Source organism: Thermobia domestica, chromosome 2 (genome assembly GCF_964235325.1).
Source record: "Thermobia domestica chromosome 2, izTheDome1.hap1.1, whole genome shotgun sequence".
In the NCBI taxonomy this organism is placed as follows: domain Eukaryota; kingdom Metazoa; phylum Arthropoda; class Insecta; order Zygentoma; family Lepismatidae; genus Thermobia; species Thermobia domestica.
In genome coordinates, this window is record NC_137455.1 from 5,866,779 (window position 1) to 5,938,867 (window position 72,089).

General features: G+C 37.2%; 3 non-coding genes across 3 annotated transcripts; 1 reads left to right on the plus strand and 2 right to left on the minus strand.

Annotated features, from left to right (window-relative positions):
• Window positions 1–21,889: 21,889 nt before the first annotated feature.
• On the minus strand, window positions 21,890–22,007 carry TRNAL-CAA (transfer RNA leucine (anticodon CAA)). The gene is made up of 2 exons: window positions 21,970–22,007; window positions 21,890–21,935 (listed from the first exon to the last, which is right to left on the minus strand). It is a non-coding gene; the product is annotated as a tRNA-Leu (tRNA).
• A 9,482-nt stretch (window positions 22,008–31,489) lies between these two features.
• Window positions 31,490–31,606, plus strand: TRNAL-CAA (transfer RNA leucine (anticodon CAA)). Its single transcript has 2 exons — window positions 31,490–31,527; window positions 31,561–31,606. It is a non-coding gene; the product is annotated as a tRNA-Leu (tRNA).
• Window positions 31,607–36,928: 5,322 nt separating this feature from the next.
• TRNAL-CAA (transfer RNA leucine (anticodon CAA)) lies at window positions 36,929–37,046 on the minus strand. Its single transcript has 2 exons — window positions 37,009–37,046; window positions 36,929–36,974 (listed from the first exon to the last, which is right to left on the minus strand). It is a non-coding gene; the product is annotated as a tRNA-Leu (tRNA).
• Between the last annotated feature and the right edge of the window lie 35,043 nt (window positions 37,047–72,089).

Sequence of the window (72,089 nt, forward strand, 5' to 3'; positions counted from 1 at the left end):
TTTATTCCAACACAACTCTCTTAGCTTGTAGTGGAGCTCTGAGAGAACGTTATCCTAACACAAGCCTCTTAGTTTTCAGTGGAGTTCTGAGAGAACCTTATTCTAGCCCAAGACTTTTAGCTTGTAGTGGGGCTCTGAGAGAACCTTATTCTAACCCAAGACTCTTAGCTTGCGGTGGAGCTCTGAGAAAACCTTATTCCAACACAAGCCTCTTAGCTTGTAGTGGAGCTCTGAGAGAACCATATTTCAACACAAGCCTCTTAGCTTGCAGTGGAGCTCTGAGAAAATCTTATTCCAACACAACTCTCTTAGCTTGTAGTGGAGCTCTGAGAGAACCTTATTCCAACACAAGCCTCTTAGCTTGCAGTGGAGCTCTGAGAAAATCTTATTCCAACACAACTCTCTTAGCTTGTAGTGGAGCTCTGAGAGAACCTTATTCCAACACAAGCCTCTTAGCTTGCAGTGGAGCTCTGAGAGAACCTTATTCCAACACAACTCTCTTAGCTTGTAGTGGAGCTCTGAGAGAACCTAATTCCAATACAAACCTTTTAGCTTGCAGTGGAGCTCTGAGAGAATCTTATTCCAACACAAGTCTTTTAGCTTTCAGTGGATTTCTGAGAGAACCTTATTCTAGCCCAAGACTTTTAGCTTGCAGTGGAGCTCTGAGAGAACCTTATTCTAACCCAAGACTCTAAACTTGCAGTGGAGATCTGAAAGAACGTTATCCTAACACAAGCCTCTTAGCTTGCAGTGGAGCTCTGAGAAAACCTTTTTCTATCCCAAGACTTTTAGCTTGTAGTGGAGCTCTGAAAGAAAGTTATCCTAACACAAGTCTCTTATCTTCTAGTGTAGCTGTGAGAGAAACTTATTCTAATCCAAGACTTTCATCTTGCAGTGGAGCTCTGAAAGAACGTTATCCTAACAGAAGCCTCTTAGCTTGCAGTGGAGCTCTGAGAGAACCTTATTCTAACCCAAGACTTTTAGCTTGTAGTGGAGCTCTGAGAGAACCTTATTCTAATCCAAGACTTTCAGCTTGCAGTGGAGCTCTGAAAGAACGTTATCCTAACACAAGTCTCTTACCTTGTAGTGTAGCTGTGAGAGAAACTTATTCTAATCCAAGACTTTCATCTTGCAGTGGAGCTCTGAAAGAACGTTATCCTAACAGAAGCCTCTTAGCTTGCAGTGGAGCTCTGAGAGAACCTTATTCTAACCCAAGACTTTTAGCTTGTAGTGGAGCTCTGAGAGAACCTTATTCTAACCCAAGACTTTTAGCTTGTAGTGGAGCTCTGAGAGAACCTTATTCCAACACAAGCCTCTTAGCTTGTAGTGGAGCTCTGAGAGAACCTTATTCCAACACAAGCCTCTTAGCTTGCAGTGGAGCTCTGAGAAAATCTCATTCCAACACTAGTCTCTTAGCTTGTAGTGGAGCTCTGAAAGAACGTTATCCTAACACAAGTCTCTTATCTTCTAGTGTAGCTGTGAGAGAAACTTATTCTAATCCAAGACTTTCATCTTGCAGTGGAGCTCTGAAAGAACGTTATCCTAATAGAAGCCTCTTAGCTTGCAGTGGAGCTCTGAGGAAACCTTATTCTATCCCAAGACTTTTAGCTTGTAGTGGAGCTCTGAGAGAACCTTATTCTAATCCAAGACTTTCAGCTTGCAGTGGAGCTCTGAAAGAACGTTATCCTAACACAAGTCTCTTACCTTGTAGTGTAGCTGTGAGAGAAACTTATTCTAATCCAAGACTTTCATCTTGCAGTGGAGCTCTGAAAGAACGTTATCCTAACAGAAGCCTCTTAGCTTGCAGTGGAGCTCTGACAGAACCTTATTCTAACCCAAGACTCTTAGCCTGCAGTGGGACTCTGAGAGAACCTTTCCTCACACAAACCTCTTAGCTTGCAGTGGAGCTCTGTTGGGAACTTGACCCCCTCTCTTAACTTGCATCGGAGTTTTGAGTTTCCTAAGCAGATACTACAAAGCTTGCAATCGAGCTTCATAATTTCCTTTCCTACTTAGTTTGCAGTGGAGTTCAGTGGAACTTCAACTTCTCTCTGCTTGCAGTGAAACATTGAGAATCGCACCCTATCTCACTCAACTTGCAACGGATATTTGTAAGGAATTCTGTTAGGTTTGTTAGCACGTGATCCTTGGGATACCTACTTACCCTAAGCATCAGTAAACTTTGTACTTAGTTAGTGGAACTGTATTATACTGTTTACAACATGAAATTACCTACTTACCCTAAGCATCAGTAAACTTTGTACTTACTTAGTGGAACTGTATTATACTGTTTACAACATGGAATTTTATAAAACTGGTTTGTGGGGGAAAATCGATTCCCTTGTGTAATTACTCTTCCTTCCACTTGCTTTAGCGGAATTTTATAATGCATACAGGGCAAATTGATAACCCCCTTTCTTTTAAGTTGGTTAGAAAACTGATAATTTTACAAGATTCTCGTGTTAAGAAGATGAAACTTGGCATGTAAATTCATTTTTAAAAACGAGTGGACGTACACACACATATATATCTTGCAATCTAAAAAAAAATCAGAGACAAGACATCCCTAGCAACTCTAATCGGTAGAAAGCAGGTAACATGTAAAAAAAAAAATAATCGAAAAAGAAAAATATTTTTGTCAAATCCATAGTTTTGGAGTCATTGAGATGAATAGTGACAATCCTAATGCCATTCAAGTCCAAGTTCAGCCCTGTTGACACGGGGACTCTACGCCGAATCTTAGTTTTTGGGGTCGCAAAGCTGATTGGTGATATTCCCAATGGTATTAAAGCCCAAATTTAACCAATAACATACATGTCCCTGGAATTGACTGGGGCAACGCCAAAGGCATTGCTTATAGTTATTTTTCCTATTAAATTCATTATTTTCAAATATTGTAAATAAATATTACTGTATTCTTTCTGTTCAAATGGGGCCACGGTAGCTCAGTGGTAAAGTGCTTACCTCTGGTGCGTGGGGTCTCTGGCTCGATCTCCGCCCAAGTAAGTTTGTGGTGGACAACATCGTGTCCGTGGGTTTTCTCGGGGGTATTCCCGTTTCATAACACTTTCATTCCACTAATTCTTCCATTATGATTTACTTGCCTTAATCATCGCCTCGGTTAGCCTAAAGAGCATAACAATAGGATTTAAGATTGTTTTAAAGGGAAAAGTTTTGCCGATAGATGGCACTACAGTCTTCGTATCTCTAACATGTATTTTTTTTTTATCTTTCACGAAAATTCACGACTTCTCTTACAAATTTCAACCTACAGACTTCAAATTTTTAGAAAAGGAACTTCATAATCTCTGGAAGGCTATAATCCGTGCCGATTTTTTAATTTAGAATTTTCTTAATTGTTGAAATGGCTTGATTGTTGAAATGGCTTGATTGTTGAAATGGATATCCAAATCTTTAACAATGAAGGATTTTGAACAATGAAGAAAATTCTAAATAAAAAATCGGCACGGATTGTTCCTTTTAATAGGCTATGAAGTTCCTTCTCTAAAACTTTGAAGTCTCTAGGTTGAAATTTATAAAAGAAATTGTAAATTTTCGTAAAAGGTAAAAAAATACATGGGAGAGATAGGAAGACTGTAGTGACATCTATCTGCAAAACTTGTCCCTTTACACTAACCTTAAACTCAAAGATTTCACTTCATTTCCCTGCAAATCCAGGTACTCCTGAAAGTTAGTTATTAATGTAAATATCGGCTTCTACCAAAACATTGTACTCAGTGTTCGAATTACTGGCAGAACTATAGGGATATTTTAGCTCTGTAAGGAAACAAAAGTATCGCTGGGGGATGAGTTTTTATGTGCGTGAACTGCAAAATATAATGTTTGTGTAATAATTTTATTCTTAAGTACAAGTCATACTTCTACAGAAGTTTCTTAAGTTGTGTTAAAAGTAAACGTAATCCAACAAGAAAATGCAACTTTATTATTGTTATTGTTAAATACAGTGGTGGCTCTAGGCCGGGGCCCGGGGGCCTAGGCCCTCCAGTTTTTGAGCGACGAAAAATTCGTAGTAAGCTCGTCATGTTCCTATCATACTCTGGGGTTTGGCTGCCCCCCCCCCCCAGTTTTTACCTTCTAGATCCACCACTGGTTAAATACTGAAAACGTAGTCAGAACCAACTCATGACGGTTTATACATTTTTGGACTAAAGTCTGCAATATAACCCATAAATCTGCAGACAGAAGTTTCTGATTAGAATTTCCTTGTAATTCATGGACCAAATTAAAATTTATTTTCAAATTACAGAAAGTATTTTCTGTGCTAAATGGATATGAACTGAGAATAACTCATGTCGGTTATAAAGAAGTTACTAATACATTTGGGGTAAAAGGAAACTATCCGTATCCATATCTGAGAGTTTGTCTCACCCATAATCTATATAAATAAAAATGGTTGTGACTTAATAACTCTTGAACCAGTCGACCGATTTCGATCAAATTTTCAACATAGGGGTCCAGATGATGTTTCGCCCTGCGATGGTTTTTGTCACTTCACTTTGACGGTGGAACTTAGAGGAAGGGGAGAGGAAAGATATATAAAATGATCAAAAATGACCAATATTAGTGTCGAATCCATAATATTTTGGCTCTCTGAGGTGAACAGTGACACTTCCGATGCCATTTAAACCCAAATTCAACCTCCATCAGTGCTCCTAAGGGGATGGTGACGTGTAAAAATAACTGAAAATGACCGATGTTTCTGTCGAATTCATAGTTTTTAGGGTCTCTAAGTTGATTGGTGATAGTTTTGGTACCTTTTATGTCCAAAACGAAAGTATTCTCCCCGTGCGACGAACGAACATTCTGCTAGTACCACCTGTATTTATGCCATAACTAAAAGATTTACGGAAGTGCCCGTTAAGAGATGTTTTACTGTAGTAGGTAGCAAGGAACATTTTCTTTTATTTGAAATTAGTGTTTCAAGAATATGCTCAATCTTGGCCTTAATTCTATTGAAACATAAAGTTGTAGAAATCTTGAATAGCTTAGTCACTATAAACAGAGTAAAACAATTAATTCTAAACTGATGAGATATGTTTTCTCATTTACTGTAGAATATGGATTGTTCCGCTCAACTCTTGATAATATTTTGAGTGGAAATATTTTATCATGAGAAATAGTAATTAAATTACATTTGTCACAAAATTACATGACAAAAAAGAATGAATATGATTCTTCACAAAACAGGTTCATTTTATAAGAAGGTGAAATAATATAATAACTTTTATGTAAGAAAGATGATTCCTATTATGAAAAATAGACAACCATGAGCAGTGGCGTATTTAGGGGGGGCTTCCGGGCTTAAGCCCCCCGAAATCTTACTTACTATAGTAAAGTATATGAAATATCTTGCACGATTTTGAGGCAAAGCCCCCCCGAAAGTTAGCAAAGCCCTCCCTGAAACAAAATCGTAAATACGCCACTGACCATGAGTATTACCACAGAAAACTTGCTTTACAAATACTTTTAAAAGTTTTTTTTTCCCCCTGTAAGTTACTGATCTGGAGTTACGCGTTAGTTTTAATTAACGTATTAACATATAGTAATGGGTATTTTAATATAATTGAAGACCTGAATTGCATAACATCGCAAGTCCACTCTGTTTCTTCGTATTTTGCGGTTTTTTTTCTTTTTATGTTAGCATTTATGTTTTAAGGGCTATTCACTTGCATAATACGTAAATCCAAATCAAAAACTTAAAAAAAAAAAAAAAAAAAAAAAAAAAAAAACACGAAAGAAAAATCAGCGAAACAGAATAGCATGCCAAGTATAATTTTCTTGTCTTTCTTCAAAAATCACAAAAGTACTCCGGTGAACTTGAGATGTTCTGCAATTCAGGTCTTCAATTGTAAATTATAAAGGAGCTTGTTTGCAGTAAAATTATACTTGTAGTTAGTTGTATAATACTAAAGCAGACTTCGGTCAAAGAACATGGTCATTTACAGGCGTGGTTTCCAACCTGGGGCATTGAAGAGCGAGCAATTGGGTTCAAGTTTCCTACACACAGATATACATACATCTATTAGATTTTTAAACTAGATATTGTAGATATCTAGCAGATATCAAACTTACATGTCTTTAAAAGTGAGGGATTCCGAAATATGGATATCTTGTTTATAATAACTGCAACTACCACCCCTTTTCTTTCCACCTCTTTTCTTACCTTCTAAGTCAAATATCGAAAACGTTGAAACACGTACTCATTTAAATGGATAGTCCAGATAGCAACTTCGTATCTAATTTATTAAGGCCCAAATAGGTTTCCCCAGTGTTTGTAAAACTTTCACAATCTTAGAACATGGTACAGAGTACGAGATATGGACATCTCATATAGTAATTACAACCCCATTCGCCACCGTCTACGTTGAATTAAAAAAAAAAAATCCTCCCTTAGTGGTACCTTCCGTCACAAATCCTATGAAATGTCCAAATTTCAAGTTTGACTCTTAAGCAGTTTGGCTTAAGCGCTAATAAGTAGGGCAGGATTTATTTTATATACAGACGATTTTGGCGTTACTATTTGAGAGTGTAGTCACTGTGATACAATACGTAGTGAAGAAAAGCTTGATAACACTCATTTCATTTTGAAATGTTTCCCAGAAGCGAGATCTCATGCTACGTAGGAATAGTTAGTGATAAGTATTTCTCATCAACGTAAAAACGTCATATTTAGATCATCTTCAACCTAAAATCCACTGACGTGGCAGCCCTTTGTGCCACGCCATCTGTTAGCGACCAGTTAAACTATGTCCAACTTAGTGACGAACACATGGTTAGTGTGCTGTGTCCTAGAAGAATCAAAACTTTTCTATACCTAATCTTCAATCTGAGTCGATAATTTTAAATAGGAATATGAAGTATCAAAAGGCTAGATCAACAACATAGTGAAAAAAATTGTTTTGAAATAAATTTGTTTCTTAAGGCGATGTTAATTATTTATTAGTATTATATTATTTTCTAACTCCAAATAGACCAGAAAGGCGTTTGTATATCAAGTAAAATATCTCATTGAGAAATATTCTTCGGTGAGATGATCAATGTTCTTTTCAAAAGCCATTAACCCTTTTAAAGAATAAAGGGTTACCAAAATTACGTTCAGCATGTTTTTTCTTACTAAATTCTACCTTTACCGTATCACATGAGAATTTTCCTACCTAAAATTGTAGAATCATATTCAAAAGTAGGCTTTGGCCTCCAAGATTATACTCCAATCAGGTAGTTCAACGCCATAGAGACCTGCACGGGCCGGGCTTGGGCGGGCCGACTCTGTTATTTCTTTGGGCCGGGCTGGGCTTGGGCGGGCGGATACTGTTATTTCTTTGGGCCGGGCCGGGCTTGGGCTGGCCGACACTGATTTCTCTTCAGGTCGGGCCGGGCTGGGGCCGATCAATTGCAATTCTTTAATAATTATTGACTTTCGTTAAACGATAATTGGAATAAAGCCAAACGTTGAAGAAGTGTGTCCGTGAAAAATGTTACAAAGAATTCAATAGCTATTTACAGTTTGTGTTGTTTAGCGGCTCCACTTTCACTATAGAGGATTGCAGGCATTATGCGGTAAATTGAGCTCTGACCTTGACCTTCACTGAACTCAAAATATAAAAAGAAGGGGTGGGAATGCTTTGCCTGTCGCTAAACAATATTGCCATCTTCACTTTATGCTAAAAATCAATTAAGTTAGAATTTTCTTACAGGGAATGGAGTTTTTGTTCTCTCGATGACAGGCAAAGTTCTAGGAGGCAATGGTACCATTCGGGAGGCAAGCGTCAGGTTGTGAACCAGGGTTTAGAAAATGTTTCTGAGTGTTAGGTCAAATTTAGTACTAAATTTTGAGAAAGATTCGGGCTCGAGCTAATTTTTTAAAAAATTTATCGGGCCGGGGTCGGGCCAAAAACTTTTAAAATTTATCGGGCCCGGGTCGGGCTTGGCCCAAGAATTTTGAAAAACTTATCGGGCCGGGCAGGGCTCAGGCCGAAAATCTCCAAAACTTTTCGGTCCCGGGCTGGGCCGGGCCTAGGTACGTTCGGGCTGGATTGGGCTCGGGCCGAAAAATTCGGCCCGTGCAGGTCTCTACAATGCCACTATCCCTACCAAGCATACAGTCTCATTTCATGCAGTTGTTTCAGAACTAAAAGGTGTTTCAGAGATTTTTGTCACATTTTCTAAAGAAACTTCTAGCTGGAAAACTCAGGCAATAAACCAACTCTCGGTACTTGAAGAAACATTTCGTGTCTACATGTTACAGAGGTTTCTGGCTTAAGTTATTCATGTTTAGAATAAAATTGTTTAATTGTGACAGTTTCCTTCTGTCTTTATAGTTTCTTTTCAACAAAAGTTTCCATAAATACTAACTGAACGTGCGCTATTTACCCATTTACGAACACAAGTAAAGGACCGGAACACTCTCAAGGGGAGTGAATTGATATATACAAATATATAACTGTAATATTTTAATATAGGTCCATAGCATGTTGGGGGGAGTTTATGACAAACTTGGATAAGTAATAGATGGTACCAAATATAAATATTTTTACTTATAATTCCATATCCGAGTACGCCTCATTGTGGGTCCAGAAGCCTTCGAAGTTGCCAATTTTCAATGTTTCGTCATTCAGATTAAAGCACTGCGCCTGAAATGTCCATCAACCCGCTATACGTGGCTCCTCTACTGGTTGCCTTTCACAAGGGTATCAACCTAGTTGCAATATTTAACTAACCCGCGGTGGATCAGTGGTAGAGCGCTCACCTTCGGTGCTTGGAGTCCCGGGTACAAACCCTGCTCCCGCCAAGTGAACTTTGTAGTGGACAAACACCGTGTGCGTCGGTTTTCTCGGGTTTCTCCCGTTTCCTCCCACTTTCTTCATTCCACCATTTTCATTCATCTCTCACAATCACCGTCTCGTTTAGCCTAAACGTGGGACGTAAAACTCAAAAGAAATACAGACAGACAAATTGAGATCAAATTGTCTCACACACTGACGTTCGGCACTGATGTTACAATAAGGGAATATTTAATAAGGGAGTTAGTTACGCGGACGACTGCCATACCTTGCGCTTTCTCGCCTGGTCCCTTCATACAAGCTATGTCAAGGTGTAAAGTTTTGAAGAAAATTTAGAACTGAGATGGGGAAGAGAGACGAAATAAAATTTTCTTAATATAATGAAAAATATATTGTTGATACAAAATTAATTATTATCTGAAGTTCCCAGTTGCATGTCAACCACATCACTGACGTTAGAATCAGGAGCGTCATTTCAGATTTTGCTTGGGGGGGGGGCAAACCCCCTTGATATAAGTAGAATTTCGCGTTTTTCACTCATTTACTACTACTCTATTGATTAAATCTATATAAATCTCAAACTCAGGGGGGGCAAATGCCCCTCCCTGCCCCCCCTAAATGACGCCCCTGGTTAGAATCATCGGAAACAACTTTTTGATCAACACTTTTACCATTTGTTTGGGTTTCCAGTTTCTTCACAGCATTGCATTTTTCATAATAGTTCTTCATTCTTTAAACTAAACCCACAGTTCTTTCTTACACGTTTTGCAACGAACTCGTATGGTCATTTTCTTATCTGATCGACTTTAAGTTACTTTAATAAATTTGCTTCAAATGATATCCTTTTTTTCTTCCCGTAAAACTCATGTTAAACGATTCCAAATTGTACGGAGACTGAGAACTAACATGTACTGTATCAACGAATGTCTGCATTATTTTAATTTCAGAACCGCAATTTAGCAAATAACCTTTTGTTTGTTTTCTGAATACAACACAAAAATTTGTTTCCATGATAATTATTTTATTTCTTTTTTAATATCAGTTCTACAAGTAGTCCAACTTTCAACTACATACTTTCTCGCAAGTTCACTGAGAAACATTTAAACAATACAATGTACGTGGGGGGAGGGGTGGAAGACAAAATAAATTGTAAATCAGCATATTGACCTTGCTGTAGCCACGAGAAATCAAAACATTCACATGGCAAGAAAATAGTCTTCTGAATGGGGGCACTTTTTGATAATTTTCTGGCAGCTTTTTTGTTTACAAAAATAAAATAAAATAAAAATAAACATGTTTAAAACAAGTCTTAAAAAATACACGTGTTTAAAACAAAATGTTTAAAACGCATACAAAACTTGTTTTAAACAAACTCAATTGTTTAAAACGCGTTTTAATCATTTGTTTTAAACATTTTGTTTTAAACAAAACAACCCTGGTTTTAACATACAGTTATTACAAGTAAATAATATTGTTATTAAAAAAGCAGTTTACAGTATAGCAAGACAACATGATACGTAATCAAATGCAGTTGAGTTCGTTCCTCTAGTCGCTGCCTTCACTTAGATTTTTGGGGAAGTGTTATTCTGCCACCACTGTAATTCCTATGGATGACAATACTGAATATTCTTGATGTTCGTATTTTCTTTAGGTAAGTTGCATTTCAATATCTCCTTTCAGCTATGAAAAACAGGCAAAACAAAAAAAAAAAAAAAATGTAAATTTTGTATTATTCTTAATATGTCGGGCTGTTAAAAACGCATCGTTTTGCGAACGTAATTTCTATTCTTCGTGGTTTTTGTAATGCACGTAAGAGAGTTATGGACACACGATCGGACATGATATTTCTTTACGTCATGATTTGGCATTCCATGCTAAGAAACCATCTCCACTACCTTCGGCGTACTCGTCCAGAACATTCCACCCGGAACTTCCCTAACAAAGAAAGTATAGCAGTCTTCTTTTGCTAGATTTCTCTCTCTCTTTAGTAACGGGGAGAGGGAGGGAGGAGGACTGTTTTTCGAATACAGTTAATAATAATTAGAAGATATCTGCAATGTTTACAGTCTGCTGACAGTTCACTGACACTTGACGTGAATTTTTAATTACATGACGCTCCATGTGCGTACATCCCTCCCCCCTGCTCCCTTGCATGTGCAGGAGTACTCACAGTTATGAGATGCAGGCGTGGTTTATGATACGGCAATTAATAGGATTACAGGGATTTAGCACTGTTCATTTTCTCTCTCTCTCTCTCTCTTTTTTTTTTTTTTTTTTTTTTTTACAAAACTTGTTTTTGTTCGAGTTAATATTTACCTCTCCCCCCTCCCTTGCAGAACAAGAAAACATGGTAAGAGAAACATGTATATTTCACACATGTTTACGATACATAATACTAGTTACTTCATTTATTTAGTAACATTTTTATTATTGTTAACAATCTTGTTACAATATTACGTACGTACTTTGTAAAATGTTTAGCATAGAAATAATAATGTAATGCTGACGTTACCTTCTACATCCCCGGAATATTAATTAATGTGTGTAATATTATTTAAGTCATTAACTGCATAGTGAAGGCACAAATTAATTAGATCTTGCAAATATGACAGCAGTGGTGTTTTCAGAAGTGTCTCAGTGAGAAATCCTCCCCTCAGAGCTACGAATCCCCCCCCCCTAGAACACATTTCCAATCATACTCAATGGAGATCAATGTTTTTGCTACTTTTCACCTCCAGTGTATTCAAAGTATTCAGGAGAAATCTCAAATCATCACTGTATCGCAGGATATATATATTTTTAAAAAATTTAACATCCGATGATTATGCTTTGAGGTAAAGGGAGATGATAATGATAATGACAATGGAATGAAGAAAGTGGAAGGGAATGAGAGAATCCCATGAAAACTCATGTACAGGATATTTGTCCAACACAAAACCCAGATACCGAGACCTGGGGTCGAACCAGGAGCCTACGCACCGGAGATAAGTATTCAATCACTGAGATAAATAATTCCAGATAGAGAATTATTGGATAACATGTTTTCTGAAGGGAACACCATACCAAGACTGGAGACGAACCAAGAGCTTTCACACCATAGATAACTACTAAATCACTGAGAAAAATAATTCCAGTTTCACGGAGCATTGTTGAATAACATGCTTTCCTGTCGAAACACCATACCAAGACTGGAGTCCGACGGATGTTGGTGGACGGTAGTGATTAAAGTACTAACGGGTGCAATACGCCTGTTTTATATTGTAATACACGTAGGCAAGTAACTGTTGTTTTCACCTGCAGACGTTCGTCACTATACAGTGTGTTTCGAAACAAAACCGACAACGGGGGGGAGGTGATTTCTGACACCAAGGTAAGACAAAAAGTATAGACCAACCTGGGTGCACAAATGCTTCCTTTCGGAGATATAGGCTGCCGAAAACATGAGAAAATATGTACTTTAAAGGTCCATAGATCCAAAACTATGGGACGTACTGTAGCCGGGTGAAGACCACTTAGGAACTAAAATGTGCCCTATCCAAATATGCATGTTTCAGAATCCTAAGGTACTCTTGCAACAATTTTTATAGAGGGACTTTGGCTACTGTTACAAAATTTGAAGTACTGAAAAACTACCTCCATAAAAATTAACACGTGAGTGCCGCAGGATTTTGAAACATGGATTTTTGGATAGAGCTTATACTGGTTCCTAAGTGAAGTCTTGATTCGACTACGATACGTCCCATAGTTTTGGGGCTATGGACCTTTAAAATTCATTTTTTTAATGTTTTCGGCAGTCTGTTTCACCTTGGTGTCGGGAATCACCTCCCAAACGTTGTCGGTGTTGTTTTCAAACACCCTGTATAAAACAGGCGTGTTGTATCCACTAATGCGTTACCACCGTCCAAGAACGTCGGACTCTCCAATCTTGGCATGGTGTTCCCTCCAGGAAGCATGTTATCCAACAATGCCCAGTAAATCTGGAATCAATATTCTCAGTAATCATAATCCGCAATGTTCTCCTTTACTACGCTATTAATTCCCGGTTTGCTTTATCTTTATTTATTTATTTATTTTTTCAGCTTAATGTCCCATGTTTATGCCCATTAGACTAAGGGAGACGGATGATTAAGGTAAGTGAATGATAATGGAAGAGTTTTGGTGGAATGAGAAAGTGGGAAGATACGGAAGTACCTGAAAAAAACCCATGGACACAATATTGTCCACCACAAACTTACTTGGCTGGGAATCCACGCACAAAGGTAAGCGCTCTACCACCGGACTACCGTGCCTTTTCTGATTGAATGATTTGTACTTACATGAGACCACATAGGCCGGTGGGATATGAACTACTTAGTGCAATATCTCCCTCCGGAAATCCTAATGATAAAAGAGATATTTCTTATTCTGTGTCACGCTAAGGTCTAATAGTAAACAGTCACGCTAATAGGTGTCGCTATCTGCGCTGCTTCCTTCACGCCAATCTCCAGCGAATAAGCAATTTGCCGATTTAAAACTTGTGACGACTTATTGCAATTTAAAAACTACGAGGGTAACTCAATAAGTAATTGTTATATTTTTATATTTCTTTCCAGGTTGGCACTACGGCGTTGTATTCTCACCAGACACTAGGTGTCACTGTTGGCTTTGCCTCTGGTAGGTTGGAGCGTTATCACATTAGTCCCATTTGTGCTGTTGCAAAGTAAAAATGGCCGCGCCACTCTCGGTGTGCACCAAAAAAGTTTGTGTGTGTGTGTGTGTGTGTGTGTGTGTGTGTGTGTGTGTGTGTGTGTGTGTGTGTGTGTGTGTGTGTGGTCTAAAGATGTACCTGATGCAGAAGTTTATAGAAAACTTTCAGCACAAGGGGGCGAATGTGTTGACACAGCGAAGTGTTTACAATTGGATTAAACAGTTCAAAAGTGGTCGAACGAGAGTGAAGGATAAGGAAGAGCACGTATTTTGCTCACAACTGATAACATTATTGAACGAGTCAGTGCCTTGATTTTCAATAACAGAGAGTGAATGTTGATGAAGTGGCAATCCATATGCAGATTAGTCATGGTTCTACCTATAGCATCATGCATAAGAGGCTCAACATTTACAAAGTGGGCCAAGTACATTGAAAAGCAGCATACTATGTTGAAAAATGATATGAGTAAAAACAATGTACTCTTGTGATAATAAATAACAATTAATTGCATATACTTCTTGACTTATCCTCGTATATCGTTTCAATTTAATCATTCCGAAATAGGACAAAGGTCGTAACAATATTTACGATTGATTTGAGCACTAACATTTGAATATTTCTACAGTAATATGTTGTGACAAATTAGTTACAACTTAGTAGGCTGCTATTTGAAGCATTCGCAAAGCGCTTTTATTGCTCATGCGTACGCTTGAAACACGCTGACCATGTATTTAAAAGTGGGTGGCTAATCACAATGCCTTGCAAACGCGAAAACAATAAAAAAACGCGCAGAAAACGTCGGCTAAAGCGTGTTTGGTGCGTTTCGGAACAATAGACCGACTGTTGTTTAAAAGATGTCTAAAGGAAGGAAAAAAGGGTAGACGTGTTGCCAGGCAACGGGATTTTAGCAAGAAATAGTTGCTTGGAAGAATCTTTATCCAGAGTATTGGAACTCTGCTATTATAGACCTGGACCTGGCAAAAAAAAAAAAAAAAAGCAACCCAGACTGGATCACAGTATCATTTATAACTCTGGCGAAAGTAAAATTACCGAGTAGCCACCTAGGTCGGGGAGTAACGCATCAAAAATGCATTCTTGAATAGCCATACGCTTAAACTGTATTGTTTCAATTTAATTGGAGCGAGCATGAACAAAATTTCTTCCATTGGACTTGATCGCAAAAATATTCATAAAACACCCAATTTTCAACAAAACTTGGTATGAGTCTCTTTTCCAGTGGCGGCCGGTGGATTGTGGTTTCGGGTGTTGCAGTACGAGCGATAAGAGACAGAAGATATAAAGTTGATTCGTTGACTAATCAGCATAACTTTAGATGCAAATGCTATGTGACATGTTAAATAAAATTCTGTTTTTAAAAAATAAAAAATACAGAACATTTTATCCGATTAATCACCTTAATTAAAGTTCATTCTCCTCTCTTTGATTGGAGCAAATCTGTCTAATACATGCTGGTTGAACTCTGGTATTCTTATTGTCAGGTCTTTTTCGATGGAAAGCATAACCAATGGTGATAACCTTTCTTGGGACATTCAATTCCTTGAAAGTGTCAATTCTTTCTCATGTGGAAAAAAACTTTTCGTCTTTTGCTGACGCCATAGGTACTGTTAATATTAATTTCAAAGCTTTGTAGATTTACTAAATATTTTTTCTAGATTATTGCGAACGATTCATTCTAGCAAACTCAGTCCTTGACAGTGATCCGAATTCCTCTTCAGCGTTGACTGAAGAGAGTTCGTAACAGAGATTAGTGTTATCAAAAATGTACATTGAACACACTTTCACAGTTTATCCAGGAAAATTTAAAATAGAGGAAATGTATCTGGTGCAAACAACACTACTGCATAAGATATCCTGTAAATTTAAACTGGATTTTTTTCGAACACTCTCCTGAATTGCCCTTTGCTTGTTTTGTATAAGCCTTAATTGCAAATTTTTCCTCAGTTGAAAGCTGGTCAATGTTTTTTGTAAGTTATTTACAGAAGTCATGGTATACAATTCATTCAGAATTTGTAGGTTATTTACAGAATTAAAGCACACACAATAAAATTAAATCTAATAATTAAAAACCAAAACAGCTGATACAAAATAGGTACTGGTATATGAATTCCGAATGTCACATATTCATACATCAACAAACACACATGTGCGTAAAAGATAAAAACTACATTCGAAATCATCCGTCTTGCTTGTTACGCAATGTACGATGAACACAATATACTTCCACATGAGGCGAAACAATGCCTACCATTGTGATATGTTCTGGAAAGGAAACCTCGAAACCCGCCAGATGAAGGATCAGCATATAACAGAAGCCAAAAAAATCAAAGAACATCAAAACAAACAGCACTGCCAGTTTTACACCCAGAAATGTTAACTGGGAGGGGTCCAAAGTATTTGAGGGGGGGTCCAATACGTCTACATAATATGGAACCTGTCTTATACTGCACCCGAAAAGACGATAAGTAATTCTTACTTACTGGCACCTATATTTTTAGAAAAAAAATGATAGAACGATTGTTTTTATAAGAAAAAAAGAGTACATGATGAGGCGTAAAATAAAATATTTAGTCTACATCAATCGTTTCTGTGTTAGAAACGTATAGTTTATTAAGAAAGTCTACAAATGTTAGTCAAGTTTCGAAATTTTTGGGAGGTTCGGACCCGTTGGACCCCCTCGTGGCTACGCCCCTGAACATTGCTAATTAGTCCCAAATTCAATGTGGCGTTCCCCATCATACAGTTTTATGTGGAAATTACCAAGGGTATAAAATATACTTATTTTATAAAAGAAATATGTTTATACTAAAATTCTATCCACAGAAGAGGGGTGGGAGCGATTCTACATACTGACTTATTAATATTTGATTCACAAATTACTGTAGAAGCCTTCTTTATCAATATAAGCTAAGAATTAACTTGTAAATGTGGGTCTACTTTCATTTGTTTTCTCCTCTACTAGATATTTTCTTATTTTGTAATTTTACAATCACTTTTTTTTAATTGCCATTATATTGATTTGCTTCAGTATGGTCCCGTAATTTAAAAATATGAATGCATATAAAACAAATTCCATTTGTTATTTGCTAGTGAAAGAAAATTCAGAAATCTTATTTAGCGTGAAAAACCTTCTCGTTCACTGGAAATCGTGCTGTGTTGCAGAAGCACTGCAACGACCAGTACCTTTAACTTCTGAGATAGGGGAAAGGAGACTTAACATTTGCTCCAATTCCCGCGCTGAAGGAATCTGGTCGTTGCATGCTCGCTGCAACACAATGTAAATTAGAGACACTGTGACGGATTATTTTTCGCTTTTTAAAATGGATTAACGGAACGGACAGTTACAGAAGTAAAAAATATGTTATTTAAAGTGTATATATGCGAGTATTAAAAAAGTGTTCTTTTCCGTTCTTTACTACTATTGATAATAATGTTTTTTTTTTTTTTAAATACTTTGGTCGTTGCGCAACGCTGCAACACTAACATTAGCCGACACTGCTCTTTTCAACATGCAGAAATAACCCATTGCTTGGGATTTCAATCCCTCAAGTATAAAGAAGCAAAATGGAATAAAATCCACTCCATGTTACAAGTTTGCACGTGTACATAAAGAAAAATGTAATATAGGCCTAACTGCAGTGGTCAAAGTGAGACGGTATGGGGTGGTATACCATACCGCCTCTGGTTTTTCTGTAATGAGGACATACCGTCTCTGGTTTTTCAGTGATCAAGACAATATCTAAATAGCCGGTATGTTGAGTCAAAATCATAATAAAACATACCGTCTCTGCTTCTTTTCCACTTCGAACACTGCCTAACTGTCAAAATTATTGATTATGAGTAAACATAGTGTATACTTTCTTTGAAGCATACGATTGTTCCTACAGCTGGGGTTAAAATTTGACAAGAGTAAAGCGGTGAACTTACCGTCTTCCCAGTTATAAAAATATAATCCATAATAATTTTCGTTACAAAAAAAAAATCGATTTTGATACATTATGTCGCAACCATCCTGTATCAACTGAGTTTTAAAAATCAGTAGGGAGGAAAGGGTGGCTGCTCCCAGAATTTTTTAAAAAAAATTCAGGATATTTAAAAAAATCATTGTGACATAATATGATACACGTATTTATTGATGTTCTTACACAACTCGCAGTAGTTGAAGTTTGTCTAAAATTAGGGTCTACTCCCCAAACTGATTAACAGATTGTTCGCAATCTTTCATCGTTTTCCTTCATTTGCATGAATGTTTACGTAGATGAGTCTAGTATCTGTTGGTGATCAGGACCTAGGTCTGTACCTAAAGATATAAAACCTCAATTCACGTTATGAAAGAAGTAGAAAATAGAATAATTATAATTCAAGGATGTTATAAATAGAGGATCTGTCCAATTAAATCGAAGAAGCCAAAAAGCAACCGAGCATCGGCACGTCTGATTGGCTACTCTCGTTTCCACCATCGTCTGATTGGCTACTTTCGTTTCCGCCATGATTGTTGGTTCAAAACATTGCGATCCTATTGAGCGGAGTGGGCAGAGTAGGAGTGGCGAAACTGTGACGTATGGCTTTCAAGATTTTGTTGTAAGGGCAGATCTATTTTATAAGATCCTTGATATAATCAGTAGTAAATGAAAGAAAATATTAAATAATATGTTGACAAAATGGCGGCAAGATATTACTACATTTTTTTTCTATTTAAAACTGTTTATACTAAACACAGTGGTGCAAATTATGAATATGGGGATCATTTTCAGAGATTCTACATATAAAGTATGTTAATTCACAAAGGATGAATGATTTTTAAGGATCTTATTTGTGTAGGTGGACAGCTTGAAATATTCATGTAAAGTATTGTATTATACGATGCAGAAACATGTGAGTTAACTAAACACGATAAAAACTATATCGTAGATTTCGGAATATAAGTATGGAGAAAAATTGATAAAATTAACCACGTGACGCGAAAGAGAAACTACTAAATAGGGAGTATTCGCAAAAGTTGGCCACAGAAAGACATAATTAAAAAGAGCCAACGAAACATTTGTAAGTCCGTATTTGGTATGGATTATATTAAAAAGAACAGAAGTGACTTGGTAGAAATCACAACGAAAAAAGAAATTTATTTCTATGAACTAAGGAAGAAGTCTTTATACAGTTTCAGAAGGCTACATACAAGAATTAGTAGCCCTATATTAGGTAAACTTTCTTCTCTTAACTTGTAGCGAAGGCCTACGGGAAGAAAGTTGTATAGCCTACAAGAATTAGTACAGTAAGTGAGCTTTCTTCTCTTAGCTGGTAGCGAAGAAACTCTGGTGTGTGGGGTCCCTAGTTCGATACCCGGGCAGTTAAGTTTGTGGTAAGCAATATTGTGTCCGTGGGTTTTCTCGTTGTACCTCCACATTGTTATTCTACGAATTGTTCCATCATCATTCACTTTGTTTCCTCATACGTCTGTCTTAAACCTAAAAGGCATAATCGCGGGACGTTAAACTGAAAGATTTTGTAGCGAGGATATAAGGGAAGAAAGGTGTAGGTATATACAGAGTGTTTCAAAACAACACCGACAACGTTTGGGAGATGATTCCTGACACCAAGATAAGAAAAAAAGTATAGACCAACCTGGGTGCACAAATGCTTCCTTTAGGAGTTATTGGCTGTCAAAAACATGAAAAAATGAATTTTTAAGAACCATAGAACTGTGGGACCTACCGTAGTCGGGCAAAGACTCCACTTAGGAACTAGTATGTGCCCTATCCAAATATCCATGTTTCTGAATCCTGCGGTAATTCCACAATAATTTTTATAGGGGTAGTTTTCATAGGGGTACTTTAGTTTATATGACTGCAGCCGAACTGCCTCTATAAAAATTGTTACAGAAGTACCGCAGGATTCTGAAACATGTATTTTTGGAAAGGGGACATACTAGTTCCTAAGTGAAGTCTTTGCCCGACTACGGTAGGTCCCACAGTTATGGAGTTATGGATCTTTAAAGTTCTTTTTTTTTTTTTCGTTTTCGGCAGCCTATAACTCCAAAACTAAGCATTTGTGTACCCAGGTTGGTCTATATTTTTTGTCTTATCTTGGTGTCAGGAATCAGCTTCCAAACGTTGTCGGTGGTTTTGAAACACCCTGTATAAATATTCGTAGGCCTACATTCGGTAAACTTTTTCTTCTCTTAGCTTGCAGCGCTAAAATTTAATGTTTTACTTGTGCGACATCCCTCAAGAGCCATAACTGCAATCGTTTCAATTTGCCACAAGAGATCTCTCACTGATGGCAAATTAATTATAATAATAACGATGATCACATAATAAGAATTTCATGTATTCATGTAACGTTTCGAAAGAATTTTTATACTGTATGGCAACCTTCATAAAGCTATCAACACTTCTTTATCGTAGATTTAACAATGCGAAAGCAAGATCATGTTAATCCAATTACTAGACCAATCGCTATTCACAGTACATAATGATAATAATAATAATAGTAATAATAGGTAACCAGAAGGCGGATCCTCATTTAATTATGATGGAGACTATTACATGCTAATTTTCTTTCCATGCTCCCGCAATCCCTTTCATCAACCAATCTTCCCCTCGAAGTCAATCCGCCGAACACAAAGGCTGTCACGTGTATTGCGAAAACCGCTCTCTGCACAGGGGGAGCCTTTTGATTTCGGCTTGTTCATTCAGCCGTGTTCTACACGATGCTACGTTGTTAATGTTATTGGAAGTGACAATACAACAAGTGTTGCCAGCTCCAACATGATACTTTTCACAATATAAAAGCTGTTTTTAACAGCGTCAAATGAACGAATTTACTATAGATGGACACTGCGCCGGAGGACATGCATAAAGATTTTTATTGTATTGTGTAACATAGTTTTCCTCTGCTTCATTAATTAATTATTTATTTAACAAACTTTCATATACGAGGGGGGACCCTAAAGAAACCGAACTTTTGTTCTAAAAAAAAAAATGTACCAAGTACTTTTATACCAAGTACTTTTCGTCTCCTTCACAGTAATCTCCATTAGATGCGATGGAATTTCCCAGTCTTCTTTCTCACTGTTTGAAGCATCTCTGGAACTCTTCAACTTTGATGTCGTCCAGTGCCTTCTGCTAAGCTCATTTTACACTCTCCACATCATCAAAACGCCTCCCTTTTAGATTTTTTCTTTCTCGAGAATAGAAAAAAAAAGTCTCACGGGGCTAGGCCTGGCAAATACAAAGGGTAGGGAACGATAGCTTACTCGTGAGAGCTCAAATGTCAAGATCCTGCGTGAGCAGGCGAGGAACAAACTTAGCGGCAAGTCGCGTCTCTTTTGCAAATCCTCATTGAAAAGCTGCTGGCACAAGCTCGAACTCACTCAGGTCTCTTCTGAAATCTCGTTCATCTTCAAACAACGATCCTTGCTTTTGGGGGGGTGCAGTTTTTTTAATGTTTTCGTCGTTTTGAGATGATTAAGAGCGCCCAGAACGAGCATCAGGGGCGGATCCAGGGGACGATCGCCCCCCTAGAAGAGGAAAATTTCTTATTTTATATATATAAATAAAACCCATCCCAAAAGTTTGGAGCCCTTAAAAGTAGCAGTATGACTACCCACGCCCCCTCCCTTCAGGAATCGGTCCTCGATCCGCCCCTGACGAGCATAATCTTCAACATTGATCTCATCATGTTTAAACCGTTCAAACCCCACGAAATCTTCCGTGCGCTTATAGCATCTTTCTTGAAAGCCAGTAAAGCATTTGGTAAGCTTCCGTTGCAAGCAAGAGGCAAATTTTCTAACATAGCTTTTGTTCCTTTAAATCCTTTATAACGATTTAGCAGACGGCAAACGAGAACAGTTGAGAAAAACAACACTACAATCAAAATCAACCTTCTACGCAGACGCGGCTTGGGCAACTGATTTGAGAAGGTCACTACTAGACCTCCTAGCGGAAGAATTCTCTACTACGACTAGGAGCGACTGCACGTTTTCAGTTTTTTTTTTTCTCCTCACTCGTATAGTTTGTGATGAAATCGTAACAATCGTAAAACTGTTTGATTTGTATTTCCGCAGTTTCTCAGCCAATAAAGCTATAGAGGACTAGACTCACAGTGTAAATCGCGGGATCTGAAGCATTATAATGTATTCGACACACTCCCACCGTGATTCGAACCTACGACCTCGTACATCGAAGGCACGTGAGCTAACCACTACACCAACAAGGATAGCGACAACCATGAAAAAAGATGTATAGCAGCGCTCACATTTGAAGATAACAGCATTGGCCTGGTGGGACTTACAAGACTTTTTGGTAAGCCTTAAATAAGATGACAGGTCTCTGGATTGGCATCTGGTTGTAAAATGTTTCTATTTAAAATGATAATAAAAAGTGTTTGTCAGGAGTGGGATTCGAACCCACGCCCTCATACGAGGACCAGAATTCCTCATATCACAGAAGAAGTGACAAGCTCTCGCTTGAGTCTGGCGCCTTAGACCGCTCGGCCATCCTGACACGCTTTCTATGTTTAATCACGCAGGTACTTGACGTAGTTACATTCGTTGGAGGACTAATGCTTGTAAAGTTTTTCTATTAAAAATAATAAAAAACAATTGTCAGAAGTGGGATTCGAACCCATGCCCTCATTCGAGGACCAGGATTTGTTGATAACACATCACAATCTCCTACCGGTTTCTCGCTCAGATGGCTGCCCAGGGAAACCAGTTTCTCATTGAAAGGATTCGGTTAGCTTAAGAGTCTTCATCCCGGCGAAATTGAAATACCGCTAATTGTACAGTAATTATGTGATATCTTCAAATAGATAAAAGATAATTGAAATATGGAACAAGACCACCCTAGACAATATTATTTTGCGTGAGGTACCGTTAACATAAGTCACCTAGTGGCTTTCCGTTTTCAGTTGTTTAGAAACGCGAAAATAAATGCCGATATTCAAAATGGCTCGAAATCGAAAGCAGATAAGTGAGTCGTGATAACGGTTTCTCATGTAAAATAATATTGTTTAGGGCGCTCTTGTTCCACATTTCAATTATCTTTTATCTATTTGAAGATATCAAATAATTACTGTAAAATTAGCGGTATTTTAATTTCGCCGGGATGAAGACTCTCAAGCAGCTTGCCCTAATAATGATCAATTGATCATTCGCTCACTCAGACAGCACTTCTTTTATATACAAATATAGAGATCTATAGACGAAGTTAGAGAGACGTGGTGGCTCAGTGGTAAAGTGCTTACCTCTGATGCGTGGGATCTCTGCTTCAATCCCCAGCCAAGTAAGTTTGTGTTGAACAACATCGTGTCGGTGGGTTTTCTTGGATTACTCCCATTTTCTCCCAGTATCTCATTTCATCAGTTTTTCCGTCATCATTCAGTTGCTTTAATCATCGTCTCCCTTAACTTAAAAGGGCATTATCGTGGGACGTTAAACTCAAAGATTTCAAAAATATGCACCAATTTGCAAGTTGGTTTATTAGTTGATTCGTTGATTTAGAGTTTAGGGTTTTAACACCTAGGCTATATGAGACATCAGCTTAATATGTTTTTTTTAACTACATGAGCTCTTATCGGGAGTCATGCCTAGGTGCGATGGTTAACCACATAACCACAAGGAAGCTTGACATATTTTTTTTTTTTATGACAACATTAAAGATGATATAAGTAGGAAAAGTTTCGTATGATATTCCGATTTTTAGTTTCTCTCTTCTCCAGGTAATAATTTGATTTTAAAAACATCACCATCAAACAAGCTATAAGAAAGAGGGAGATAGAAAGAAATTCGATCTTTTAACAATAAATGAAGATAGAGAGGGAGTTAAAAAAGAGAGAGAAAGAACGATAGTCATGAACAGGATTGCACGTAGAAGTGTTATTATCACATTTAGTGTTACTTTTCTCATATTATATAGTTATAGTGATCGCGAGAAGTCGTGAAGCTTCATTTAGATTTACCAAATTCATCACCCGATAAAACGCGAGGGTCTGTTCCAGTCGTCAACGCCACCCATGAAATGTTGCCAGTGTCGTCTCGCGCGCTATAAGGAGAACATCTTCTGAGGTTACAGTGTTGTCTTATTGCCACTAAGTTTAGTTTTGTTTTTATTGTTGTTTTTGTAATTTTATGTTTTGCTACTATTATTGTTGCCATTTAATTCGAAATATAGTGTTTATGCTATAGTTCTTTAAGAGGCCTTATCACTGTGAAATTAAAAAAACCGCTAATTTTACAGTAATTATGTGATATCTTCAAATAGATAAAAGATAATCGAAAAGTGGAACAAAAGCTCCCTAGACAATATTATTTTACATGAGATACCGTTATCATGACTCACTTACCTGCTTTCGATTTCCAGCCATTTAGAAAATCGGGATTTATTTTCGCGTTTTTAAATGGCTGCAAACGGAAAGCCATTAGGTGACTCGTGATAACGATACTTCATGCAAAATAATATTGTCTAGGGCAATCTTGTTCCATATTTGTATTATCTTTTGTCTATTTGAAGATATCGCATACTTACTGTAAAATTAGCGGTATTTTAATTTCACGTTGATAAGGCCTCTTAAGCGCTTTCTTACGTTGCTCGTTCGCTGTATCTTATAAGTTTGGCAACGTTGTTGGTGCTCTTTAGCTGTTTCACTTTTTTTTCTTTTGGCAAGGTGTGCGTTCGGAAGACAGCTCCACGGATCGTGCCGAGGTCTTCCGATTCATGACACGTGAGAGAAAGCAGTTCTATGATTCGTGTAAAGCTCAGGCTTCATGAGTCGTCACGGTCACTATAGTATTTGTAAATTATGCGGCGTGACAAACATCTTGGCATTTGAAGGCAGCGCTCCAAGTTCCCTTTAAATGCTGCTAGCAAATGACAGGGCTGCGGTGTTGCCGCGTTTATTTTGTATGCATTTATCCCCTGCCACCTGATTGCGCTGTGGTTCGGCTGCTTAGCCAAGCCATAGCCGCACCCCGTTCTCACTCGGCAACGTCGCTTCAGAGCTTGCGTTTTATTCGTTTAGTTGAAATGCCAAGATGTATGTCACAGGCTTTAGAATGTAAGATTAACTAAATGTTAAATAAGTTTAGAAATATCTGCGAAGAATGACAAATGTTGCCAAAATGAAATGAAACGAAATATTCCAGTTTAACATCTCACGATTATGCCTCTTAGGTTAACCCTTAAATTCCTGCGTCTCGTAAATTACGAAGCCATTTAAACCGATTTCGTAGCGTTGGCAAAAACGTAACTTTTAATGTTTGGTTTAGCAGGAGTCAAGTATTTAGGCCTCTTTGTTCTTTCCATTCTTCAAAGGTGATATCAGAAGCCATTCGAGCTCTTTGCGTGCGATAGTAAACAGGATTGAAAGTGGTACAAACGTTATTGTGGTCGTATTTTGAAAATGAAATATTCGTAGTTGAGTTTCTACATTACGAAAACGAAATGTTCGTGATTGAACGGTTAAGGAAGACGATGACTAAAACAAATGAATGATGATGGGAAAAAAATGGTGGAATGAGAATGTGGTAGAAAAGTAGATTAGCCCCCAAAAAATCCACGGACACGATGTTATCCAATACAAACTTTGGTCGGGGATTGAACCAGGGATTGTTGGCACCAGAAGTAAGGGCTCTACCACTGAGCCACCGTGCCCTCCCCCGAAATGTTGCCGAAACGAAACCAATGATGAGTATAACGAAGGACAATATGAATTTAACGACCCTTTCTAGTATCTAGACTATATGAGACGTGGATCCGAATCGTGCAACTCGAACCACATAAGCTCCCATCAAGAATCGAACCCGGGTCTCTTCCTCCAACTTTCAAAGTTAATGAAGATAAATATGTAATATTTAAAAGTTAGAGAAGAGAAAGTAGGATAAATGGCTAGACAGTGTTATTAGAGAAGGTCTAAAATGTGAACAGAAAATAAAAGCAAAAGATAGGAACGGCGAATGCGACGGTTAAGAACGTAAAAAAAATTGTTATATGGGTCATCAGGAAAAAGATAATGAAATGATTGGTGTAGACAACTTTCTAACTTGGGTTGAGTTGATTTTGAGTTTAACGTCCATTTCAGCAGCAAGGTTATATGAGACGAGACCTACTGATTAATAGGGAATCCGAACCACATTAGCTCAAGCCGGGAATCAAACCTGGGTCTCCCATGCCAAAGGCTCGTACGATAACCACTTAGCCACGAAATAGCTCTCTTTCTAGCTTGGGTGTCGCGAGATGTTTTGTTACAAATTCAGAATATAAAAGAAATGAGCTTGTAATAAAATAATACTGAATTTTATTCTTTTTTGTTCAGTGTATTATTTGTGTGATCGATATATTGATTTTTCAATCTTGTGCGAATAACATTTAATGATACCTGTATAGTCTACACGCGTCTCTTCTTGATGTTGTATATTACCTATTCTATCAGCTTATGTTTTAAGTGTTCGACTCTTCATCTTCTAAGCCAATTTTCCTAGTTAGCTGGGGTCTGCTTTTCAGATTGCAGTTGTCCTCTACCTGTTTCTATCTTGTGCCATATCTACTGACACCATATTGCAACACATCGTTCTTAAGGGTCTTTACTAAAGCAAAATTAAATACCGCTAATTTTAGAGATTTTTTCTGTAATATCTTCAAAACCAATAAAAATCATCGAAAAGCGGAAACGTAGTGAACTAGACAATACGATTTTGCATGTGATACCGTTATCACATTTCACCTATCTGCTTTCGGTATGCCGCTATTTACAGAACCCGTAAAAAAAAAAATGCTAAATCTATCTACAGTTACAAATCGAAAGCAGATAGATGAGCAGATTAGAATAAAATATTGAATATTTTATATGTACTTCAAAATATTGGGGGAGACGTGTCCCCCTCGTCCCCTCCCCCACCAGAGACGCCCGTGAACTACGCTACCGATTTCTTACATGCTATACACCTGTTCTACTACAACAAATGGATTTCATTTATGATCGTGTTCCAGTTCGTCCCTTTTGATAGATAATTTTCACTTTTTAATTTATATATATGGAGTCTGCAGATATACGTAATGTTAGAAATATTTGATGAAATGTTTTGTTTGTGGATATGAATCCACATTTTTCTGTCACTGATATGGAGGTCTCAATTCTACGTTGAACTACAGAATTCCGTCCCGGCCCAGAAAAATACCATGGGTGATATCAATAAAACGGAGAAGTTACTCATTACGCCCAATTTTGAAGTAGTTACTCGCATTGGTATCAATAAAAAGAGAACTGAGCACTAGTCGTCTCGGCTGACCTCGGAGAAGCCCCGCCCTTTTGAAGTAACCACACCTCTGTTCTCGAGCCGAGTAACTACTACGCGTTTGATATCAATAAAAATCAAAGACTCCTCTGTGATGCTAGTAACTTCTCCAAATTTGTGGAGCAAGCTAAATAGGTGACTCCGTACGAAATATGGCAGAGTATATGATTGTTTTACTACGTAGAAAAACTTATAAACTGCATAGAAATGTTGGAAATGGAGATTACAAAAAGCATTATAAGTTTATGAAAGAAAATGTAGTGATTAGCACAACATTTTATAAGGAGAATCAACCGAAATTCGGGGTGGTGGACTACGTAATGATGAAAAGATGCGGGTTTTCTTCAAGGGCGCCGATCCTGTGGGGGCCAGGAGACCCGGGCCCCCCAAAGCTCATGTGGGCCCCCTATTGTATTTATGAATATACAATATTTGGCATAATTAGAGTGCAATTTGTCTTAAAATCCTGATATATATACCTTCTACATCTGAATGCCCTCCCCCCCCCCCCCAATTTACAGAGAAATCGGTGCCCTTGGTTTTCTTGCGTTACGTGAGTGATCCGGGATTCAAGGTCGGAATGTCAGGGGATTCTGGTGTGGCTCAAAGTACTGTCTATGACTACCTGAAAATGGATTGTTTCCGGAAGTGTGCGTAATATACAAACAGCAAAGGCAGAGTGGCAAGAACAATATACATTTCCGGGTGCTATCGGAGCACTTGACTATACACAAGTGGCATTAAAGAAACTTAGTATTTTGGAGAGTAATACGTTAATAGGAAGAGCTATTTCGTGGCTAAGCGGTTAGCGTACATGCCTTTGGCATAGGAGACCCGCGTTCGATTCCCGGCAGGAGCTCTTGTGGTTTGGATTCCACGTTAATCAGTGGGTACTGTCTCATATAGGCACGCTACTGAAAAGGACGTTAAACTAATAATCAACTCAACTCAACGTTGATAGAAAGGGTGTATACATGAGAATGGGACACGTATGGTGTGGAAAACGCAATCAGATGGACGTGATTTATGACGTGGGTGGCTGGACTTTATTAAAAAGAAAACAAAGGAGCCAAGTGTCTGATTCCGTTCTTAAAGCCAAACAATCTACAAAGACCTTGGACAACACGTGATATGCGCTTGTCGTGTTAATCTTAATATTGCTGGATTCCAATCAACATCCGTCAGCTCAAATAGGTTCATTCGCATGGTTTCAATATTACTTTCTTCTTTCCCGTTTTTTTTTTCTTCTTTTTTATTTTTGTTTTATTCTCGCTCGAATATTAAAGATTCTCTTTTGAATTTGTGTCTCAGTCGTAGATGTATTTGATATTTCGTTGCATTTCAGTGTAATTACCTTCAAACTTTTGGCTTTCCTTCGTTTACTTTCTGGTAGCTGTGACTTTGAAAGTACCACTGGAAACTCTTTTAGAATATCCACAAATGCACTTTGATTGAAGCTATCGTTGCTACTTGCCAGTTTCATGGCTTTTAAGATACACGCCATAGGTTAAAAACAACGAAATGACTGCGCGATGAATGGGAGAAATTAGTAATCACTTCTTTTATTGATACGACTCAGTGCTACGTGCAGAGGAAGCGCGAGTAAACGTTCATAAATCTGGAGCAGACTAGACCTGAGTAGTGGTTTGTTTTATTGATACGAAATTGAGGGAGGAGATTCTCCAGGTGTAGTTACTCCGATTCTCGAGCAGGACTTCTCAGGAGTAGTTACTTATTTTTATTGATATCACCCCCATTTCTAACAGAGTTGATAATTTTCGATTTTCGGCCAAATTAAGGGTTTTTGCTTCTATTTTTTTATTATTATTATTTTAAAATAATATTGAACACAAACATTAAAAGTGTGTTTATCATTATCCTTTCTTGCTGTAGAAATCTTCCAAAATTTCGAACATATAAAGAAGTATTTAAAAAAAACGTCAAATTTAGGGTTGCCAACTCTGAAAAATAAAAAAAAGCAGCATCCCCTCAAAATTCCTTATGATATAGGTCTAAGTATGAAGTATCTCTGTTCGAACCCATCCGTGAGAAGGACATGTACTATCGTGAACAAAAGTGCACCAGCACCTGTATTCTGCATATCCTTAGTACATTCACTAATAAGCTTAATAGATACATTTTGCTATAAATGAGAAACTGAAATCATCATGAATCATCATATTGTATTTACCAGTAACTGCCACTTCTTTAAAATTATCGAAACAGATGAACGAAAGTATATTAATCCTTACGTGACAATTTTGAATTTAGAAAATGAAATTTATTCTTTAAACTCATACTTCAACTACAGGAAATTGTTTTAAGAAATCCTTTTTCACTCTCAATAAATGTTTAAAATTCCTTATAAGTAAATTTCATATTTTCCTTGATACAGTCCCTGTCAACTCTTTAAAATCATCTAAACACATGAACAAAATATATTAATCGTTGATAGATGGTGAAAGGTGACAGTTTTGGATTTACAAAATGAAAGTTACTTTTTCAATCAATACTTCGAACTAGATGAAATTGCTTGGAACTAGATACAAATTTGAAAAAATAACGGTCATAAAGGGGCTGGTAAGAAGTTCGTACCGGCCACAGAACTTAATCAAAATAACAGCATTATTTCCGGCCAGGTCTATGAAAAACCGGTCAGTTGGCAACCCTAGTCAGATTAAAGAGATGTGTCAATCATTTTGCTGTACCAAAAAGTTGTGTTAAAGTTTAAAATTATATGATATTTTAGAGTAATAGCACTTCCAACCCTGTTTTGCAGAATAACATGCCTGACCCAGCAGAGACTCAAGATTTAACGAGTTTAGCTTCTAAGATTAAATGAAAGAAAACAAAAAAGAAAGAAGAAAGAAGAAGAAGGAAACTTGCTCTGAACATGAATGAATTTGAAGATGACTCTGCAGAACATAGTCTTTAGAAGAAGAAGAAGAAAATAGAGAAAAATTGCAAGTAAGAGAATATTTTGGAAAGGGAAACTGGTATTGACTTCTGTCGGAGGGGAATCAATGCTACGTATGAGCTACTTGTTCCACTGCATTCCTAACTGGATTGGTTCCCCTGTCATTGATTGCACACACACACACACACACACATAAACACAAGACTACTGGGTAATTACTAGCATTTCGTCAGTTCATTCATTTCTTTGAGCTCAGGTCGTAGTGCTTCAACCGTCATTACACGTAAATAATAATGCAATCACCAAACAGGCGAGTCAAAATATCTGAATTATTTGGTTGCTTTTTCACTGAAGGCTCAGAAAAGTTTACTTTTGCTTTGTAGCGTCTGTTTCTGATTTAGTGAGTTAAAAGAACTTTTTTAAGTCACATTGTGTAACTCTTTAAACGAGTGTCTCTCAAACGGTGGGTCGCGTTACACTATTCGGCACAAAATAATAATACGAAACAATAAAACAGAAATATTGTAATGTTCAAGATCGATTGATATCTTATGCCACTATGTATATGCTTCTATTGTGCTGCCAAAATGTCTTGAGCCGTGGCAAAAATGAGAACTAACGCTCACACCCACACACACCCACGCGTTGAGCAAATAAGGGTTCAGCTGTTGCTAAGCGAGAGAAACCTATTGGAATTCCTTCAGCCGATAGCAACGCTTGCAACAGAAGACTAGGGATCAAGTCAATGTGGCATATCTATAGTGTGAGTAGTTCCTGGAGAAGGCACAACATTGTTTAGTGTTCACCTTATTGTGGGACAAATGTGGGGATAATTTAACAAAAAAATGGGATTTCTGGTCTAAAAACATAGTCCTGACCAGTGTTTCTTCTAGACATGTTTTTGGGGGGTGCCCCCCGGAGGAGACCAATAATAATACATCTATAATATAATAATAAATAGATTAGTACCAGCATGTCCCCCCGAATACAAAGTGTGCCTCCCCGGAACATTTTTTTCTGATAGAACAACTGGTCCTGACAGCGACGGGAGCAGATTTCCTAGGGATGCGCACGAGACAAGATTTGTGGCTGTCTCGTCTCGAAAATGTGCTGTAAAAGTAATCGTCTCGACTTGAAAAATGTATATTTCTCTATTGGAAGAGCCGTGTCTCGACTCGAATTTTGTGAGGAAAATCCTGTCTCGACTCGTCTCGTGCGCATCCCTAAGATTTGCTGACCGTAAACTACACAACTGGAAACCATCTTTGGCTCTCTTTAACCTGTTACGTCATATGATTTACATTCAATGTATACACGCTGATCGTGGAGAAGAGAAATAATTTTACTTCAATATGAGGTTCCCAAATAGTCAGTGGAGCAGTCAGGAGAGTTATCAACTTGTACTTTCTGAAGTATAAGAAATAAAAAAAAAATGAAATGAAATTTTTGAGTTTTACGTCCCACGGTATGCCGGTTAGGCTAAAGGAGACGGTGACGATGAGTGATGAATGAAATGGTGGAATGAAGAAAGTGGGAGGAAACGGGAGAACTCCGAGAAAACCCACGCACACAGTATAAGAAATAATATCGAACAGTTCGTATTAATTAATCTAAGCTTTGGACGGTCGCTCAGTGGTAAAGCATTCTTGAACAAACGTAACTACTTCCAAGTAAAATTCTACAACCATTCTAAAATTCTACAAACGTAAAATTCTACAGTTAGTTTTCAAGCAAACATAACTAATATAAGTACCTGCATAATCAATCCTAACGACCGTGTCAGGATGGCCGAGCGGTCTAAGGCGTCAGACTCAAGCGAGAGCTTGTCACTTTACTGTGGCGTGAGCACTTCTGGTCCTCGAATGAGGGCGTGGGTTCGAATCCCACTCCTGACAAACGTGTTTTTTATTACTTTTACAGTGAAACTTCTACTAACGGACACCTCTATAAAGCGGACATCTCCCGTAACGGACATATTTTGTAATTCCCAAACGCTGTAATAGGAAAAAACATATTGGCAAACCTCTGTAAAGCGGACACTCTCTAGTACGGACACGGACAGTCTTTTCTGCCTTTTATATGTACTATTTACCTCCGTATTGCGGACACTTTGTCTAGAAACAAGTTGAAAAGTGTATTAAAAATACATTTTTAGTAATTCATACATGGGTCACCAAGGAAGCATTCTGACAACATTTTGCCTCCTCAACTGTCTGCTCAGCAACCCAGACGAAGCGTCTCTGTTTAATAATGCTCTCATGTCCTTTGCCTGCACTCGACTCCCAACCTGTCTTAGAAGCAAAAGTGATTGACAGTTGCCCGCCGTTTGGGATTACACGTCATCCTACTGTCCCGCTGGAATCTCTAACCAAGCAGAAGACAAGTTTGGTATTTTTGCCCCCGGGTACGCATATTGTCTCAAAAAGACACTACTGGACTGCAATTAATACGTAAATTAAAGCAACATACTGAAAGCCCAGTATGTATTGATAAGTGTAAAGTGCAGGGAGCTATAACATTTTATTTCCACATAGAATATTGGATGGCTTAGAATAATGCAGGTACAATAACATTTTTGTAATATTCGTAAATACATGGTTCATACAAAATATTTTTCTCCACTTGCAAACTATCTTGTTTACTAGTTTACGTAAGAAAATATTGAGACCTCTTTAAGGCGGACACCTCTCTATAGCGGACACCTCTCTATAGCGGACAATTTTTTATTCCCCACATCTGTCCGGTTTAGAGAGGTTTCACTGTAGTAGAAAAACTCTACAACCATTAGTTCTCAAACAAACATAACTACTATAAGTAGCTGAGTAATTAGTACTGGAAAGCTTGGCAGAATGGCAAAGCGCTCTGAGGCGCTACACTCAAGCGAGGTCCTGTCACTTCTATAGTGGTGTGAAAAATTCTGGTCGTCGAAAGAGGGCGTAGGTTCGAAGCCCACTCCTGATAAGATTTTTTTTAAAAGTAAAATCTGCAAAAGCATGGTTTCCTGTGAAAATAATATGCCCTCAGCGTGGCAGGGAGTCGGCTATTGAAACCTATTCATTAATAACATGATTCAATTAGTACTAAGGCAAAGTTTAACCTTCCTTTATTATCTCTTCTTTTAATCTCACTCCGGCGAAGCTAAACTCTTGGTAATATTTTTGTACTTTTCATGTATATATGTATGTAATTTTGTGATTTTTTTCCTATACAGAACTTTAATGGCTTAATAGGATTTATTGAATGTTCTGTTAAGAAATTTTCCCATAGGAATTTGAATAACCAGGATGTGTACTATGAAAATATGATATCCACTGTCCATTGATTGTTATTAGAATATACAAGTTCGCCTGTGGTACATGGGGTTCCTTGTTCAATCCCAGCTAGTGCCAAGTGAACTTTGTGCTGGACAAATACCGCTTGCGTAAGTTTTCTCGGGATTTTCCCGTTTCCTCTCACTTTCTTCATGCCACCATTTCATTCATTTCTCAATATCAACGTCTCCTTAACCTGTCCGGCATAATAGTGGAACGTAAAACTCAAAGATTTCATTTCATTTTTATTATGATATACAACAACACCTTCATCGAAATAAAATGGAGAATTTTAACTCTGAATCATTTGTTTTTCTACTAACAGTAGCGACACCCGCGGCTCAATAGTAAAGTTTCTTCTTTCGCTGCAGTCCATAGTACGTAGATACAGTATGTTTGATGTCATATTTAAGATGTATACTAGAACAAATGTATATATAAATCATTTATTTAAAATCTCTTTTCATAAAATATTATCAAATATGCTGAATGAAATTTTACTTTTTTTTTTACCTGACTTGACATTTTAAAATCTCTTCGAAAATTGTACAAGTACATCTTTATACTAGTTGAAGTGCCCGTTCCTCGCATGGGGAGAATGGGTTTATGGGAAATATTTGTAATAACTAACATAGTCGAATTTATAGCAAGATAATAGTTGGGTTTTAGTTTTACATTTGTTTAAATTCCATTGCTCTGGTAATCTAACTAATTCATGCAACAACTTAATTTGCTTACCGGAGTGACGGTCAGGACAGTTATTTCCTATTGAAGATACGATAGTGGTTTTGTTTCAGCTATGTAGCATGTAAATATCTCTTGGAATACCTGTTTATTTTGTGTGAATACACCCTAGTTAGTTACGCACCTTTTTTCCTAGTGTCTTGGAGTACCGAATGAGAAAAATGGAATTCTGCAAATCTAGACTATGATTACTATTTCTATATTTACGTAAACAGCTGCTTACTAGACTTGGAGACCTAAGGTTCGAGCCTCGTGCGGTGTAACTGTTTCTCAAGAGCCAGCGCGTATAAATACAGATCACAATTCATTAGGGAGGCTGTAACTTGTCAGAGCGAGAAGCAAATATCCCAAGCCAATTTTCATATTCATAAATAATATTTGGCGTACCCGATCTTAATTTCAATGTAATTATTCAAGCGATTCTCCGAAAACAGGATTGGAAGTCAAATTTATCTTGCCATAAATGGGACTCCTCCAGTCATTACAAATATTACCCATAAACCCATTCTCCCATTGCGAAAAACGGGCATTTCAGTTAGTATAAGAATATAGTTGCATAATTTGGGGAGAAATTGTAAAATTTCTGGCCGGACAAAAGAAAAGTAAAATTTCATTCAGTATATTCGATAATATTTTATAAAATGTGATTTTAAATAAATGATTTTTAGATATCTAAATGCGAATAGGCAAAGCACTAAAAAAAAAAAAAAAAAAAGTCGCTATATACTGCAGCGGAAGGAGAAAGTTTACAATTGAGCCGCAGGTATCGCTGCTGTTAGTAGCAAAACAAACGATTCAGAGTTAAAATTCTCCATTTTTTTTTTTAACAGAAGTCTGTTGCATATCCTAATATCATTGAACCAACATTTTCACACCCTGCTTATTCAAATTTCTTATGGGAAAATTTCTCAAAAGAACATTTCACAAATTCTATTTAGCCGTTAAAGTTCTGCACAGGCCCGTAGCCAGCTCAAAAATATAGGAAGGGGCAGTAGAAGTCAGGGGAGGCGGTAGAAAATAGAAATCAGGGAGGCCGATCCAACCATATTATAGTTCATTTGCAAGCCTACCGCGAAAAATTTTAGGAGCTAATAAAACTTTACGGGGGTCCGGAACCCCAAAATAACCCTGTGGATATAGGCCTCGTTTTGCATAGAAAAGAATATCACAAATCTTCATACATATAGACATGAAAAATAGAAAAATTTTATCAAGAGTTTGGTTTCGCTGCTGTGAGATAAAAAGAAGAGAAAACAAAAGAAGGTAAAACTTGTGTCTTAGTACTAATTGAATCCAAGGGCGCCGACTTTCCAAAATGTATGTGGATTCATATCAATGGCGGGTCGTGTTATGTATTTTGAGGGGAGTCTAGATAATTTTTGATTGATTTCCTTTTAGTCAAAATATTTCATGAACACTGTCATAAATGGCTGTGCTCGATTCTATTCACAATATAGGCTAGTTCCATTTTTTTTTCTTTTTAATTGTGGGGACTGTCTTTGACTAAACCAGAGACTGGGAAGGGCGGGGGAGTGTGTTTCTGGGTTGTCTTTGCACAAACAAATTTGAAACAAACAATTATGGTTTAGAAGTTAGACAATTTAACTTCATCTCAGTGTTTTCATTGCTTTTTTTTTTTTTAACGACAAGTGAGAAATATTTATTTCGTTTCTACCAAACTACTCATAAGATTATTTGTGTGAGTACTGGAGCCCCAGAGCACCCATGTAGTCGGCGTGCATGTTTGAATCAGTTATTAATGGATAGGTTTCAATAGTCGGCTTCTACCAGACCACTGGTATATTTTCAAAGGAAACCACACGTTTGCAGATTTTCTTTTATATATATTGCAACCCATGTCCTCACACAAGAACCAGAATTCCTTCACCTACAGCAGAAGTGACAAGCTCCCCCATGTCGAAGTGTCGGTGGACCACCGATGGGCACTCGCCAAAAATTGGCGGTCCCGCAGCGACGATCCGCGGTGGCCCCACTTCCATTTTGAAAATTATAACACCAGCGGCCCACTAGTAGCAGAGACGCGACAAAACGCCAATGAACAACAAAAACACTCCCCCGAAATATGTAAAATCGCCTATATGCGTAATTTATTTACATTAAGGTGAGTCTAAAAAACACGGAAACAAAAGCACACTGGGGTGGGCGCGAACCACAAACCTTTCAATTAAGAGGCACGTGCTCTTCTGACTTAGCTACAGAGACAATAGAGAAAAAGGTCGCTTGTAGAGGCATACATCCTCGAGGAGTTTTTAATTTGGTTAATCAGAGTGATCCTGTAACCGTGTATATTCGACGATAACCGTTTTGGATCAGATAAAATCCGCTCGCCATGTAATTTTATAACAAATTGACGCGTGTCTATTTACTTTATTTCGTAGTTCTCCCATATTCACTTTCAAATGATCGGCGACAGTTGCCATCTAAATTCACACAATTATACGCACTCATCTCGAGATTTTTCACTTCATGATGTAGAGGCAGAGGGTACTCTTGACCCCTGGAGCTCGCTTTAGGAAAAAATTCGCCAGGAAAAAATAATACATAATAATAACCGCATGCACATGGCTGGCGACAATCGACATTTACCATCAAGTGGGCCACTAGGTGTTGGCGACGTTTACGGCATGGGGTCTCGATTGAGTATGACGTCTTAGACCGCTTGGTCATCCTCACACGCTTTACAATCTTAATTACAGAGCAACTGAACTAACTGCGTTTGTTCGAGAAACTAATACTTGTAGAGTTTTCCTTTTAGAAAGTAAAGTTATTTATCAGAGTGGAATATGAACTCATACTCTCGTGCGAGAATCAATCCAGAATTCTTCACATCACAGTAGAAGTGACAAATATTATCTTGGATCTGGCGTCTTAGACCGCTCGGCCATTCTTTCCAGGGATAGCACGCGTTTATAAGCAATCATACAGTCATCCATAAATTGTAAGGGAGGTAGGCAGTTGGTTAACCACCCCAAAATCAAATTTTAATGTATTCACCTGTCGTGTAGTCATAATCGAAATATATATATCCTCGATCGTAAAAACACGTTTAGCAGGGTATTATGCACCTACTTGAAGTAGTTACGTTTCTTCGAAAACTAATAGTTGTAGAGCCTTTTTCTTAAAAATAAAAAGAAACACACTTGTCAGGAGTGGGATTCGAACCCACGCCCTCATACGAGGACCAGAATTCTTCGCGTCACAGTAGAAGTGACAAGCTCTCGCTTGAGTCTGGCGCCTTAGACCGCTCGGCCATCCTGACATGCTTTGTTTCTTCCCTTAGCTACTTGCAAGTACTAACGTTTGTTCTAAAGGCCATGGTGCAGTGGCGGTTAATGTTAGTGCTGCAACGTTGCGGAACATCCATTTAAAAAAAAAAATAAAACTATTATTAGCAACAGTGTTAACGAAGAAAAGAACGTTGCTTTGTATTACTCAGAGTGGCGTATTTACGATTTTGTTTTGGGAGGGTCTATGCAGAACACGTGAATAAGCTCTTATATTTTTCCATAGAAATGGTAAGAAGGATTATTGTTGTTTGTATCCCCCCCCCCTAAATATGCCACTGATCACTCATATACGTTAAGTGACGTACTTTTGAATTTCTATAGTCATAAAAATCATTAACTGTTTGGAAGCGAGAAAACAATGCTTAGAATGACTAATCTCTATTCTGTTGCAACGACCTTACAAAGACCAAGTACTGACTGAATGCAGCTCTACCTAGTTGTGGCTCGGACTCACCGTAATTATGAATTCCCGTCCTTCACTACTTCACAAGAACGAAAAACACACCAACTACAACTTGTTAATTGCTTTGAATTCACTTTTGTTTTATTGTCTTGCACTGCATACACTTACTTAAGTCATTGAGACTGGTAATTGATTTAGAGCACTTATCTCTGGTGTATGGGGTCCCTGGTTCGATCCCCGTCCAAGTAAGTTTGTGGTGGACAGCATCATGTCCGTGGGTTTTCTCAGGGTACTCCCCTTTCCTCTCACGTTCTCATTCCACCAAATTTTTCATAATCATTCACTTGCCTTCATCATCCGTCTCCTCTAGCTTAAAGTATCATACATATTCGTGTGTGACGTTAAACTGAAAAAAAATCATTTCATTTAATTGGTTAATTAAATCTCTTTTCATTACTAAGAGCATATGAGACTAGAGAAATTTCAGCCACTACTGGAAAGGAAACACCCTTCCTGGGATCGAAAAGGAACCTGTACAGGAAGTCCTCACGTGAACGTCGTCATCAGGAAAAGGGCACTATACTGTATGGTATGAAGTTAATACTGTAAGGCAGTGTTACTCAAAGTGTGGGTCGCGACTCATTAGTGGGTCGCGGGCCGTTTCTTTGGTGGGTCGCGAGAAGTTTTTCCTTTTAATTGTGAAAATTTTATTTTGATGCAGAAACATATGTTGTAAATGTAAAAGCGCCATTCAGGAAATGAAAATTGAAAGCGTTTGTTAATGAGGTTTAGAATAAGTGGTTACTCAGAACCCTGCCCTGCTGTACAGTCATTAGAGATGCTGGGTTAAGATGGAAAGAGAATGGCTGAGTCAACATCTGTCACGGGGTAGGGCATTGCGTTGAAAATAGTGTTAGCTCTGTGTTACCTTTATATAAAAAAAAATTAGAAATATGATTTACAAAATTTAATTGGTTTGAAATACCACCATAAAAATACGTGGGCCACAAGGTACTTTTTAATATTTAATGTGGGTCGCGGTAACAACAAGTTTGAGAACCACTGTAAGGTATTAGGAGCCCCATTCACCAGCAAATAATTTATTTGAATTTCCTTGTCATACAATATCTATTGTAATGGATTTATTGTAAACGCACAGATCGTTTTGTATGTGGAATACAACAATATAAGAGCCGGAAGAAGACTCGTGTCAATATTTTGTGCACGTGACCCATCTCGCGTTATTCTAGGGCGGAATTTGCCATAAAAAAAAAAAATCCCTCCGTGAGTGATTCACTCAAGTAACATGTCGTCTGGGAAGGAAGGGAGTTTTGTAGATAACTCAGTAGCATCTTGGTACGTGGGACATCCATCTTCCTTTCATCTACAAAAACCATTTCTACTTTCTAAGTTTAATGAGTCACAAGGCGCGTGCTGATGATTCACGGAACAACCACGGAAAGACTATCTGATGCAAGTTACAACAATACAGAGGTAAATTCACAAAAAGATGATGCATTTTTATTTTCACTTTATTGAAGTAATGAGTAACCAATTCTAGCTATTATTCATTGCAGTCATTCATGAAGAGGGGTAAAAGTGTTAAACCATAGAGTTGTTTACCTAGAGCAGCGTTTCTCAATCTGGGGGCCGCTAAGATCAGCGAAAGAGATAAATATAATGAGAATCTAATACCGGAAAATATTTTTTTTTAATTTTATTTTGAATTGTGTTCTGATAAGCCTATTTTATTTCTATATGTACTGTCACTGGCGTCTCTGGCATGTAAAATTTCGGGGGGGGGGGAGGACATCAAAGAAAGTGATTTAAATGATACTACCTAGCTCAACTTGTTTATTATGTTCGATTCCATTTGTTATCTACCTCTGGTGCTAGGGGTCCCGGATTCGATCCCAGCCCCCGCCAAGTGAACTTTGTGGTGGACAAACACCGTGTGCATGGGTTTTCTCGGAGTTCTCCCGTTTCCTCCCGCTTTCTTCATTTCACCATTTCATTCATCACTCATCATCACCGTCTCCTTTAGCCTAACCGGTATAACCGTTGGACGTAAAACTCAAAGATTTCATTTCATTTTCCATTTGTTATCTTTCTGCTTACCTCCATGGACTCCGTGAGGTATATCAAAAACTCTGTTATAATCGTTTCACAGACTCAATATTATATTCCAAATTATTATTATTATTATTATTATTATTATTATTATTATTATTATTATTATTATTATTATTATTATTATTATTATTATTATTATTATTATTATTATTTAACAGTTATTCTGTCGTTAGTAAATAAATTAAATTAGAATAAAATATTGAATATTTTGTACTTCAAAATATTGGGGGTACGCATCCCCCTCGTTCCCCCGACATGCATATTGTTGAGAACAAGAAAAACTAGATCTACTAAACGTTTTCAGGAGGTGCAGAGTTGTTAAAAATCAATTTAAATGAAACAGATACAATATGAAACTAATGATAACTGCATATTGCAGTACCAGAAAAATACAAATGCAGCAAAACCTGGATAATGAAATACAATTAAAATTGAAAGCTAATGAGGTATCTGAGGATGGTGTAATTTCACTAGTGCGGCAATGTCCGGTTCAATCTTCGTGACGCACATTATTCAATAACTTTTTTAACAACTATAAATTTTTGAATCCAAAATTAGAAATCACTTTATTTTTTATCATATGGCCCAAAATTAAAGAACTTATGACATTTTAAAATTTTCAAACGGCCTTCATTTTGAAACAGTATGACGGATAGAATTCGATATTTATAATAAGAATGAACCGACCAAATTTGGTTTTAATCCATTCTCTTTTAGGGAAGTTACTGTATCCACTATATACAAGAAATGGATTCTACTATTATAGAAATAGATGGATATCGTTAGAGCTTTGCAATAACTATATTAAAAATCCCACACAAGCTTATTACATACAAGATATTATAAGGATGTCGCTGGCAAGAGGATGTGATAAAATGGGGGTCGTGATAGGAATTAGGTTGAGGACCACTGACCCAGAGAATTAGTTGCTGTCCAAAAAGGACCTAAACACAAACCAATCAAATTGTTCTCTCGTTCAGCTCATCTGCAGCATTCATTTCCAATGACCAACATGACGTAGGAGAGCGGCACAGAAAAAAAAACAGATCTAAAGAAGGGGAGGTGTGACAAGGGAAAAAGATGTAGAGAAGTGTTGCCAGTCTACGAAATAGTTGTGAAATCATAATTGGTGTACCTGCAAAACGATCTTGTGGGACACTATACCTCAGCGTTCACCTCTGGTGCAAGGGGTTCCTGGTTTGTTCTAATGTTAGGTGAGTTTGTGGTGGACAATTTTGTGTTTGTGGGTTTCTGGGAATTCTCCCAATAATCATTTCTCCAACTCTTACAAAAACATTCACTTTCATGAATAGAGCTCCTTCGTGGCTAAGCGATTAGCACGCGCGCTTTTGGGGAGGGAGACCCGGGTTCGATTCCAGGGGGGAGTTCATGTGGTTCAGATTCCACGTTAATCAGTAGGTCCCGTCTCATATAGCCTCGCTGCTGAAAGGGACGTTAAACTCAAAATCAACTCAACAACTTTCATGAATAGGGATGCACGTTGATTCAATGGTTGAGCCTTACTTCTGGTGCATGAGGTCCCTAAGTCGGAGCCTCGCCCGAGTAAGTTTGTGGTGAACAACGTCTCCCTTAGCTCCAAGGGCATAATCGTGGGACGTTAAAAAGTGTTTTTAAGATTTGTACTTTCTGGAAAAAGTTGTAGTTGGCAAATGATGCCATTAATCAGGGCGGCAAATTTGCCAACCCTGCTACTTATTTGCATTTGTACGGAACCACGATGAATCCTCGAAGATATTTTCGTCACTCGAATAGACGGCCAGAAAACAGGCCTGCAACCAGCCACAGAGGTTTGCGGGGGGCCCATGAACATGTTAGGGGGGGGGCAAGTCATTAAACATTCTCTTACCAATAGCTAAATTGTGTGTTTTTTTTTAATATTAATAATAGCATTTTGTGTTAAGGTTTGGAGGGGCCACGAAAAGTTTAGGGGGACAGGTCCCCTCTAGCCCCCCTCTGGTTGCGGGCCTGCCAGAGAAAATAATCAGGCGAGAATATTTCTCATCACATCAGGAGAATGCGTTAATATTATCCATCAACTGGCAACTTTTACCCCCGTTCTTTGTTTTCATGCTACAAGATAATTTCAACGCTGAAAATGGTATCGCTAAACAAAAATACTAGTAATGATAGTAATAATTTGTTGGAGTGCAGATGTGAGAAAGAAACAGACCAAACCATCAACTTTACATTTCATTTTGGCTCTATATAGGTCTAATAGCTACATACATTTATTTTTTGTTGTCGCAACTAAAAAGACAGCATCGTAAAAAGATCGTGAAGTTTTATATGAAGCCAGGACGCTCGATCGTATATGGTTGCCTGGCAACAGTGGAAATACAACATTGTCGCGTGACGGTGCTGCCTATTTGGCAGGAGACAGTTAGGCCTATCTGTTTACTTTGTAGTGCTTCCCATTCTCGGGGTGTTCAGGGCTGCTTCATCTCACAGCACAAACGATTTCAATCACGAAGCTTAATTTATCTTTCTCGCCGGAACGAAATCTGTCATTCAACTGTCATAACGAGTGGCTTGGTTGCTAAGCGACACAAAAGAATTACAGATACTGATTATTTTTAAAAAAAGAATTAAAGAAGAGGCATAGTCTTATTACAGATAATATAAAAGGTACAAAATCGTCGCACTGTCTCTCTCAAATATGTAAAGTTATCGAATTGTTTTGTATCATGGAACAGCAATTTACCTCTTCCAATTTTACAATCAGTGGCGGATCCACGGGAAGGCCGATTGGGGCAACTGGTCCTCAACAAAGTTATATGTTCTAGATATAAACATAACAATTACACGATTTTATTCTGATTTAATGTAGAACTCCGTATTTCAAGTTTGCATTAATTATTCAATTTGCATATCCGCCCCTCTAAAATGGAGCCACTAGTGTTCGCAATATTATTAGCATTTAACGGGGGGAGAGGATTTTGAAAGATGAGACATATACCAATCAATAGATCCCATTGAAGAACACAATATGAAGGAGTGTAAATTCTCATGTGTGGTTTACGAGAAAATCGGCAAAATTTTGTAAACCTAAAACATGATGTGCGATAGGGATGATCAAACTTTTTGATTTAGTTACCTAACTTAAACCAAACCAGTTGGCGTAACAGCCCTGCTCCAGCGCCATCTGTTAGCGACCAGCTGAACTACAGTATACCCATTCTAGCGGCGAGCACGTGGTTAACGCGCTGCGACGCCCTATACCTAACAACCGCATTAGGAGATTTCTAAACCCAGTGGCCTCACGTCTTGTTTTGAAGTGACATCCCAGTTTGCTTCACAACACTGGGTTGATGTGGGACGCACCGGCCGTAAATCGAACCCGGGACCACGCGGATATGAGTCCAACGCTATAACCATTAGACTACAGTCTTCCCCAGTTATCTACCTTAGGCTATGAAAATATTTGGCAATCTATCCGAGTAGTTTGGAGATCACGTAAATGCAGTTCCCACTGGCATTACAGTTTCATTTTCGTTAAGAGTCTTCATCCCGGCGAAATTAAAATACCGCTAATTTTACAGTAATTATGTGATATCTTTAAATAGATAAAAGATAATCGAAATGTGGAACAAGAGCGCCCTAGATAATATTATTTTACATGAGAAACCGTTATTACGACTTACTTATCTGCTTTCGATTTCGAGTCATTTTTGAAAATCGGCATTTATTTTCGCATTTCTAAACAGCTGAAAACGGAAAGCCGCTAGGTGACTTGTGATAACCGTACCTCACGCAAAATAATATTGTCTAGGGCGCTCTTGTTCCATATTTCAATTATCTTTTATCTCATTTGAAGATATCACATAATTACTGTAAAATTAGCGGTATTTTAATTTCGCGGGGATGAAGACTCTTAAGCCACTTGTGGAATAAAGTTTTACTTGTGAACAGGTCTTCTCGGGCTAGCAGCCAGGTAAATACTGTTATATCTTACGACGTTTCGACGGCTGACATTGTCCTCATCTACAGGGGCGAATACGATGCGGCAATAGAGTGTATGGAATATATATACTTCATGTATTTGAAATATGTGTGATTGGACTCTTCTGATTGGTGGTTGAAATGGCGGCTACTGATTGGTGCTGAATAAAAGTTTTACTTTTTTTTTACTTCTTTTGCAAAGTAGAGTAATGCTTTTTCAAATTATCTTTTATTTATCATAGCAACAGATTCGTACCACAAGAAACATACCTATTGGTACTTTGCAGGGGGGATCCAGGACCGACTTCTGGGGGGGAAGGTGGGTTGTCATACTGCTACTTTTAACAGCTTCAAACTCTGGGATGGGTTTTATTTATATGTATAAAATAAGAAAGTTTCCTCTTCTCGGGGGTGGTCGATCTGGGCAATTGCCCTCCCTGGATCCGCCACTGGTAGTTTGACATAAATTAGTCATAATGATCGCATTTTGCACGGAAATGGTATGTTTTAGCCAATTTATTTCAAATCATTTTACCTCAAACTAAACTCGCTTCAAATAAGCATTTTATTTCACATAATATAACTTCTTTTCTAAAAAGGTAGCGACTTTACCCGATAGTTAGAGTCAATCGAGATCGCGATCGACCATTTGGCCAACCATACTAGACGATAACTTCATCACCTACTACAGATGAAACTGATACTCAAATATAGGTTTTTCAATCGATTCATTACTCCAAGAATAGGTTCTATTTTCTTCATTCTGCCTGTATTCAAAACGGAAGTGTTTCAAATTAGTTATTTCCGGTTTCAACATTAATTATCATAGAACAAAAAAACTATAGTAGATAGCGACAAACGGTTTTCTGCATCCGACCTAGTGTCACTACAATATATGTCACCACAACACGCTACTGAAACCAAGAATTTTTGAAATTCACTAGTACTTCCGGTTTCAAATGTGATTTCATAGAACAAAAACTGTAAGAAATATGGAGAAGTGTCGTTTAAAATCAACTCACGGTCCCTAGAGTAGGTTATATTTTCAAACCGGAAGTGTTTGAAATTAAGGATCTTCGATTTCAACATGTATCGCCATAGAACAAAATTCGCATAGTTTGGAAGTCCGTCGTAATTTTAATCTGTGAAACGGAACTCACATCTTACAACTGTTATTATTTCCACAATAGAAACTCTTATACAGGATGGCCCAAAAGTAGGTATACATCCCTGCATTGATCAAGTCTAACATTCTAACTTATATGTTTATTTGTTTCTGCTGTTCCGGACTTAAGATATAAGTAAAAAGATATTAAGGACAAATAATAAAGAAACTAAGTTTAGCTGATGGATGACAATAAGAAGTGATATAAAAAAAAGCAAAGAGTTGATCATTACGGGACTGTATACCTACTTTTGGACAAGGGCGCCGATCCTTGGGGGAACCGGCCTCCCCCAAAAGCTCATGTAGGTTCCCCTTTTGTATTTGTGAATATACATTATTTGGCATAATTTGAGTGCAATTTGTCTTAAAATCCTCACACACACACACACACATATATATATATATATATATATATATATATATATATATATATATATATATATATATATATATATATATATATATATATATATATATATATATAGGGTGAATGCGCCTATTCTCGTCATACCCCCAATGGTCGTCATGACCAAATTAATTCGTTCATAAAATGGCGTAAGTCATGGTTATACGAATACAAGCTGGCTCATCTCTAACGTCTATGGTTTTAGTTTTTAGCCCGCCTTGCGTTAACACCGAGTCGGGTGTCTTTTGTTTTCTGTTTTCAGTTGAAGTGCAAAGGCTGTTGTTTTGCGTGCTAATTGCAGTTTTTGGAAAATTAAAAAACTTGTTGCTGCCGGTTGAAAAACAGCAGAGGACGGCGCAGTTGAAGCTCTAAAAGGTAAGATAATTATTTATTTTTATCAACCTTAGTCTCTTTTAAATGTTTACCATTCATTTGTCTTTGAAATTCATATTTGAACAAAAAACAGTGGGGTGACGACTATTGGTTTAAGAAAATTTGTGATCTTCCTTACTTCGTCAGATATGCCGAAGACTGGGTTTTTTAACGAACATGTTAGTAGAAGCTTCAAAATCATTTTAAATTTTTTGTTGGGGTGAAAGGTATCAGCTACAAAATTTTGGGGTTAATATCTTGTATCCTTCCAAAGGGCGTCATAGGGGTGACGAACACTGGTTGAGTGGGTGACGACTACAGAGTAATTAGGAATAATTTATTTCTTTTGGATAATTTTGCCTTCTTTCCTCTCCGGGGTGACTAAACTATAGAACTTTCATATCTGTAACTGATTTTCAAATGTATAAATTTAAAATTGTCTTATAACGAGATAATATTTTAAGAAAAGCAAATTAACTGTTTCATTTTGCCATGTTTTCATTAGTACCAGAATTTTGAATTTAATTCCCGTTTTATTTAAAAATCTTACCTCGCTTATCTATGAGCTATTGGCAGTTGGTGAAACGTCTTAGAACCTGACTTTTTCTTACCTACGATATTAATATTCTTTTTTCTATATTTTCAGATGCTGTAACTATGAACGAAAATACCAAAAGACGGAAGATTTTACAATATTCTGAAGATGCGATGCACAAAGCCATTTCTGAAGTACGGTCAAAGTCTATGAGTATCAAGAAGGCTGCTGCAATTTTTGGTGTTCCTCGAATGACGTTATCAGATAAAGTTAGTGGAAAAGTGCCTGAACAAAGAAAAATGGGCCCAAAAACTACCACAAGAAGAGGACATTGTTGTTAAATGGTTGGTAGATCTTGCAAAGAAAGGATTTCCAAGGAAAGTTGGAAATGGGGATGAAACAAATTTCCAACTATGCCCCAAAAGTGGAACTGTTATTGGAGTAAAAGGGTGGAAAAACTTTTATGAAATAAAACTCGGAAACGAAAAGGAAACCATTACAGTTATGTGCTCATTTTCTGCGGATGGAGAAGTTTTACCGGGAATGATTGTCTACCCTTACATTAAGCCACCTAAAGAAGTTTGTGAATCCGTTCCGGCATCGTGGGGAATAGGACTCTCTGAATCTGAATGGATGAAGTGAGATGTGTTTTTTGAATACATTGCAAATATTTTGTATCCCTACTTAAAATAAACTAGCAGACTTCCCTTTCTATATTTCATTGATGCACATAAATCTCACATTGCCAAAGAATGTTCTGATTTCTGCAGCAAGAATGGAATTGTTCTTTATGCTCTTCATCCAAATGCCACACATATAATCCAGCCTACAGATGTAGGGGTTTATAAACCAATAAAACAACATTGGAGGAAAGCTGTTTATGACTGGCAGAAGCTTAATCCAAATCGAAAAGTGACCAAAGCAGATTGTGCACCAATTGTAGTGGACGTTGTAAAAACCAAAGCCACACCGGAGACGATAAAGAATAGCTTTCGGGTGTGTGGACTTGCCCCTTTAAATGTAGATGCAGTTGATTATTCGAAATGTTTGGATCACCACACACGGGGAGAAACTATCGAACTTCAAAGCACCATCTCTAAGAAGTATAGTATCGAAGAATATCACACGGCTCTTAATGTTTTACAGAATGAAATCGGTCATGATACAGTTGTTAAATTTAACGACGTCTTGGGAGGAAAATCTACTCTCGACCCTGAAGATCAAAAGCTCTACAATATCTGGGAATCAATTAAGAAGAAAGCAGAAATAAGCGATCATCTGCTCAAAGATTCTGTGTCTGTGAGTGTGGGAAGTGAGCCAATATTAACTAAACCGTCGCAAACTCCCGTGAAGAAAGGCAGTTCTAATGGAGATTCTCTTGTCAAATCACAAGTCGCTGTTCCTTCTCCGTTTAAGAAACATCTCTGGTGGCCAAGAGAGGTGGAACGCAAGAAGACCAGAGGATCAACTCAGAAGTTCCCATCAGCTGTTTCGTCTGGTGAATGGAAGCAATTCTATGAGAAAAAGGAAGCTGAGAAAAGAGAAAAATCTCTCTCTCAAGAAGCAAGAAAACGAAAAAGACATGAAGTTGAAACAAGAAAGAAAACAACAATTACAAAGCCACGCAATGAATCTCAGTTATGTGCCAAGTGTAATGAGTTAGTAATACTTACTGATAACCCTACATGTATCAAATGCAACAAAATCTTTCACGCTAATTGTATTAGCAAATCACACAAAGAATTTTTCCCAGGTGTGGATGATTCTGATTCAGATGTGGAATTTATGTGCGAAAATTGTTTCGATGTGCGTGATAGTGATGATGATATTGACCGTCTTTTACATGCTAGCCACTCATCTTAAGCGTTAATACTTGTATAAGCTTGAACTATAAGAATTTGTAAGAGTGACGAACACTGGAAGTTTAAGGTGACGACTTTGAGAATTTTTGTGACGACTATAGGCATTTTTCGCATGTTTGGATTGTTTTAATTGTAAACTTTGTTCTATGTGTTTTATATCAAAGGTAATGATCCTGTATCAGACAATAAGCTACAAATATTAGAACCAATGTACAATTTAAGCATTCACTTGTATCTGTTAAAAGTTATGAAGTAAAAGGCAAAGTTGCAATCAAAAAGTGACGACTATTGGCACATTCACCCTATATATATATATAATATATATATATATATATATATATATATATATATATATATATATATATATATACCTTCTGCATCTGATTGCCCCCCCCCCCCAAATTTACAGAGAAATCGGCGCCCTTGCTTTTGGGCCACCCTATATACAGTATAATACCATTATGGCGATATTTTGTTCTGACGAGATTACTATCTGTGAGTTTTGGCCTAGCGAGATATGGTCCTCAAGGATTTGGCCTAGTTAGATTTTGCCCCGTGATGTTTAAGATGACGGAATTCTGGCCTCGCAGGATTTTAGAAGAACGATTTTTTGGATTTGAGATTTTGTCTGTATACTATCCAAAGATAATACATTTTGATAGATCATATTAAACTGAACAAAATGGCGTGTTTGAAGGTAAATTCTAATCCGTTGTTTTCGAGAAAGATTTTTTATAACTTTAAAACTTTGTTGTCAGTTGCCAATAATCTGATACAGTTGATAGTTATCCCACATTAAGCTGTAGATCCACGTTTTATATAGCCTCGTTGTTGAACAAGACGCTGAACTCTACATCAACAAAGCAAACATTTAAACCCTGATTTATAGCAAAATCACTGGCGGATCCATTGACATGGTGACGCTTCCCCAAAGTCTACCTTTTTAATACGCCTATAGCTAGAGAAGAAAAACTATAGGGGATGATTGTCAAAATAGTTGACACTGTGAAATTATATGGAATGGAAATCAAAATTGAAAAATCGAAAGTCATTAGAATATCCCGTGGAAACGCACCCTTAAAGGTCAGAGTAGAACAAAGAGAACTTGAAGAGGACGATCTTTTCAAATATCTTGGAAGTATTTTGTCGAGAGATGCTTTCTGTTAAAAAGAGATCAGGTCAAGAATTACCATAGCCTAAGAAGCATTCAACAAGAAAAGATCACTCTTAACTAGCAAGCTCAATATTGGACTATGGAAGAAATTGGTGAATTGCTATATATGGAGTATTGGACTGTGTGGTTCACAGAGTTGGGCATTAAGGAAGCTAGAGAAGAATATTTATAGAGCTTCGAAATGTGATGTTGGAGGAAGATGGAGAAGATAAAATGGACAGATAAAACGGATAAGAGAAAAGAGAACGCTTCTAGCCAACATCCTTCGTAGGGAAGCCAATTGGGTTGGACACATCTTGCGAAGAAATTGTCTTCTTCATACTGCCACAGAAGGAAAGATGGAAGGAAAGCGAGGAATAGGAAGAAGAAGAACACGATTGAGATTTGAAAAATAGAAGAAAATATTTGGAATTAAAAGAGGAGAACGAAGATCAAGGAACGTGGAAGAAACATTTCCATAAAATTGTAAAAAAAAAAAAAAAAAAAAAAAAAAACATTAGTCGCAGGATGTACCAAAAAGCAAAATACTTTAATAATAATAATAATAATAATAATAATAATAATAATAATAATAATAATAATAATAATAATAATAATAATAATAATAATAATAATAATAATTGAACTTAGGTTATCCGTTTCCTCGAACGACACTTCTTGATCCACTAGTCATCAAGATCGAATTTAAGAACAATGTTTTGCTAATTAATAATAATAAGATATAGCTAGTTTTTTTTTTTTTAAATATGAGTCATGTCGAAGGTATGAAAGGAAGCCGTACTTGTAAGAGTTAAGCTCACCAATTAATGCTCTACAAATAATGAAATTATTCATGAAGACTGATAAAACAAGCGAGGAATGTGGTTAGCCACAGAAGTTGGTTAACTAATTGTATTTGTTATGGTTTGCTACAGAAGAGGAAGAAGCCACTGATACATCTGGCCACCGGCAGATGGCAGTCCATGTTCAAATTTCCGTTTCTTTGTATGTGTATATATATGTATAAAATTCAGGAACACACTCCTTGACTAATTGAAACAATTGGAGATAGAGGGGTGTAGGGAAAGTAGAAAAGAATTTAAGAAATAAAAAAAGAGAGAATAGATGTTTTTTTTTTAAAGTGGTTTGGTTTGGTTTTAAAGGGATCAGTAGTCAGAACTCTTCTTATGGTAATTGCGTTTACGTTAGACTAAAGTTGCTGGTAGATTCCGTAAAGAATGAAGGCTAAGAACATTTTACTTCCAGAAAAAAGAAACGCACAAAATGGGAGAAGAATCGTTACATGCGCCGTAAGGTGAGCTCGTAGGCATATGAGGCTGAAACAAAAGATATCGTGAGCAGTGTTTGTGAAAGAATATCCTCTGAATTTTCTCTTCTGCCATGTCTTCTGCAATGCAATGGTGTATTAAAAGGGTTTTTTCAGCAGAGACCAAAACCACCTGCTCGCAATATTCCGAAAAGAAGTCCGACTACTGACTTCAGCTTCTGCTGCTGCACGCTAGCTTTAAATTGGCAGCACAGGTGAAAGATGAAAAAGTTGTGGTATCTCAGGAAAATATCAATGATTTTCAACTGTAGCCATTGGGTGTCCAGAATAAAGGCAGGTGGAGACAAGAGGAGGATTACACAAACATCTTTCTTATTATTTGTTCTTTTTTTTTTTTTTTTTTTGAAAAGAAAAGTACTTGTCTTTCTATTTAAAAAGTCAACGGTGTACATCACATTTTCATGATCGTTAACAGTTATCTAGATCAGTGATAGGGATTCCTTTTGTGCGTTTGTATATTGAATTATAAACGACATTTAAGACAAATGTAATTCGTTATATTAAACAGTTTACAATTTCAACGTATTTTATTTATTTTTACTGTCTCAAATTTGCTCTGAGAGACAGTGATGGCGATTGGATGTTAAAAGTGTGTGTGTGGGGGGGGGGGGAAGACATGATCTGAATATTTGTATATCAATGTTAGTTTTCCTGGTTGTTTCTTACACTTTGTTTGACGAAAAGGTGTATAATTAATAGGATACTATCTTTTTCAGTTAAAATACCGTTTATCGTATTTCATATTTTAGTCTATTAAGTAAATTGACAAAAGCAACGCAAATATGTACTATATTTTTGTACTCCCAAACAATTAAAGTGTAAGAAGAGATTTGTTTCCTTGCTCATAAACATCATAAAATTCTGTCTGGAAAATTTTGTGAACAGATTATTTAATAATAAATTTGCAAAACAAATAAACAGAAAGTATAATATTAATCATAACAATGAATAATGAGGCTTGTTTTGTAAAAGTTATATTGAAACTGGGTGTTAATGAACAACTTTTATTTTAATTCCACAAATGTCATCAAATGTATGTTACTACTCTTACAAAATGCAAGACATTAAATAGTACAAGCATATGCAATAGCAATATTAATTGCTTTGAATTGCAATTAAAACGCAATTCCTGTAGCTTTCCTAACTCCACGGGAAGACAAACAACAAACACGTACTCACGCTACGGCAAATATATGGTACTTTTTTTTTTCTATGAACCAATAATACATACAAAATCTTTACATTTCCAAATGAGATTGGTTTTACGATTGGAATTGGAATTAATTAATTTACATTAAGCAGTTACTTGAGAGAAGTGGGAGACAACTGCCACCTCTTTCCCCCTAATCGCCGCCTCTGGTGAGAGACAGTTTATCAGCGGAAAGGTTTTGTTAACTTTTCTTTCTTTCTTTGTTTCTCACTTTCTCCCTTTTTTATCGTAATTTTTTCTTTTGTCAAGGAGAAAATGAAAACGAATTTCAAATATTTCGGGAGTTGAAAATAATGATTCTGTAAATTTGGTTCTAAATGTTTGATATTTTCTTTCAATTAAGGGGTAAATAGGTAATAAGAGGGATCTATATCCCCGATCTAAAAAAAAAAAAAAAAAAAAAAAAAAATCCAACTAGCAGATCTCTCTGAAGATCGAGTCCATTTTTAAACCTACTGAATGGTATTGATCAATTCAGGACATGGAACTGATAAGCGTGTTGGTCTTCTATAATTCAGCACTTAAAAAAAAAAGTTCCTAACTGCTTTAGTGTTGAGGTACGATGGTTTAGTGTTGTTCCGTTCGAAAAACGAAATCGTTGAGATTTGACGTCCTACAATCATTTCCTTTAGGCTAAACGAAAAGGATGATTAAGCCAAATAAATGATAATGGAAGAATTAGTGAAATGAGAAAGTGGGAGGAAACGGGAGTATCCCGAGAAAACCCACGGACACTATGTTGTCCACCACAAAGTTACTTGGCCGGCGATCGAACCAGGGACCCCACACATCAGAGGTAAGCGCTCTACCACTGAGCCCTCCCTTGAATACTGTTTGAAAACTAAGACTTGGGTAAACTCATGCTCTCCACGGGACTCGTGAGTTTCTCGTTTTGTCTCGAATTTCTCCAATCCACTTTTTTTTTTTTTTTTTTAATAAATAATTTCTCCTGTCAACAAATAGGCAGACATAAATGTTTAAAAGACTTCATAAACTTGCGAATAGTATATTTGAAAAGTGTAATAATATATTGCATTTTGTACTGAAATGAAAAAAAAAAAAAAAAAAAGTGTTTCGGTTCGTAATTTTCGGAGAGCAATATGTTATAATGTAGCAAAACTAGTCCAACCAAATATTTCAGGTTTAGAGTGAGACATGCTGCTCGTGCTTGCCATAAGCATCACAATAGCTTCTTCCGTTCTAAGAGCTTCAGGAAACCTGTCTTCATTTCCTTTAATGATGAAACGAACTTTGTAAAACAGGATATATATATATATATATATATATATATATATATATATATATATATATATATATATATATATATATATATATATATATATATATATATATATATATATATATATATAAGGGACGTAGTATAATGATTTACACTTTTATTTTTTCATACAGGTTATACAGTAACTGATGTGTCCATCTTCTCAATATTATTTCCCTTTATCCTTATGCACTTTTGTCAGTGGCGTACCAGCTTCAGAAGACCCTCCCGGAACCAATTGTTTGGGTTTTACGCATCCTTGTTTGGACAGCTTGTACAAGTTCATGAGCATCTGTAAACTGAAGACCACACAGTGCTTTTTTTCATTGACCCGAACAGGTGATAATAACTGGGAGTCGAGGCCGAAAGGTACAGAAGTTTCGGTAGCACTATAAACAATAGTTTATTAATGGCAGCAGTACTTTCCCGGCTGATGTGAGGACATGCATTATCATGTTGCAGAAGCACTTCTTTCGCCCATTGTCCTGGCTGCTTCCTTTGAATGGCACGTCTGAGAGTCTGTATAAGCTGCACTGCTAAGCTTCACTTTCCAGCCAGTCGATCAGGTTAATGCCATTCGTGTCTCACAACATTGTAGTGATATGTTTCCCAAATTTCTTTGGCGGTAAATTGTCATGATGTTTCCATTGCATTGATTCTGCTTCGTCAACTGTTCATGGTAATGGAGTCAGGTCTCATCATCAGTCACAAACCTAGACATGAAATTTTTGATTTCATATGATCATGACGTTCTAGAAGTCCACAGGTTCATACAACATCGTTTTTGCTTTGGAGACAAGAGTTTTGGAATCAATCTTTCACTGACCTGTGTGTGGAATCAAAGGAATAAATTGCTTTGGAAACAATTGTAAGTGGTTGCGCACGATACGCTTTAAATATTTCTGGTTAGTCCTGCGGCAACCCCATTTCAGAGAATCTGATGGATTTGTTCGCTTAAATAGTCCTCTTTACCACGGCGATGAAAGCTGGTATTGTCACTGTTACTTTCCTTCCAGAACTATTCCAAGCTACTAAGCACTTTCCAACTTTCTATCCAGTTGTACACTGTTTTCCGTGACGGTGCATGCTCTCCACGCACTGCCACAAATCCCCTATGAATTTCAGTAGCGGCCATGCCACAGTCACGGGTCCAGGACTGTCCTCCATAATCCCTTCCCATGCTGTAAGTTAGCACATACACACACTACATCACGGGATCCCAATTCATAGATGAAGATCCTATGTACCTGTGACTGTATTTCCCAATCCCAGTGGTCCACTGCACCTAGAACAAGGAAAGAAAATCTGTCATTGTAGTACGTCTGTCATATATATGAAACCAGTGTACGTATGCCACTATGGCCATTTGTATGGGGGCAAGGGATGCAATTCATCTTCCTGGATTTTCGAAGGGCTTCAGATCTTCAAAATACATGTTAAAATTACGTTGACGAAACAAATTATATTAGTTTATTGCTTTTAGCAAACTTTTAACTCCATTAAAACAAATTTCTTATATATATTAACACTATAAGTTTTATACATTTTTGGATCAAAAGATCAAATATATTTCAACCAAAAAATTTCTTGTACGCCTTATATTTGGAGGACCATATATAGTGCAACCAAACCCAAATTATCACTTAACTCAGTATGGTGTCCTTATTCCGTAAAATAAATAAATAAATAAATAAATAATAAATGAAAACTCGATTTAGGGGTCACTCAAAAATGTTGTGGCCCCTAACCCAAAAACTAATTATTGTCCAAGGTCACACAATCTTTTGATGCATTTTTTGTTCCTTCTTAAAATTCTTGTCGTTTTCTCTCCTGACATTTGGAATTTCCAGCTGTAGCTTGTCCCCATTATCACCTATCACATTTAACTCTATGAAAAAAAATACGAATTGAAATTGAAAGAGCTAATGTAACTAATGTTGATTAAAGGGAAAATAAATAAATAAATATCGAAAACAACTAACTGTACAGGGTGATTTAAAAAAACTCACGGATTTCATTTGAGTCTAGACTTTCTAACTGAAGTTCGATTTTCATGGGGTTTGTGTCAAATAATCAAGGAAAGATAGAAGACTTATAAGACTATGTTTATGAGACTTTGTTTAAATTCATCCGAGGTAATATCGGCCACTCCTCAAACAAAACAGCAAATATTCGCCAGTGTACCTTACAATTGGAATGCGGTGAAATGCGGTGTGAATATTTGAGTTTTCTTCGTTAGATGGCAACCTCACCAAGGTCAATAAGAAACAGGAAACTGGCCATTGCATTGGGAATTCTGCTGCACAGTTCTGTGCTAATGTGTGAATATGATCAGGACACAGTGAGAATAGGGGAGTAACATGAGTTTATCGTTAAAATTTTTTGGAGAACGAAATCTCTTGTTGCTACGCAAAGGACATTTAGAAATAAATTTGCCTCACATTCTGCCCCAGAAAAACAATATGGTTGCCAGTGAATAAATTGAAAGAAACGGGATCGCTTCTGACTGAGACAGGGAAACACCGGACCCAGCAGGCGGGTTTTGTGGAAGATGTCAGTTACCGACTCCTTAGGTCGCCCAAGAAATCTCTCCGTCGCCACTAACGCATAATTTTTAATCTGCAATTTCACTTCAAAAATCCAAAACCTCATTCCAATTGAACCTCTGATTGGAAAAAGGGAATAAGTACATTTTTTTGCGATTTTAACCTGAGATAGCAGATGTGTTCCTTTAAGATAGTTACATTGTTGAGTAGAAAATAGGAATGTTTGGGCAACTCTATATGACCAATGTAGAAGACAAAATCTCTCGCTGATTAGAAAAAGGGAATAACTACGTTTCTTATTTTATTCTTCCAGTCACTATAGGATACCACCACAACTGTGAGACTGTAAGTAGACAACCACGAGAGCCCTCTGCTGACGTTCGATACTTCGCCTTGTCTTCGCATTGCACAATCTATAGATAAATTTTTGCCCCAATCAGTTACAGATTTACGTGTTTTCAGTGATACAAGTGGTGATCATACAATGCCAAAACTGCAATCACACAATGACATGAATGCTTTTCAGCCTGGCCGTGTCATAACAGTTCACCACTATACAGCAATATTTGCCTGTCAGAGGTCACAGTTTTTACCATGTGACCGAACATGTATTGCTATAATCAAACTAGAACTCAAACGACACAATCGCTTTTATTTACCAGCACAGTATAACCACATGATTACGAATGCAAGAAATGCTGATACTCCATTTCAGATTTACTAAGTTGTCAATGAAGAAATCTTAGATTTTAAACATTGGCGGTAACCGTTTTACAAGAAATATTCAGGTAGCATTGTGGACAAAACAGTGAAATTCCAAGTAAGTAAATAGAGATACTGTTTATAAAGCAGAATCTCTAGGTTATGTGCAAGCTCATAAGTTTAGCAATGGACTAAGAACTGATATTTTTCGATTACTCAAAAGTAATGTCACAAACGTTCCACTGCCAACGTCAAAGGCATACGATTGGCAGGTCTCGATGAATCAGAAAAAGATCAGCGATTCTTCACAAATCATCAAATACATACCTGAACAACACAAACCGTTTTATAGGATGATTTGTTCATGGAAAACCACTGACCAAGAAACTGTAGAAGACGAAGATGCACACGGATAGGACCCTATGTAAAGCCATTCTATTGCGACAACGTATTTTGCTATGTATTTTGTTCAGCTGTCTATTGTATTACTTTTCTTCCTGTACGAATAACATGTGTTGTACCCCCCCCCCAAAAAAAAAAAACAACGAAAGGTGACAATAAAAGTGTTAGAAGCCTAACATTCGTGATAGTTCGGATACATATATCCAAGATTAACATACAACATTGTATTCAGCATGTACATTTTCATAGCTTTCTATCATAAACTGCACATTACAAACCATACACACAATTACAATTGCGTCCAACTTTAATTCATTGGAAAAAGGGAATATTTTTTTTCCGTTTTTAAGCTTATGTAACCAATTGCAGTGCTGCAATACAAGATTCTTCTTCTTGTCTTAGTGTTTGTTAGTTCTTTTGTTACAAGTAATCAATTATACACTTTTTGCAACAAATAGAAACAACGCTTCGAGAAGGTTTTTGAAAACTTAGGGTACATATGGATATTTGGATAGGGCCGCGTTTCTGAAAACTTAGGTCTGATACACTTATTCCCTTTTTCCAATCGGTGATTCAATTGTAAGGTACACTGGCGAACATTTGTTGTTTTTCTTAAGGCATTGTTGATAATATCCCGGATAAATTTAAACCAGTAAATATAGTTCCATTAATCTCCAATCCTTTCTTGATCATTTACCACAAACCGCATGAAAATCGGACTTCAGTTAGAAATTCTGGACCCAAATGAAATCCGTGAGTTTTAAAAAAAGACCACCCTTTATTATACATGTATATTGTGGCGCGATCTCCACAGATGAAGAATAGCGGTGCATCACATTCGTTTATGACATACGGTAAGACTTTTTATTATTATTATTATTATTATTCAGTACCAAAAGCCATTCACCTGTTTGAAAAAGGTCTATTTTATTATTTAGGACAAAAAAACTATTACTTTGTTAGAGGTTGGTAGCCTTTTTTGATTCCTGTTTTCTGATCCCTTCCTCCTCCCGCCTGGAAGTCTGTCTGGAGCTGGAGCCGGCGGATGCTGAGTGCGTGTCGAGCACGTTCCATGTTTCCAACGGAGGATGCAAAAACTAGCCCCAGCTTCCCGGAACAGCCTCTGCTCTGCTCCGATCAAGTAGCTGGGGAGAAGAAGAAAACGAAGAAAACATCTGCCCTTTGGGCTCAATTAAGGAAGGATCTTCGTAGTTGTCAGGTGGTGATGGCTTCTCCACAGTGTTGCTGTCTTCCATAAATTTATAACCGTCACCAGCTTATAGTGATTTTTTTTTACTTACAAATTTTCTGTCCCCAACACTTCAGTGACGATTATAATTTCTTCGTAATGTAACTTCCAACACTTCACAATTTTCGGACATGTTTTATTTCACAGCTACAATACACTCATTAGCATTAATTAATCTTCTGGTGCAACTCAATAATGTTCTTACACATTACGCTATTAACATGATCACGTTACCTCGTAAATGATAATGATATATCCTGCTTATAAGACCAAAACATCTCAGCCTGTGAGGAACAACAATTACTAACAGTACACAATCTAGCTGATAGGTGTCGCTACTTGCATGCTTGATGCCAATAGATGGCACTAGCGTGGAGGCAATTTACAAATTTAAAACTATTTTATTTAATTGCAACTTAAACTGTGTTGTTTCAATTTAATTACAGTAGATCTCCAACTATTACCTACCTCTTCTTAATGATGTGGGCAACACATTCTTCGTATAGGGGCTATTTGGAAGTCAACGCCTGTGGGTGTATAACTATTTATTTTAGCGACCATGAAAACTATGGATTTGACACTAATATCGTTATTTTGGACTATTTTTACATGTCTCGGTATCCCCCACTGAACCCCGGCCCGCATACAATGGTAGCTGAATTTGCAAGTCATCACTAATGGAAATGTCACCATTAATTTCAGCAACTGCGAAAACTATGGATTCGACACTAATATCGGTCATTTTCTACTACTTTTACAAACTCCTAACTGAGATCCCCCTGGTTCGAATTTTGAAAAAAAAAAACGCCTTGGTCTGAGGCCTGGACAAAGGTACCCGTGACCAAATTTTGGTAACTCTCGGTCCACTCGTCTGGTTCTCAGGCCGCACACAGTCTCACAGATATACTACAGACACACAAACGAACTCTTTATTTTATATGGCGTACTATATGGAAGGTGTTTTTGTTTGTTTTTATAAATTCTGTTTCTATAACTATTTTCTGAACTTATAGTTGTGATTGTTTAATTTTTGACAAAAAGTGTCAGTTTGATTGCGTGTAAAAACAAATTATAGTAATCCCCCACAAAATAACATTTAAGAGATATAAGACCCGGCGCAAAAATTAACTTTCTTTTCTTGAAATACCTAATAACATTTTATTTTGGTACATTTCATGGTGTTTTCGTTTTCACAATATGAAATTTTATGGGTTAACGTAAGGGGTAATATGCAATATGTGTTACACCGAATCCACCTTACACCTAACTTTCTTCACACCAAATTTTCCTTACACCGAAGTTTTCTACACCGAATTTTCTTACATCGAATTTTCCTACACCGAAATTTCCTACACTGACTCTTTCTAGACCCGTTTTGAGATATTCTTATGTTTATTCTAACGACAACATATGCTTTCGTTTGATACAAGAAATTATTAATATGTATGTAGTTGAATACAAAATAAATAAATGAATAAATAAATAAAGAAAGAAAGAAAGAAAGAAAGAAAGAAAATAAATAAATTATCAATTAAATTGTGGTTTCTAATTCAAGCGCTTAAGAACCTCTCGTCTTCTATTTATGATTATATTTTTAATTAAAAATATTTTATTTAATTACATTTTGTACATAAATTTCAGAATCCTAAGGTACTGACGCAACAATTTTTGTAGAAGTAGTTCGGCTACGGGTATATAATTTGAAGTACTCACCAACTACCTCAATAAGAATTATTGTGATTCTGCCAACTACCGCTGGATTCTGAAATATGGATATTTGGATAGGGCACATATTAGTCCCTGAATGAAATCTTGACTCGACTACGATAGGTCCCATAGTTTTGAAGCTATGGACCTTAAAAGTTAATTATTTCATGTTTTCGGCAGCCTGTAACTCCGAAAGGAAGCATCTGTGCACTCAGTTTGGTTTATACTTTTTGTCTTGTCTTGGTGTCAGGAATCACCTCCCAAACATTGACGATATTATTTTGAAACACCCTATATATACCTACACCTTTCTTCCCTTATATCCTCGCTACCTAGATAGATAGATAGATAGATATGGATAGATATAGATATATGTGTGTATGTATGTGTGAGGATTCATTTTCGGAAGTTACTATGTGTGTGTTGCTTTAAAACACCCTGTGGAAGTATTAAAGATAAGACATTTCAGGAAAGGGAACATTTATTTTCTTACTGTTTTCCTATATCGTATATGTTGTGAGGTAAAAATTGCAAAATTCGTTGAATAATAGAGGGAAATGTACCTTTATTGCCAATTTTATCCTTTATCAATATTTGGAATGTCCTGTCTGTTTCTCCGATAAGGATTTAACCAAATACTTCGGAAATCCCGAGCTCATATGTACTTGGATGTTTCGCATCCGTTTGCTGTATATATTTTACGTATATTCTGTTTGTTGTCTATTTTCTTCTCATCATTTCCTCCTGCGTGAATCCTTATCATTACTCAGAAGTCACTGCACTTCTTGGCACGGAAAAACAAAAATATTTACCAACTACATCTTCAAATGCAAAATACACTTTAAAGCAGTTATTTCCAACTGAGCGATATGTGACGTCACAAATTTATGCTCCGATACACAGTAAATCACACGGAGCGAACAAGGAGCGGACGGAAAGTCTGAAGTAAGAACATTGGTAACGTAGTTGATGGTTTTGTTGATAAGATACTAGTGAATCCCGTAACAACTCGTAGAATGCCAACCACAGATAAAGAATACATATATCAGAACCTTGGAAGAGAAAGGGAGAATCTTGAAATCGGTGTGTTGCAAAATCAAGCTGATCTTTGTTTATTTAGAAACTGTGAGAATAGTAAGGTCGAACTAGGGGAAAACGCGGTATCTATGTGTTTTCCAGACCTATCTGATACGAGGAAAAAAAAACAAAAAATCAATTTTTCGAGTTCCCCCTTTCTCTTCCGAGGTGCTGATACATTAGATTAGTGTGGATAAAGTGTCTACTTGAACGTCCGGTAGGAAACTTACCTCAGGACCGCAACGCATGAATGGACTAAGATCACACGTCTGACATCTCATACTCTTTATACCAGGGCCGGATTAAGTTAAGGGCTCAGGGGGCTGTAACCCCGGGCCTCCAGGTGGACAGAGCATGGGCGTCATTTAGGGGGAACAGGAGGGGGCAATTGCCCCCTCAAGAGTTTGAGGAATACATATACTTTAATAAATTGCCTATTAATATACTAGTACAAAACGTGAAAGTCTTATGTCGGTGATGCTCTTGCCCCCTCCCCCCAAGCGAAGTCTGAAATGACGCCCCTGGGACAGAGGTCTCCACTCTGCTTTCTGTCTAAAAAAGTATCATACAAGATAGAATCATCATCAGAAGATAAAATATACCAAAAATATGAAGCATAATCCCATAACGTTCCTACTATACGTTCACAGAAATGTATTAGGCGAAGTAAGCAGGACCACATGTTTCTTCTAACCCCGAGCCCCCAGATGAGTTAATCCGGCCCTGCTTTATACGTCTAGCAAACTGGCTAGAGTAACTAGGCAATCAGGAGACAGTGCATTGTTGAACAGTGTCGTTCAAAGTGCACTACAGAGAACACAATTATGAATTATTTTTTTTTTCTTTACGAATTCGAATTGGAACACTCTTCACAGCCAGATGATCACTATACTTAGGGCAGGAAAAATACCGAACTCGGGATTTCAACTAATTTACACGTTTCATGGCCCCTACATATCATAAAAGGGATTTTTGGACGTCTACTCCCGTCTAGACGCCGTGAGCAAATTTTAAACTTAAAAAGTTTTATAAGATTCTCCAGAAGGACTTTTCGAATTTTCTTCCTATCCCCCAAAATAAGGTAGTTTACTGAAGGTGATAATCAATCTTGCGGTTTCCTCGAAAACGGTTCTAACGATTTTGTTCAAAATTAGTAAAACAATATTCCATTAGGAATCCTATAACACGGTATGAAATGGGCTTTCTGGGAAATATCCAAAACAGATAGTTTACTCTTGGTAGTTGGTTCTTTCTGGACCACTTTCTCAAAAACGATTCACGAGAGGTTGTTCATAATTCATAAATAACCCCGCGGCACACCGGTTGGGAAACGCTGGGCCATAGAGTTAGAGTTAGTTTTTTTTTTTTTAATTCACCGTTCGAATAGTTATTCCAATAACTTCTTCCGAATATCGGTTATTGAAATATTTTAGTACGCTCTAAAATCTAAATTTATTTTTCGAAAAATGTTCAAAAAATACAACCGACATCATTCACAAGCACTATACATAACTGTTACAACAAAAAGTAAGGATACAGGTGTACGTGTTACAGGTTTCCCTAACACAGCGGCTTTAAGTAAGTATTTTCTTTCAAAATTTAACGGCCGAAATACGATTCTACCAACGAACTACCAATATAGCTTTTCTTTCTTTCTTTCTTTCTTTCCATTGTGTTCGCCATCACATGTAGCGAGAAGAAGGTGACAAAAACAAAACAAGGACCGTGCGTGTTATCTTCCTTTATCCCCTTTCTTAATTTCCTTTTCCTTCCGAAGGAACTATCTTTGTCTCCCCCACCCCCCCATTTTCTGCAGCTGCCTGATCTCGGAAAGATGTATCACTGACTTAGCTAGTCTGTTTCCTGTCTTCATTGTAATTCATATCATTTTAATAACTGCCATAACCCTTATTTTTAATCCCGTATATATTCCACATCCATCTGCATAAGTCTACACATGGGGTCAACAAGTTTCGAATACCCCATCTCCTCTAATACTTCTTCATATTTAAAAAATATATATATATATTCAAACTTTTAATAACTAATTGACCTTATGGCTTATGGAACCCTGAAGTTCAATGCAGCATTCACAAAAGCTCTTCATTGACTTCTGCTCTCAGTCAATTGGATCCAGTTTCTATTTTATATTCTTATTTTTGCGAGATGCATCTTAGGAGGCCTTATCACTGCGAAATTAAAATACCTCTAATTTTACAGTAATTCCGTGATATCTTCAAATAGATAAAATATAATCGAAATGTGGAACAAGAGCGCCCTAGACAATATTATTTTGCATGAGGTACCGTTATCACGAGTCACCTAAGTAGCTTTCCGTTGGCAGCCATTTAGAAACGCGAAAATAAATACCGGGTTTCTAAATGGCTGGAAATCGAAAGTAGACAAATGAGTGGTGATAATGGTATCTCATGTAAAATAATATTGTCTAGGGAGGTCTTGTTCCACTTTTTGATTATCTTTTATATATTTGAAGATATCACATAATTACTGTAAAATTAGCGGTATTTTAATTTCGCCGTGATGGAGCCTCTTAATATTCTTTTCCCATCTACGCCTAGGTCTTCCTAAGGGTCTTTTTCAGATTGGATTTCCAGTTAAAATTTTGAAACTGTTTCTACTTTCGTACATTCTGGCTACATTACTCATCACCTGAGCCTTCTGGACGTAATGATCTAACCCGTTAGGTAAACGGTATAAATTATGTAGTTCTTCGCTATGGAGTTTGAGCCATTTCGTATTCCCATCCTTCTCGGGTTCCAAAAATTCGCCTCAGGATTTAATTTTTATGTACTATCAGGCTGCGTTCTTCCCTTAAAGTAAGAATTCATGTTTAACAATCAGACAGCACAGCAGGCAGAATTATCGTTTTATATATTTTATGCTTTAAATTCTTCGATAGACTAAAGTTTGGACAGACAAAAAAAGTTTGGACAGAGTAATAACACGAATTCCCTGCTTTCGGTCGATTTTAATACCATAAAAATTGTTTCATACAATTTGAAACCTTTCCTGTGACCTTGAACAGTAATGCAACTGCAGGTTAGAAATGAAATGAAATCTTTCAGTTTAACGTCCCACGATTATGGCCTTTAGGATAATAGAGACATTGAAAAAATTGGAAGAATGAGAATGTGGGATGAAACGGGAGTATCCCGAGAAAACACACGGTCACGACGCTATTCACCACAATATTGATTAGCAGGGATCGAACCAGAGACACTACGAACTTGCGATAAGCGCTCTATCATTCAGATAACGTGCCTCCTCCACCCCATCCCCCCCGCTCCCACTGCAGGTCAGGACAGAAATAATGATACCATAGGCGACAATTCGCTGAATTTGCGTAAACCACTTTCTGAATGTTTATTCTATTCTTTACCTTGCTTTATGAACACCTTAGGGCCTGAGTTACAAACATTTGAGAATAACTCTATAAAACCTGCATTTTTTTCTTTTAAAATAAAAATCGGCCACTGCTAACGGTCTTTTACTAGGGATGGCCAGAACCGGTTCCTGGTTTAACCGATTTTCGGCTCTGAACGGTTCCGGTTCTAGAAGATCCGGTTCCGAAACCGGTTTTTCGGATCCAGGCCTGGAACCGGTTCCCAAGATCCAGTTTTCTGGAACCGGGTTTTCGGATCCAGGTCTGGAAAAGGTTCCTAAGATCCGGTTCTGGAACCAGGTTTTCGGATCCAAGCCTGGAACTGGTTCCCGAACCGGTTCCTCTCAGAACCAGTTCCGTTGGAACCGAAACTTTGTGGCCATCCCTGGTCTTTACCTTGCAGAATAGTCATAGTAACGGAAAGATTAAAGAAAATATTTTTTACAACTAAGACAAATCTCTTTCGCGTGTATTATAATGGCCAGCTTCACTTTTCCTGTTACGAGTAGAGTTTTAAAATGGAACAAATAATATATATATATATATATATATATATATATATATATATATATATATATATATATATATATATATATATATATATTTCGTTTTCATTGGCGGGATTCGGGCCGCGGGCCGGTATTCTGATCCAGAATATATTCTGTTGAGCTTTTATCTATTTATTCCACAAGTTCGATTCTCGAATATTCCAGAGCTTCTTCGTGGCTATACAGTTAGCATAGGTGCCTTCGACTCGGTAGATCTGGGTTCGATTCCCAGTGGTTCATGTAATTAGGGTTCTACTTTAAGAGGTAGTTCGAAGTTTTATATAGCCTAGATGCTAAAACGGGTCCCTAAACTCGAATTCAAGTAACCAACTAATCGAATATTCCAGACAATCTACAAATTAAATTTATTTTTGACACTTGCATATCTATCTCCTGGTCTTTCCTTGGTATACTTCTCATATTCAATACATTAAAAAAAAAAAAATACTGTGCCGAGGCCTCTATAAGTTTGAAAACCACGCTATTAAATTATGATTTACACCAATTCTCTGGAACTTGATGATGTATGATATGATATAGTAGCAGGTAGGGTAGTGAGCAGGTCTTGGAAATACAGTTGAGCGATATTTTATTTTTCTTGCTCACGGAGTGGTGATAAAAACGGTAAGCTTAGGCAGGGTGTATAGCCACTGGGAGGGCACATGTAGACCAGGCTCCCCAAACTATCTCCTGGCCCCTCCATATGGTCTTCGTTTCTTATATGTTTATTTAACTGGTTTAATAGGCTACTTGCAGAAAATGAGGAATGCTTATATAAAATACTTAAAAAAAAGTTTAAAAAATAAAATGAAACTCAGACACTGGTATGAACATGATATAGTAATTAATTCAGAATTGTGTGCTCCCAATTAGGCAAATTAGACTACAAAGTGGGTGATTAATTATGATGAAAATAACTGAAATTAATCATCTACTTAAAAATTTAATTTGCATAATTGAATGCACACAGTTCCGAATTTATTACCATACTATTTCATAACAGTGTTTTTACTTATTATTATTATTATTATTATTATTATTATTATTATTATTATTATTATTATTATTATTATTATTATTATTATTATTATTATTATTGCAGTTTTTAAAAATAATTTATACTCATATAAACATAGTCAAACAACTGGAGTTTCATAAACAGTTTCTTTCCCTTATGAATTGCATATTCGTACGTTTCCTCCAACTTTTCTTTTCTTTTCTTGCTTGCTTATCTTCCGTTGCTCTTTCCTCTCCAGCTCGTGCTAACCTTGTTCAATAGTTTCTTGTCCTACTAACAATAACTAACATACTTCATTCTTTTCTGGACCCACATTTCAAATGGATGCACTATTTCTAATCACTTATTCATAGACTAATATCCATGTTCCTGCTCTCATAGTGCAATACTCGACACTAAACTCTGTCGTGATAAAATGGTTAGTTTTTCATTGTTTAGGCCCAGGTTCGATTGCCGGTAGGAGACCACTTGGTTTGAATTTTATGCTAAGCTGTGGATTATGTCTCATGTAGACGTGACCCGAGAGGAATACTACAATAGTTTTTTTTTTTTCGTATGACTTCAGGCATCCCCGCGAACTGGAAGCTACTTACAAATCATTTTAAAATGGCATACAGTCGTTTTCAAACAACTCTTGATTATATCTGAGATTTATTGCCCGAACCATTTCGATGCAACTTGACACTATTAAGCCCACATAAATGCTTCGTGGTCGTCCGCTTCCAGCGAAGTTTTCGTAGTGCAGAATCTCAAATTTTACTGAAATTGGCATAGCTTCGTCTTGCGATAGATGCCTCAACTAGATAGCATAGGCTGTCCGTTTTTTAAGAATTAACCTCTGAGATAAGGAAACCAATGAGAGCTCCGCTCTAGTGATAACGCACGGACGAGGATCCAGGAAAAACGGTAAATAGCCAATCAAATTTATCGTGCTTGCTACGCTGGAGAAATATTCACCTGTGATATACGGTGTTCAAAGGTCAACGCTCGGTAATCCAATTGCGCTGCAAATTTGTGAGGCGAGGCGATCAGATTCTCGCCATTTTCATCACAAAGCTGGCCGGTAGGTAGTTTCAAGAGACTGACGGACTATACAAAGTAATGGTTGCCTGTTTCTGGGTGGACAGTGTAGATAAGGTGCGTGTGAAAAAGGAAGACGACGATGGCGTGCAAGAAGATGTTCATTTAAACAACAATCTCTTTTTAAATGTAGCGACAGACGATTGTGTTCATTTTCTTTTTATTAACTTAATGTCATGTTCTCTATGTTAAGAATAGTGTACATTTGCTATCTGATAGAAAGAGAGAAAAATTATTTTTTGAGCGTGACTGGCCCTTGTGTGTAATTCTTAATTGGTAGTTTGGTGCTAATGACGATCGCTTTATCAGATTGTGACTTCACCTTTTGTCACGTATTCGTTCCTCGACACACGAGAAATAAGCAGTTTACGTGCGAATAAACATCACAGACTACGAAAAAAAAAGGACATGATCACACATAAGCTGAACACTAGAAATTAGTTCTTCCTTGAGACAAAAGAGAAATAAGGTTCTTCTGTACTTACTGTCCCTTTCTTATTAACGGTCGACACTATGTCCACAGTAAAGAGCACTATGATATACCAGTAAGTGTAAAGGATCAGGGTTAGGAATTAGATTTTTGGGCTTTCGGCATCTATGGTCATGTTAGCCTCACACATTATGAGGGATGACGTCCCTCAGCCATCACACTATCCGAGGAATGGGGAGGAAGGAAGCGGTCTTGAACCATTAAGTTAGCTACCATCCCGGCATTTACCTGGTATGGATGAGGAAGACCCAGGCTAAATCTTACTCAAGATGACTGGCCTAAAAAAAAAGCTGTTACACCTTTTCGACCGAGAATCGAACCCGGGATCGCACAAAGACGAGAGTGTTAGCGACTACGTTACGCGGGGCCACTAACATAAATGTAATTATGATATACTATTAGTGTAATGACAAATCATGACTGTATTTAATAAAACACCATAATCTACAATAAAAATAATGAAGAGTAGTAAATAACTTTAAGTATAGGGTAACTCATAAGTAGATACGCAAAAAAAGACGGCTTTATAAAGAGGGAGAGATGGAAATGTTTGCCTTTTTATGACTTTCTCATTCAAGTACCCCTTTGTTTCTCCGTAGTGGATTTTGCAATACTTAGAAAGTACGTTTACAACATCCAGTAGTTGTGTGCCCTATGTTCAGTTTGGAACTGGCTGTTTTGGTTGATTTCCAAACTGGCATTGCAGTTGTTGCTAGCAAGCGTACGTTATGGAACCACCATTTCGCAAATGTTGTTTTGGTTGCATAATTATCTTATCAAGTACCTGGACGTTATGTATCCTGAGATACGTGTTTTACTGGTTGCCTAAATGCAATCTGTCAGGCAGGAAAAGAGTACCATAGACTAATAAACATTTCCAAAAGTTCTTTTTTTAGTTCTTCTTTTAAATTCTTGCTTGCACGTCGTGGCTACTAGCGAAATATTTTATCCTGAGTTTGAGAGAGTTCAGTTTAGAAAATTAAACCTTTAAACGGCTATTTTGTGAATGATATTATTTTAACATCATTGTTTACGGAGCTCCTCTTTCTTTAAAACTTTAGAAATAACAAATTTGTGAATGTTTTAATACGTTCTCTGCCCCGAACTTAAGCGCCCTCAATAAATGTTATATATAATTATAATGAAGGTTTCGTTTATTAAAAAGGTTCAAATGATATATTTTTCACATTTTCATATTTTCTACTATATTTTCAGAATAGGTATTGACAATACTATTAAACTTGTAATAATAATAATAATAGTAATAATATATATATATATATATATATATATATATATATATATATATATATATATATATATATATATATATATATATATATATACGAGGGGCATTCAATAAGTAAAGAGACAAATTGCTATAGCTCAATAAAGATTTATTTCAATCTTTCAAAACTAAGGCTATTTTTCAATATAATCACCCTTTACAGTTATGCATTTGTCCCATCTTTCTTGCAGCTTCCTAATTCCCTTGGCGAAAAAATCTTTCGATTTACCCCGAAGCCACCTTTGCACCGCTGCCTTAACTTCCTCATTGTTAGCAAATCTTTTTCCACGTAGGGCGTCTTTGAGTGGTCCAAACAGGTAAAAATCAGATGGGGCGAGGTCTGAGCTGAAGGCAGGATGAGGTAAGACCTCCCAACCCAATTCTTGAAGCTTATGTCGGATCAGCTGGGCTGTATGAGTGCGGGCGTTATCGTGCTGAAGAATGACTCCTTTTCTGCCGTGTCGTGACAAAACGCTGTAACTTTGGCGAAGAAGTTTTGCGAAAATGAGCCTTAAAGTTTTCATCCGAAAATGTGATCTGTATCGTGTAGAAATAGTATATCTTGACTTTGGAAAAACGTGGTTACATGTAATGTTACGTAAATGCATGTTGTGTGATTAAATTTGGTGAAAATTGATTGGTTGACCATTATTGCCTAGTTACACTGGTTCTACACGATACAGATCACATTTTCGGATGAAAACTTTAAGGCTCATTTTCGCAAAACTTCTTCGCCAAAGTTACAGCGTTTTGTCACGACACGGCAGTTTTGACAAGAGTCCACGGCGTTTGCTCCTGATAGCTGGTTTAACTTTGTGTTCTAGCATCTCAGAATAGTATAGGCTATTGATAGTTCGCTGATCTTCAAGGAAATCGCAATAGATTGGACCCTGTGAGTCTCAAAAGATGGTCCATACTCTGCCTTTTAGTCTCAGGGTCGTAGTGATGGATCCAGGCCTCGTCGCAAGTCACTATTCTTTCAAAAAAAAAAAAAAAAAAAAAAGTCTCCTTCAATCAAACTTCGTTGCGTTAAGGCTTGACAAATGGAAAGCCTTGATTCTTTATGAGCGTCAGTAAGCTGTTTGGGAACCCATCTAGCACACGTTTTTCTGTACTTTAAAATGTTCCTAATGACATTGTGAACAGTTCCAACACTTACTTGAACTTCCTCAGCTATCATTTCAACAGTAATTCTTCTGTTATCACGAATAAGTCCGTCAATCCTCGATTCCAACGAAGAACCAGAAACTTCCACTGGACGTCCACATCGGGGTTCAACATCTACACTTGTTCGGCCACTTTTAAACCGATCAACCCACTTGTACACATTCGCACGGTTCATACAACTGTTACCGTACTGTCTCAACATTCGAGAAAAAAATTTCACTTGGTTTTACACCTTCTGCGACTAAAAACCTAACGACTAAGCGCTGTTCTTCTAAGGTGCAATCTTCTAGAGGACTTGCCATGATGGATTGATATTTTTGAAGTTATGTTGCCATAAAATTACGAAACAGCAGATCAGAGCATATCCCAAGGTTGCCAGCCAACACCCCTGAAACAAAAAAAAAAAAAAATGATTAGTGTTAAAAATATAGACTTTGTCTCTTTACTTATTGAATGATCCTCGTATATATATATATATTTGTCGTTGAGCGTTAAATTATTGGCTCTACAAACAATTCATTGAAACTAGAGTACGTCCACCGATTTGATTTTTCTGACTTATCAAATGACCTTTTTTTGTTTGAATTTTGAATTTTTTAAAGAATTTTCTCTTTAGAATGCTGTATTTAAATGCCAATGTCTTTCGTGTTATACTCGGAAAACTAAGGTCGAACGCAGTTATCTCTGAAAAAAAAGTGGATTTTTATTGGACCTCTTGCTCCATTTGTCATAAGCCAGTTAACAAATACAAATACAAATACCTACTAGTGTAAAGTGACTTACGACTAGTGTTTAGTACGAGACAAAACGAGACAAGAATATCGAGAATCAAAACTGAACACATAATATGAGAATATTTTCTCTCGCCTAAGAAAAAGTTTCTTCTTGTGTCTTCTCAAAAAAAAAAAAAGTCTCAATTTTCAATTCTCTAAAAATCTTTCCTAGTCTCGTCTCACTTTTATAAATTTACTTGTTATTTTCTTGTTAATTTCACCTAGAAGTTTTCAGAATCATTCTGCGCCACGAGAGGTCCCCAAAGGTTGTGATATAACAACATTTGAACCATATTTATTCTTGGATGATATTCAGTAATCTTGCATATCTTTAAACGTTGATAAATGCTCTTCATTGTGTTCGTACAATCTCTTTATCTATTTATAGTTTTCATACTATGAATTATGTAACATTAGAAAAAATGTTTGAGGTCTAAGCCTTCAATGTAGTCCATAAGACGATAATTCTTATATTTCTCCTTTCGTCTCGAATTTTAAAAGATACTGCTCGTCTCGTGGGAACTTAAGGCCAACATTGTATTTAGACTCAATACAAACAAATAAGAATAAAAGATTATTTGGAGGAAATGAGCTTTCTTACTCATGCATTGTGGCAAACATAAAGGCTTTTATGATACACGAATATATCGCTTGATTTAGAAATATACGCTAGGTGTAAATATTTCTAGTCTGAAAGACTTCGGTAGGGATGCATTCGAGTCGAGTCGAGTCGAGATTTAAGCCTGTCTCGACTCGACTCGAGAAAATGTTGTCTCGACTCGTGTCTCGACTCGAAAATATGTTGCTGTCTCGACTCGTGTCTCGACTCGACAGTCTCTGTCTCGACTCGACTCGAATTCGAGTCGAGACGTCTCGAAATTCGAGTCGAGACAAAATATATGAGTTAAAATATACACACACATCAGCCAGACCATTATGACTACCTACCTAATTGTTAGTATGTCCACCTTTTGGCACGAATAACAACGGCAACGCGTCTTGGCGTGGTCGCAATGTTCCTCGGTGGGTCGCTGGAGAGAGTTGGCACCACATATGCACACACAGGTCATCTAATTCCCGTAAATTCCGGGGAGGGGGTGATGCGCCCTCAGGTCACGTTCAATCACATCCCAGATGTGATCGATTGGGTTCAGATCCGGAGAGTTTGCACTTGGAACTCGCTCCTGTGTTCCTCGAACCACTCCATCACACTCCTGGCCTTGTGACATGGTGCATTATCTTGTCGAAAAATGCCACTACCGATGAGAAACATGGCCGTCATGAAGGAATGTACGTAGTCTGCAAGCAGCGTGTGACGCCTCGGTCGTCATGGTGCCTTCCTCGAGCTCCAATAGACACATGGATGCTCACCTGAATGTTCCCCAGATAATAATTAAGCCGCAGCCAGTTTGTCTCCGCCCCCCAGTACAGATGTCAAGGAGCTGTTTCCTTGGAACACGACGGATTCGCACCCTCACATCGTCATGATGAAGATGATATCGGGATTCATCAGATAATGCAACGCTCTGCCATTGTGCCAAGCTCTAGTGGCGATGGTAACGTATTCATTTCAGTTGTAGTTGCCGATGTCGTGGTGTTAACATTCGCCATCGGTAGGAGTGTTCGGTGCACCGTGTGTTCAGACTAGTGTTGTAAAGGTCTGTGAAAAAAACAGAAATTTTGGGTAAAAAAACAGTTTTTTACGGTTTTCCCGAGCTGGGGAAAAAACGGAAAATTTG